Source organism: Phacochoerus africanus, chromosome 1 (genome assembly GCF_016906955.1).
Source record: "Phacochoerus africanus isolate WHEZ1 chromosome 1, ROS_Pafr_v1, whole genome shotgun sequence".
Classification (NCBI taxonomy): Eukaryota; Metazoa; Chordata; class Mammalia; order Artiodactyla; family Suidae; genus Phacochoerus; species Phacochoerus africanus.
This window is the reverse complement of record NC_062544.1, coordinates 61,330,043-61,402,131: the sequence shown is the minus strand read 5'-3', so window position 1 is coordinate 61,402,131 and position 72,089 is coordinate 61,330,043. Positions and strand designations below refer to the sequence as shown.

At 43.0% G+C, this 72,089-nt stretch overlaps 1 protein-coding gene across 1 annotated transcript; it reads left to right on the top strand.

The window, feature by feature from the left end:
* Positions 1-44,877: 44,877 nt before the first annotated feature.
* SUB1 (SUB1 regulator of transcription) lies at positions 44,878-65,038 on the top strand. The gene is made up of 5 exons (XM_047767495.1): positions 44,878-44,967; positions 47,702-47,774; positions 49,601-49,723; positions 58,985-59,093; positions 62,029-65,038. Exons 2-5 carry the CDS (start codon positions 47,703-47,705, stop codon positions 62,106-62,108), a joined length of 384 nt encoding a protein of 127 aa, XP_047623451.1. The 5' UTR covers positions 44,878-44,967; position 47,702; the 3' UTR covers positions 62,109-65,038.
* Positions 65,039-72,089: the final 7,051 nt, after the last annotated feature.

Sequence of the window (72,089 nt, the reverse complement as noted above, 5' to 3'; positions counted from 1 at the left end):
TAGTCTGGACATCAGATGATAATTCAGATGATGAAGATTTTGGAGTTTTCAGGATATAGGTACCAGAGAGAAAGAGCATAGGGGGAAAATAGGGCCTAAGATAGAATCTACATTTAATGGTTTGGAAGGTAACAAAGTATCTATTATAACAGGTAGATCTAAGGGAAAAAAGAATGTGGTAACCACACAGTTAGTATAAGGAGATCAGTGAGGATGTCTGTTAATCCTTTCATAATGCAAACAGAAATTCCCTGGTGGCTAAGAGGGTTAAGGATCCAAGTTGACTCAGGTTCCATCCTGGGGCTCCTGGGAACTTCCCCATGCTGGGGTGTAGCCAATAAAATAGTGCAAGCAAATTAAATACTGGTGATGGCTGGCCTAATGGTAATAATGTTCTATTCTTTTTTTTTTTAATGATTTTTATTTTTTCCATTATAGCTGGTTTGCAGTGTTCTGTTAATTTTCCACTGTACAGCAAAGTGACCCAGTCACACATACATATATAGATTCTTTTTCTCACATTATCCTCCATCATACTCCATCATAAGTGACTAGATAGAGTTTCCAGGGCTATACATGTGCTATTCTTCACAACACATTAGCTAACACTCTTGACCCAGTGATAAGGAATGTCACTGAGCAGATGATAAATTTGCAGTGTTTCACCTGCTCATTTGTCTGATGATTCCTTAAAATCAGTAATTTGAGTCTGCGAGATAATTGGTAGATTGGGCTTGAGACCAAAGTCTAGAATGAAGTCAACTGTTGATCCAAAATGCCTTAATGTGGGATATAAGGCTCTTCCTGCTCTGACCACTGATTCCTTTTGTACCTTATTTCTTTCGATGCCATTTTTTAACCTTTCCCTCCAGGCAATCCCTTTTCTTGAATGTGCCAAGTTCTCTATCACATCTTCCTGCCTCTCAAGATGCTGTTCGCTCAGCTTGAAATAGTATTTCCAGCCTTAACTTTCCATTGTTCTTGGAGTAAAATTTAAGCATGATCATGCCTGACCACATTCTGACTATTGACAAAGAAAAGCCAACCCCATAACGGAGCTTCCTGTTACCTAAACTATTAGAAGAAAAGATGAAATCTCAGAGAAATTTCAGCTTTTTAAGATTTTGCTGGACACAGATTTCCATTTTACAGGTAAAGCTTCTTTTACTGTAGCCAGCCTTTTGAATTTGTTGTCTTATAATCATGTGTCTCCTCCTCTGCAGAATAACACGACATCCTTCTCCCTAGCCTCAGTTGCATGAACTTTCCCTTTTTTTGCCTAAATGTCACAAAACCCCTCCTCCCTTCAGCATCACAGGACACTTGTCAACCAGGATCTTAAGTTGTTTCTATGTTTTGTTTTTTTTTTGTTGTTGTTGTTGTTGTTGTTTTTGGCTTTTTAGGCCCGAACCCTTGTCATATGGAAGTTCCCAGGCTAAGGGTTGAATCAGAGGCCTAGCTGTCGGCCTGCACCACAGCCACAGAAACATGGGATCTGAGCAGCATCTGCGACCTACACCACATTTCACAGCAACCCCAGATCCTTAACCCCTGAGTGAGGCAAGGGATCGAACCAGCATCCTCGTGGATCCTAGTCGAGTTCGTTAACAGCTGAGCCATGAAGGGAACTCCTGTTTCTATGTTAAAAGAAAACATATTGCATCATCCCCGTTGTTTTCATCTCCCAGACCCATAACCTCAATCTAATCCTGAGAAGTCATCAGACAAACCCCCACTGAGAAACTTTCTACAAAATACCTGGTACTCTTGAACACTGTCAAAGTCAAGAGAAACAAGAAAAACTGAGGAATTGTTGCAGACTGGAGGAGACTAAGGAGACATGACAAATTATGCAAAATGGGATGCTAGACTGGATCCTGGAACAGAAGAAATGATTTAATAGGAAACTGGGGATACCAAATAAACTGTATTTCAGTTAATAGTACTCTTCTAATGTTAATTTCTTATTTTCGAGAACTGCATCCTGGTATGTAAGATATTAACATTAAGAAAGCTCAAAGAAAGCGTGTAATTTGATATATTAAAAGAACTAAGATGTGGGGAGTTACCCAGCTTCTGGCTGACAAACACTTCCTTCTTCCTTCCTGAGTTCTTAGTAAGTGATAAATCTGACCCTGCCAATTGAAAGGGGGAGGGCTCAATCAGTTGGGGAGCAAGGCACTAGACATCTGTTTCACCATATCCTCCCAGAAAGCCATCATCATTTACTCTAGCATCCGCTGTTTAAGAGTCAGCCAGGGAGTTCCCATTGTGGCGCTGTGGAAACAAATTAGACTAGTATCCATGAGGATGTAGGTTTGATCCCTGGCCCTGCTCAGTGGTTCAGGGATCCTGTGTTGCTGTAAGCTGTGGCGTAGGACACAGACAGGCTTGGATACCATGTTGCTGTGGCTGCGGTATAGGCCAACAGCTGCAGCTCTGATTCAACCCCTAGCCTGGGAACTTCTATATGCCACTGGGGCGGCCACAAAAAGCAAAAAAAAAAAAAGTATTTTTTTTTTTGTTTTCACTTTTGTCTTTTCAGGGCTACACCTGAGGCATATGGAGGTTCCCAGGCTATGGGTCATATTGGAATCGTAGCCACTGGCCTACGCCACAGGCACAGCAACGCCAGATCCAAGCCATGTCTATGACCTGCACCACAGCTCATGGCAATGCCGGTTCCTTAACCCACTGTTTGAGGCCAGGGATTGAACCTGCATCCTCATAGTCAGAGAACTCCAGTATTTGTCTTTTTTTTTTTAAACTCTTTTATAATTTATTTATTTTTATAACGATTTTTATTTTTTCCATTATAGCTGGTTTACAGTGTTCTGTCAAATTTATACTATACAGCAAGTTTCTTATTTTTTTTATTTATTTTTTGTCTTTTGTCTTTTTAGGGCTGCACCTATGGCATATGGAGGTTCCCAGGTTAGGGGTCTAATTGGAGCTACAGCTGCTGGCCTACACCACAGCCACAGCAATGCCAGATCTGAGCCTTGTCTACAACCTATACCACAGCTCACGGCAACTCCGGATCCTTAATCCACTTAGCAAGGCCAGGGATCAAACCCACAACCTCATGGTTCCCAGTCGGATTCGTTTCTACTGCGCCACAATGGGAACTCCAGTATTTGTTTTAATATACCTCACTAGGCTCTGCTGAATCATCCTCTCTAGGGTAGACATAGAGTCATTTTTTTATATCAAATTTTCCCAGATGAGGCTGATGGACATTTTTTTTTTGCTTCTTAGGGCCATACCTGTGGCATATGAAAGTTTCCAGGTTAGGGGTCCAGTCAGAACTATAGCTGCCAGCCTACACCACAGCTCAAGGCAATGCTGGATCCTTAACCCACTGAGCGAGGCCAGGGATTGAACTCCCATCCTCATGAATACTAGTTGTGTTCATTATGGCTAAGCCACAAAAGGAACTCCAGAGGCTGATGCAAGTTTCTGAAAACCCTAGTCTGGGGGCCATACTGTCTTTGCCTGGAGTTTGTGAAATCTGCCTAGAGTTTTCTCTCCCCTCTTGTCAGGCAAACTAAGGTTCTGAATCCTTGTTATTAAGATGGTGGTTGTTATGGAGGCCCTAGATTTTTTTTCCCGTGACGTGTGTGGCCCTGGTTTATGCCAAGGCCCCCTTTTCCTGTTGTTATCCTTGTTTCCCAGCTCATATTTTTGTTTCATGGGTATATGTGAGACACCCTCTGGGGATTCCCAGAAAAGATTGAGGTGGGGTAGGGAGGAGACTTTGAAGGTGGGGGGCCCTCTTCCTGCAATCAGCAGAAATGTAGGGGTAGGGGTCAGGACAGTGTCAGCAGAAATGTAAAGATGACCTAATTCGTGTCACACACAGTGCAACCAGCTGCACCCTGATTAGACAAGCACCAAAGCTCCTTCCTCACAGCTTGCTCAGTCCCATGCAATGATGCTCTGTAAAACAGGTCCAGAGGCTAGCTCCCATGCCTATCTTTCTCTAGTCTTCTTTTTCTTCTTCCTCTTCTTCTATTCTCCTCCTCCTCCTTCTTGTGCTTCTCCCCCTCCTTCTTTTCCTTCTACCGCCCCAAAGTATATGGAGTTCCCAGGCCAGAGATCAGATTCGAGCTGCAGTTTGGACCTATGCCATGACTGCGGCAACACTGGATTTTTAACCCACGGCTGTCGGTCTAAGGATCGTACCTTACCTTCGTCCTGGAGCTCCCAAGATGCCGCTGATCCCACTGCACCACAGGGGGAACTCCTTTTTCTCTAGTTTTAGAATTGACTTTATTTGGGGGTGGGGTGCTAACAATTTGGGGAACCAGAGTCCTGAGCATAGAACCAGGGACTATCCTGAGAAGAAATAATGACTCAATCCAACCTGAAAACAGTCCCCTTAGTACCTTAGAAGTGACCTTTTGGCGAATGGCACCTTGCCAGGGAATTGACTCAAAATAAATCCCCAGCAACCCAGCGGTGAGGGAAGGGAGTTTCAGAAACAGCATGGGGAGGACTGTGCAACAACTTACAGGAATTGCCTCACTTGAGCTCTGATGTTCATCTTCGGCAGAACCTTGCTCATCTCTGCGGCTTCAAAATAGCACGCAGGAATCAGAGCCAGTTACATCAGGAAGGGACCTAGGAGACGTGCCACTCTGTCTCTTTCATTGTTCGGGTAAGGAATCCAAAGTCACCAAGAGACTAAAGGATTTACCCAGTGCCACACCATGGAAAACAGTGAGCAGAACCTGGATCTCTTGTTTCCTAGTTCAAATATTTCCAATCCCTGGTATCTTATATATTGTTTAGGGAGAAGGTGTGACAACCACATGGATTTGCTTTTCTTGCACATATGTCTCTATTCCTAGTGCAGAGCTCAAGCATCAATCAACAAACAGCAGGAAGAGATAGATGTGGCCCCAGTGTATGGGAACAGCATGTGACGGTGTGTCAGCACAGACATAATTTAAAGCAGTGCCATGGCAACCAGCATTCCTCCGGTCCCAGACAGCACCATGAGCTGCGCAGTGTAATTGAAAATGGCTTCTCCCTTGCTGAGCGGAGTGCTCGAGCTTCTGTTTCCCCTGCAGTGAGTGACTCTAAAATAGACCAAGCACTGAGTGCAGAAATGGGACCCATCCAGCTTCTTTACCAAGGGTTAGGTGTTTCTTACCTGAGAAATAAACTCAGCAGGCTTGGGAATCCCCAAGAATTTGTGTCTGGCAGTATGGTTTTGCTTTATTTTATTTTATTTAATTTTAATTTATTTTTTTTTGTCTTTTTGTCTTTAGCACCACACCTGCGGCAAATGGAGGTTCCCAGGCTAGGGGTCGAATCAGAGCTGTAGCCACTGGCCTACGCCACAGCCACAAAAACGCCAGATCCGAGCCTTGTCTGTGACCTACACCACAGCTCATGGCAATGCCGGACCCTCAATCCACTGAGCAAGGCCAGGGATCAAACCCGCAACCTCATGGTTCCTAGTCGGATTCGTTTCCGCTGAGCCACAATAGGAACTCCTTGCTTTCTTTTAGAGCAAAGCCATTGTTTCAAAGTGTGTGCCTAGAACACTAACGTTCCAAAGAGATGCCCTAGACTATGTAATCGGGAAGGGTACCACCCCTGATGTCTTTCTTATATAAAGTTCTGCTCCTACCCCCCTCCCCGCCCCCAAATCATAAAGCAGCAGCCCAGGAGCCATCTGGACTGAGTTAAATGCCATCAGTAGGATTGACTATAGGCTATTGTACTGAGATGCTGACCCCTCCTTGATTTTAGCTTGGATGCTCACGTAATCTATCTGCAGAACTCCTGAAACAGACCATTTGGCCTCCCCCAATATGTGATCACCTTTCTTTTTCTGAGTTTCTAACTGGACACATTGGAGTGAAGACTTCCAGCTTCCCCGACATGTAGGCATGGTCCTGTGGCCAGTTCTGACTATTGTTCTATGAGTGGAAGTACAGCTTTCCAGACCCTCGTCCTTGGACCTGACCCTCTTCTCTCCAGCTGGTTTTCCATGGCACTGGTGACAAGTTCCTTGGGCCAGGAGGATGAGGGCGACCCCATAGGCATGGTGGGGCAATAGTATATATTTTAATTATAATTTTAAAATTTGCTACTTATTTTATTACTATTAAAAAAATTAAGTGAGAGGTACCCAATATACTAGACAGATGAAACTTGATTCTGGGCCAAGCTCTTGAACCTGAACTGCTCTACCAGCCCTCTCTTACTGTGTATATTTAAGTTCTCTCTGTGTTAGCCATAGAACCACTGTCCTATAATACACCTACCAAAACCACCATTAGTCACACTAAAAGTATTATTTAGGGGGAGTTCCCATCATGGCTCAGCAGGTTGAGAACCTGACTAGTATCCATGAGGATGCAGGTTAGATCCCTGACCTTGCTCAGTGGGTTAAGAATCTGGTAGTGGTGTGAGCTTTGGTATAGGTCACCAGTGTGGCTCAGATCCCACATTGCTGTGGCTGTGGTGTAGGCTGATAGCTGCAGCTCCAATTCGACTCCTAGTCTGAAAACTTCTATATACTGTGGGTGCTGCCCTAAAAATAGAAGAAAAAAATTTATTTAGGGTGCATTGGGCTACAGGTAACAACGGACCCCAGGAAAAGTCACTTAAAAACACAGGGATTTAAAAAATGATACCACTTCACAAGAAATCCAGAGGTAGGGAGTTCCCTGGGCTCGTTCATTATTAGGTTGTTATTGACAAATTGCTGCTGTGACAAATTACCACAAACTCGGCAGCTTAAAATAACCAAATTTATTCTCTTACAGTTCTGCAGGCTATAAGTCTGGAATCAGTTTCACTGGATTAAGGTCAGTTGGCAGGGCTGTTTTGTTTTTTGTTTGGGGGTCTTTAGGGGAAAATCTACTTCCTTGCCTTCTTTAGCTTCTGGAGCCCCCCTGCTTCCCTTAGCTCATGACCCTTTCCTGGAATCACTGCAACCTCTTTCTCCCTATTTCTGTAGTCAAATCTCCTCTGCCTCCCTCCCTTAAGGACCCTTGTGATTGCCTTTAAAAGACCCCACCCAGATAATTCAGGATAAGCACTTTATCTCTAGATCCATAACTTAATCACACCCACAAAGCCCCTTTCCTTAGGTAAAGTAAGATGTATAAGTTATAGGGATTAGAACATAGATGTCTTCAAGGTCATTACTCAGCCTACTACAGTCATTAAGCAGCCAGGAGCTCTTTCTTTTCCTGCTCTGCCATTCTCAGCATTTCAGTCATATGTCCCTTCATGATTTTATTATTTTATTTTATTTGCTTTTTAGGGCCGTACCCGTGGCATATGGAGGTTCCCAGGCTAGGGGCTGAACTGGAGCTACAGCTGCTGGCCTATGCCACAGCCACAGCAACGCAGTCTGCAACCTACACCACAGCTCACAGCAATGTTGTATCCTTAACCCACTGAGCAAGGCCAGGGATCGAACCTGCAACCTCATAGTTCCTAGTCGGATTCGTTTCTGCTGCGCCATGATGGAACTCCTCTTCGGGGTTTTAAAACCACTCTGCGTCTCCAAGCATCATGTCATCACGAGGTCTTGTCTCCAGCAGCAGGGCAGGGGGCTTCCCATCCTGTCTCTTCAGTTATGAAGGAGGACCTGCTTCCCCAGAGCTTCTTTTTTTTTTTTTTTTTTTTTTTTTTTTTTGCTATTTCTTTGGGCCGCTCTTGCGGCATATGGAGGTTCCCAGGCTAGGGGTCGAATCGGAGCTGCAGCCACTTGCCTACGCCAGAGCCACAGCAATGCGGGATCCGAGCCGCGTCTGCAACCTACACCACAGCTCAGGGCAACGCCGCCAGATCGTTAACCCACTGAGCAAGGGCAGGGACCGAACCCGCAACCCCATGGTTCCTGGTCGGATTCGTTAACCACTGCGCCACGACGGGAACTCCCCCAGAGCTTCTTAGCAGAAACCACAGCAGGTCTCAGGCGCCAAGGTGGGGTCACCTGCCTGTGATCTCTAGCTGCCAACTAGCCTGATAATTTGCTGGTCTGCCTTTTTTTTTTTTTTTTGGGTCTTTTTGCCTTTTCTAGGGCCACTCCCATGGCATATGGAGGTTCCCAGGCCAGGGGTCCAATCGGAGCTGTAGCCACCAGCCTACGCCAGAGCCACAGCAACGCGGGATCCGAGCCGCGTCTGCAACCTACACCACAGCTCACAGCAACGCCGGATCCTTAACCCACTGAGCAAGGGCAGGGACCGAACCCGCAACCTCATGGTTCCTAGTCAGATTTGTTAACCACTGCACCACGACAGGAAGTCCTGGTCTGGCATTTTTAACATCTACGGCAGAGCACGGATGCTGCTGCCAAGAAGGGAGAATGACAGTTAGGGAGGCACCCACTCCCTCTCGAAGGTCCTGCGGGAGATTCTACAGGCATCATGGCACCAAAGAGCCATTGTCTCTAGGCAGCCAGAAAAAGCACATGTGCCGAGAAGAGAATCATGTTCACCGCATTTACAAAAGAGGATTCCATTTAACTGTCAACGGTGGGTGGAAAAAGAGATGTTTAATATTTGTGTGTGTGGGCAAAGCACAAACATAATATCTAACAATTTGGGTGGAGACACATAAGGATAAGGTGCGACAATCGAGTTGTCCTTTTATTCATTCAACTGACATTTAAATCACCTTCTCTGTGCCAGACTTCCCCAACAAGGGCGACTGTTACAAATACAGATTAAAAAAAAATCTGTACAGATTAAAAAAGGTATCCATGAAATCCTGGATCATTGTGGAGAGACAGACAATCTGTGTGGGGGACTAGTGTGGCTCTGATGGAGACAAGAGGTGCTGGGGTGATGCACAGTGGTGTTTATGAAACCCGGGGCTGCCAGGCTTTAGGACCAATGGGAGCAGGAAATGAAGTGTCAGGAGCCAGCTGATCGTCTCCCACTTTCCCATTTCACAACTTCTTCCCCCCACACCTTCTGTCCCTTTCTTTTTCTTTGCCCACAAGGCAGAAGCCAGCTGCCCTACAACGAATGGATCCCCTACAGTGGGCTGTCCCACAATAGCGTGGTGAAGTCATACTAGAACCTAAATGTACAACCAAAGCAGGATGCTTGAAAGGCAGCCACAGGTACCTCTCAGAGGTGATAGAGGGGAAGAGGAAGTGGGGGGCAAGCAGAGGTGGTGATTGTAATCTGAATCACTGAAGATAGCTGTCTGTACCCATTTCTTTGAGCCTGGAAAAGAGGCATGAAAGAACTTACTGCGTTTAGAGGGAGGGAAGAACTGCCCACTGCCCTCTCCAGGGAGCGTGGAGCAGGCTGCCATGTAGAGGCTCACAGTGGGTTAGAGATGGGGGGCTGGCACCAAGCCAGACCCTGCTGTTTTTTGGATCAAGTAGGGGGATTTTCTGCCCAGAAATGACAGAGCCCAGAGAACGTCTGCAGAGTTTTCTCTTACCCTCAGCACGTCTCTACCTCCACGCTGGCCTCTCTTCAGGAAGGAGGGGGCTGGGGTGCCTGTTGCCGCTAGCAGGCCATTGTTTTTTCCTGGAACTCCTTTCAAAGTTTCACTTCCTGAACCAATCACAGGGCAAATGCTTTTAGTAAGAATTGGTCTTTTGGGGGGTAGACTTTTCAGCTCAGAAAAGAGCCTGAATCTTTTCGTCTTTTATCTTTTTTTTTTTGCCTTTTAGGGCCACACCTGCAGCATATAGTTCCCAGGCTAGGGGTCAAATCAGAGCTGCAGCTGCCAGCCTACACCATAGCCACAGCTACTAGGGATCCGAGCCGCATCGGCGACCTACACCACAGCTCACAGCAACCTCGGATCTTTTAACCCACTGAGCGAGGCCAGGGATCGAACCCATGTCCTCATGGACACTAGTCGGATTAGTTTCCTCTGACCCATGATGAGAACTCCAAGGTCTGAATCTTTAGCAAAGCTGAACCCTGTCCTTGGAGAAGGTGAGAGGGGCAGGAATGGGGACACCACCTTAGCTGTTATTAGCTGGCATTTCTCCCCAAAGCTAACACATACTTCACCTTGACTTCATTAAAAACAATCTTGGTGAGGATTCTTGGGTAGTGGATGGAACAGTTGGTTTGCATTTAATGGAGGAATATTGCCCCCTTTCTCTGCAGATTCAGGGAGGCTTCAGGTTGGCCTCACCAGGAGGGAATTCACACAGTCCCCGCTGCTCTCCAGGGAGAGAGGTGAAGCAGTGTTTTGAAAAACTGGCGTCTCCCTGCCCTGGGAGAAAGTGGGTCAAGGGAGAAGCCTGCTTTCTCGCTGTTGTTCAGGATCTTTATTTGAACAACCTCTGTAGAGGTTGTTCCTGCTGGGCTGTTAAAGACAATTCTGAGGATAATAAATAAAAGAAAGAAGAAGAAAGAAAATAGGGTGTTTGAAGAGCAAAGCTGGGGTTTCGGAAGAGACAATTGAGAGGTCATGTTGAGAGGGGCAGCTGCCCAAGAGGTGCCTCGTGACGGGTCCCCAGACAGGAATGGCTTGGAGGCTCCTGAGTTAAAGTCCCGGCTGCCTTCCCTTGCAGCTGGTGCTGTGCTCGCTGCACATCCCGGCTGCCTTTATTTGCCATAACAACTTAATTCCAAGGGCCTCATCCTCTGGGGCTTCACACTTACCACCCTGCCCCTTCTATTGGTGCCCACCATTTATCTGAGTTTAAATGCATCTGCAGGACTTGTGGACACCAAGGTGTGGTGAGGGTGGCAGCGAAGGCCCATTTGATCTTCCCGTCATCTGTCCAGTAGGAGTCCGCCAAGGCAGTCTCTGTGACACACCAGTTCGTACAGGTTGACCCTGCGATGCCCCTCATTCCTGTCCACTTGGTTCCTTCAAGTCCCAGGACCTTCCCCCCGCAACCCCATTTCATGAGGGCACAGAACTCCCCCAAGACAGGGGCTTCCTCTCTGCAGCAACCAGGAATAGAGCCTCAGTCTCCAGGCTTCAGGGGCACCTTCCCTCTTGCCTGTCTCTCCTTTTACCCAGCACAAAGCAATTTTTTTCTGGTGTGGAGCCATTTCTTTCTCCCCCAAAGCCATTTCCAAACATTCACTACCATGATGGGCTTTAGGTTCTCAGAAGCCACTGTCGGGAAGAGGTCTGTCTGTCTTTCTCATTCTCTATAGCTTTCCATCTTCTCACACGCTTGCCAAATGGCAATGGGCTTGCAGCAGACTATCTGCTGGAAATGAAGAATGGGCAAAAGAGAAAAATAAAAGTACATAGAGGAAGATCCCTTGTGGCACAGTGGGTTAAGGATCCAAACTTGTCACTGCAAGCAGGTTGGGTGGCTGCTGTGATGTGGGTTTGATCCCTGGCCAGGGAACTTCCACATGTCTTGGGCATGGCAAAAAAAAAAAAAAAAGACAAAAAACAAGCAAGCAAACAAAAACACATGGAAAAAAATTAGTTGAGGCTTCCAAACCTTATTCTGCTCACATGTAGGTGGGAACATCTGGTCATCTGCCCGGCCCTAAACCAGTTGAGGGTGTTCCCGTTGTGGCGCAGCAGAAATGAATCTGACTGGGAACCATGAGGTTGAAGGTTCAATCCCTGGCCTCCCTGAGTGGGTTAAGGATCTGACTTTGCCTCGAGCTGTAGTGTAGGTCGCAGATGTGGCTCAGATCTGGTGTTGATGTGGCTGTGGTGCAGGCGAGCAGCAATAGCTCTGATTAGACCCCTAAACTGGGAACCTCCATGTGCCACGGGTGCAGCCCTAAAAAGGATAAAAGACAAATAAAAAAATAAACAAACTAGTTGAAACATCTGGAATCAGGATCACCTCTTGAGTTGTGCTTGTTCCCAAGCTGGTTCTGAGCACCATTTAATGTGTGTTCAAATCACACAGGGGCTCTTGTTCAGCCAGGTGGTGGGAACTGAGATTTTGCCTTTTAAACAAATGCTGCTGGTGGTTGGAAGTCCACGCTTCAAGTGGCAAAGTGCTAAGAGTGTAGGTTGATCCTCTGCAGATACAGGTCCCTGGCAGCGGTGGTTTGCTTGAACTGGGATTGGAAATTGCTCCACCTTCCTGGATACTGTGCTTTGCTGACCCGACACTACTAAGAGGTCCTCTAGAGACACTCTGCCTTCCTGCTTCCCCCTCCTTTCCCCTCCCCTCCCTGACCCCCTACTTCACCCTCACAGCTACGCCTACTCTGCCTTAAGGGGCAACTCCACTGCCATGCTCTGGTCTTCCTCACCCCATAGTCCTCCTCTGACTGTAGATAAGTAACTGAACAGCTCTAGAGAATCTTTAAATGTGCTGGTACGATAAAGTCCTTCCTTCTGGGAGCAAAGAGGATGTGAAACTTGAGCAAGCAAATAAAGGTGACTCAGAGGTTTTTTTTTTTTTTCCTCTGTAGGTCCATCATCAGGAGAAAAAACATTACAATTTCCTATACCAGCCTTGGCTTTGAAAGAGGAACTGAGCCTGTGGGAACTCCTGCCCCTTTCTGATAGGTGGAGGGAAAAGTGGGAACCACCAGCTCCATACTTGCTTGCATGGGCAGTGTTTGTCCCTCAAGTCCATAGGGAACAGCAGGGAGAGTTACAGAATATAAGGCGTGATGCAGTTCTCTTCTGTGGCCATGGAGAATTTTGGTGTTTAAACTAGCATGGCTTTCATCTCTGTTACTTAATAATATGAGGAACATATAGGGAAAGACTGACCTATGGTTGCTCCAGAATGGAGAATCATCAAACATATTGGAAGGTTTCATGGTCTGAGTGAAGTCAGCAGGGGCCAGTGGAGTGTGAAGCCAATGGATCCAGAAAGAGCCCCCTGACTGCAGGGTTGCTGATCTGTGGTTCTGGACCAGAGTGCAACCCCTAAGCCTTAGGGTGGGGAGTAACCATAAAAGCTACCTGCCTGGGGCCAGGCAAAGACAGCATCTCTCAGAGCAATGGCCCCCAGACTAAGGTTTTTAGAAACTTCCATTAGCCTCACCTGGAGAAATTTGATAACAATGACTCTAACAACCTATCTTAGGCTGATTCAGCAGGGCCCAGTGAGGGATATTAAAACAAATACTGTTTGGGCAATTTTTTGTTTGTTTGTTTGGTTTTTGGTTTTTGCTTTTTAGGGCATATGGACGCTCCCAGGCCAAGGGTTGAAACCAAGCTGCAGCTTCTGACCTATACCACAGCCACAGCAATGCCAGATCTCCAACCCACTGAGTGAGGCCAGGGATTGAACCTTTGTGCTCAAGGATACTAGCCAGATTCGTTGCCTCTACTCCACAAAGGGAACTCCTGTTTGGGCAATTTTTGACATGTAGTCCGGTTTGGGAATCAATACCATAGCACATGACTTGCCAATTTTTAATAGAAAAATTTGTTTACTAGATACTTATTGAACAACTGCTATACACGAGGTATTATTCTAAGTTCTGGGCAAGCTGTGAGTATGATAGATTTCTAGAGCTTCAAAATATGAAATAGATAAAAATAAGGAGTAGGGTTTTTAGGAATTTAAAATATTCATTGTTGAGCAGAAAAGGCTGTCCTTTGCTGAACTCTCGAAGCACCATCAGATTCTATGGTCCATAGTTTGAGAATGATTGCCTTGGAGGCCTGGGAAGCAGATTGGAGCCATAAAACTAGTCCAGGAGTCCCCTGGCTGATTAGGTGGGGACCTCTTCCTGTCTTATCACATGCACATTAAGTGTGGGGGACAGTATGCCACCCTCATGGCGTTTTTGTTCTCTTTTTCTTCTGTGTTTGGGGGAAGGTTATATGATCTACAGGAAAACAGGAAGAGGAAACAAGAACACGGCACCTGGAAATGTGTTGCAAGACAGATCTTCAGATCAGGCGGGTATGTGAGGAGCCCAAAATGCAGAGTCCAAGAAAGGGCCCGACCACCACCCAAGCAAGAAGCCACCACAGGGCCAAATGGTGCAGCTGCCATGGAAAACAGTCTTTTGAGTTCCTCAGAAAGGTGAGACAGATCATCACCATATGATGCATCAAGTCCACCCCCATTGTATATCCAAGAGAAAGGAAGCACAAAAACCCGCACACCAAAGTTCACAGCAGCACTATTCACAATAGCCAAAAAGTGGAAACAACCTAAATGTCCATAAAGTGATGAATGGATGAAAAATATATAGTGGAATATTACTTAGCCATAAAAAGAATGAAATGAAATGCTCACATATGCAATAGCATGGCTGAACCTTGAAAACATTATAGGAAATGAAAGAAGCCAGTCATTAAGGACCACAGGTTGTGTGATTCCTTTTATCTGAAATGTCCAGAATAAGAAAGTCTAGGAGTTCCCATTGTGGCACAGTAGAAACGAATCCGACTAGGAAGCATGAGGTTGCGGGTTCAATCCCCAGCCTCGCTCAGTGAGCTAAGGATCCAGCGTTGCCGTGAGCTGTGGTGTAGGTTGCAGATGCCGCTTGGATCTGGCGTTGTTGTGACTCTGGCGTAGGCAGGCAGCTACAGCTCTGATTAGACCCCTAGCCTGGGAACCTACATATGCCTCGGGTGGAGCCCTAGAAAAGACAAAAAAAAAAAAGAAAGTCTAAAAAAGCAGAAAGTAGATTAATAGTGTCCAGGGGCTGGGGGCAGGAAGAGACGGGGAATGACTGCTTTTGGGTATGGGGTTTCATTTTATTTTATTTTATTTGTTTTGTTTTGTTTTGTTTTATTTTATTGTTTTTAGGGCACCACCTGCAGCATATGGACGTTCCCAGGCTAGGGGTCAAATCAGAGCTGCAGCTGCCGGCCTACACCACAGCCACAGCAACACCAGCTGCATGTGAGACTGCGTCTTGCGGCAACGCTGAATTGTTAATCCACTGAGCCAGGCCAGAGATGGAGCCTGCATCTTCATGGATACTAGTCAGGTTCTCCACCCACCAAGCCACAACAGTAGCTCTGGGCATAGGGTTTCTTTTGGAGTGATGAAAACATTCTGAAATTAGTGGTGCTGATGGCTGCGCAATCTTGTGAATACACAAAAACCCCTGGAATTGTACACTTTAAAAGGGTGAATTTTATGGTATGTAAATTATACCAGCCATAGCAACACCAGATCTGAGCCACATATGTCCTCATGGATCCTAGTTGGGTTTGTTAACTGCTGAGCTATGATGGGAACTCCTACACCTCAATTTTAAAAAAGAAAAAGAAAAGAGCAACCACAGAGAATAATGACAACCCATGCTCTGTGGCTAAGAGCTAAGAAAAAGCTCAGAGCCTTGTGCAGCTCTGCTAGATCCCACAAGAAGGAACCCGGGATTCATATGACAAACCTGGTCGGGCCCAAGATGGCTTTTCTTGCATGAAGAATTTATTAATAGCTTCAAAAAAAAGATCAGCAATTAATAAAACTCTGCCTGTTGTAACAATTATTTTTTGTGGGCCTGTATTGATTTTTCTTTCTTTCTTTGTTGTTTTTTTCTTTTCACAGCCCAATCTATGGCACATGGAAGGTCCCAGGCTAAGAGCTGCAGTGGAGGCCTTTGCCACAGCCATAGCAACATGGGATCCAAACCACATCTGCGACCTACGCTGACTTTCTTGTGGAAACACCGGATCTTTAATCCACTGACTGATGAGGCCAGGAATCAAACCCACATCCTCACATCTTTATCCTCATGCTATGCTGGGTTCCAACCCGTTGAGTCACAGTGGGAACACCACATTGATTGTTTACATATGTTTGTGTTCCATCGGTAAGAGTGGTTTGTTAATTTTCAAGTATTTAGTTTTTCAAAGACTGAGTTCTAGACGCGCATTTAGGTGGTTAGAAAAATTCGGCACCGGGTCTGGTGCAATACAGGTTGGTGGTCTTGGGGATTAGACATAACCTTTTTTATTAGCCCCCCAGACAACAGCACGTTGGTCCTGATGATGGAGAGCTCCTTGAACAAGTCTTATAGGCTCTTGTTGGATGGGGGAGGAAAGTATTTCCTGGAGAAGCAACTTGAAATCTGCATGCTGTATGAAAATGCATTAGGGAGACAGAAGGCGTTTTTAAGCATGAAACGTTTGGATCATTAATGGGAATAAAGGCCTGCCAGTGAATTGTAATTCCATTTTCTGGCTCCTGATTGCCTTCGGGTTTTCTCCCGTGAATGGTTCTGACAATGTGCCATTTTACAGAATGTGTCGCTGTCACTTCCGAGCTGCTGCTTATGCTCTACTGCACATCTGGGATTACTGCATCAGGTTTGCAAAACCAATTAAACAAAAAAATCTTTTGAAGTTTGCCTTTAGCATTTTTCGAGGCAGTCGCTCACCATCTGTTTGTTTATACTCTCTAGTGGTTGTTTTGTCCATTATCAATGAGTAGCATGCAATTACATCACTATAATGGAAAGTAGTAAAATGAATTCCCAACAGGGCATTTCTGCAGAACGGTTGTGTTCCAGTGCCCTGAAGAGACTCCACAGTCAGACAACCAGTGACTCCAGGGAGATAAGGGCCCTGTGGTCAATTGCTAAAGACTGGGGAGTCTAGCAACCCTTACCAGGCCATCAGGCAACAAATCTCAAAGGTTAATGGGACTGACAGATCTAGGTTAGCCAAAATGAATCTTGAATTCAACCCACTTGAATCTCTTGCTACACGTATGTCTGACGCAAATTATTCAAGACAAACCTCCCTTCTAGAATTGACACTGAATTAAAATGATCCCAGTGATCTGGATATAATTAGGATCTCATCTGTTCATTCTTTTTTTTTTTTTTTGGCCACACCTGTGGCATATGGAAATTCCCAGGCTAGGGGTCAAATCAGAACTGTAGCTGCCGGCCTACACCACACCACAGCAACACGGGATCCAAGCCGTGTCTGCAACCTACACCACAGCTCATGGCAATGCTGGATACTTAACCCTCTGAGTGGGGCCAGGGATTGAACCTGTGTCCTCGTGTATACTAGTTGGGTTCATTACTGCCGAGCCACAAAGGGAACTCCTATTCATTCATTTAAGAAAAAAAAAAAAAACAGCTTTATTGAGGTATAATTCACATACTGTAAAAATCGCCCTTTTAAAGAGTACAATTCAGTAGTTTTCAATTTTAGTTTCAGTAGTTTTCCTAACTCCTGGAAACCACTAATCTACTTTCTGTGTCTATGGATTTGCCTCTTCTGGATGTTTTAGAAGTAACATTTAACAGAATGGTGGTCTTCTCTGTACTGTGCACTTACTTATCTTGGCTGGTGGGCCAACCCAGGCCCTTTCATCCCTGGATTGCTCCAGGCTCCCCCCATTGGCCCTGCAGTAAGTTTTGGCCTAATTCTACTTGAAGGGTGTAGTCCATCCTCCTGACTTTGAATGAGTGAGAAAGACCAGGCAACCCTCATGCAGGAGAGGACTATGCTGGCATTATGATCACTTGGGAGGGAAGCAGGGGGCTCTTCAGGAGCTGTAGCTGTAGAGAGGGCTTGAACAAGATGGGGGTGGAGAAGTCATGTGGAAGGCAGAACCGCCCATTTATCCATGGGATCCCCAAATCCAGACCATTACAGAGTGGCTCCCCAAGGCCTGTACTTTAGCCCCGTTTCAAGTCCTATTGGATCTAGTCCTATCCCACTAGGTAGGATCTTAGAACTGCAGTGACTGTCAGTTTTCTCTGTCAACCTAGCTAGGATGTCCAGGTCAAACACCAGTCTAGATAGTGCTGCAAAGACATAGTTTTAGATGTGATTAATGTTTAAATCAGTCAATTTTGAGTACAGCAGGTTACCCTCCATAATAAGGGTAGGCCTCGTGCAATCAGCTGAAGGCCTTAAGAACAGAAATTCCCCAAGCAAGAGGGGATTCTGCCTGCAGTCTGCCTTTGTACTCAAGACTGCAGCTTCAGCTCTTCATTGGGTCTCCAGCCTGCCTTACGGATTTCAGACTTGCCAGCCCTCACAATTGTGTGCACCAGTTCCTTAAAATCAATCTCTCTCTCTGTCTCTCACAACTCCCTCCCTCTCTCCCTTCTGTGCTCTCTCTCTCTCTCTCCACACATACACACACCCTCTATTGATTCTGTTTCCTTTGGAGAACCCTACCCTGACTAACAGAACTACCCTGAAGTCCAAAGATATATGGCCATCATGCTCCCTATAATTTGGTGTTAGGGAGGATATTTACAGTTGATGGGGGCAGCTTAGCTCTCAGGCCTGGTCTCATTGGGGACAAACCTGCAGGAAAAACCAATAGGAAGCATGGAAGGAAGTACAATGCACACTTACAGCCCAATTTAAACAGTACCAGGAATCTTTACAGCAGCCTGCTAGCCTTCTTCCAATGAACCCCCCCCCTTTTTTTTGTCTTTTTATCTTTCTAGGGCTGCACCTGTAGCATATGGAGGTTCCCAGGCTAGGGGTCTAATCAGAGCTCTATCCACTGGCCTACGCCACAGCCATAGCAATGCCAGATCCTAGCCTCGTCTGTGACCTACACCACAGCTGATGGCATCACCAAATCCTTGACCCACTGAGCAAGTCCAGGGATTGAACCTGCAACCTCATGGTTCCTAGTCGGATTCATTTTCGATGCACCACGATGGAATTCCCCAACCCCCTTTAAAAAAAAAAAAGTTCATTATTTTTCCCCTTTATAGCTTCCTGTCTACTCATTTTTCTGATGCTGTTTGTTTTTCCCACTCTTGTGGGAAGACTGTCAAGACAACAGTCAATCTATGCTGTATACCAGAGCTCATCACCAGGCCAGCTGCATGGGAGACAGCAGGGGAAGTGCTTTAAGGATGCTCAGAGGCCTGGCTTAAAGCAATTTACATTGAAGTTCCTGGGAGGAAAGAGCTGTAGAGCAGCAGCTGTAGGCAGAATCAGAAGGGGAGGGGACTGGATGAGAAGTTAGGGGGAGAAGGTGGGTCTGGCAGGTCTGGGCCTCCTTTTGAGCAATGCAATCACCTTGAAAGCTGTGAGATAGGACATAAGGCTGCCCAGAGGGATAGCCCTGCCAGGCAATTTCTCCTCCTGCACATCCTCTGGTGATGGAGGCAGTTAAGAGACCATTATCCCTGTACTGTCTTAAATGCCAGATGCACAAGAAATGACCCTAATCACTTTCTTGCCTTATTGTGAGCATCCAGCAAGATGAAGCTATGAGCACCTGAAGCTATGCTAACACCATCTATTTTACCATTACCTCTGGTACTCAGAGAAAACTAACTCCTATAGCTGGGTTGCTATAGAAACACACAAACAATGCTATCTATCTATCTATATCTACTTAATACTATATACAGTATTCTAATATACATAAATATATGAAGTTCAGCACTTTACAAAATTACCACGTATCTGATATCTGTTGAAATTTCCTGATTAATAAATTTAGAAAGATTATTTGTTGTAGCTCTCGACATCATTTTTCAGATGAGAAAGGTAGGATGAGGGGATGTTTGCTGAGACCTACACCACAGCTCATGGCAACACCAGATCCCCGACCCACTGATCAGGGCCAGGGATTGAATCCAAATCTGCATGGATACTAGTCAGATTCGTTTCTGCTGAGCCACAGCAGGAACCCCCTGCAAGTGCATTTTTGTGGGTGGAGAGATATGTGATGTCTGGTCTCTGAGGGCTGTAGCAGGGCGCTATCCCCCTTCTTTCTCTACTAAATCAGAGATTCCACTGAATACACAAAAGAAACAGTTGTACTAGTCTTTTGTTTTTTGTTTTTGGGTTTTTTTTTTTGCTTTTCAGAGCCACACCTGAAACATATGGAAATTCCCGGGCTAGGGGTCGAATCAGAGCTGCAGCTGCTGGCCTATGGCAGTCACAGCAACGTGGGATCTAAGCTGAGTGTGGGACCTACCCCACAGCTCATAGCAATGCCAGATCCTTAACCCACTGAACGAAGCCAGGGATCGAACCCACATCCTCATGGATACTAGTCAGGTTCCTAACCCGCCGAACCACGACAGGAACTACAGTTGTACAATTATTTTGGACGTCATTTTAGGATGACTAGAATGATGAGTTACTGTTCTGCAATGTCATAGTAAAGATTGCTATCTCCTTTTCTTCTCATTCAGAATTCATAACACTGTCTTATAATAGGAAAGTCATTTTGATTAAGTCACGTGAAGCACTGACAACCCCCTAAAACTGGAAGTCTCAAAGGGGAATTATCCCTCCACCCTAACCTGGGGGTGGGTAACTGGCAATGTTTGGGGACATTTTTTGTTGTTGTGCCTGGGGGGAGGGGTGCCACTGGTGTCCAGTGGGTAGAGACCAGGGCTGCTGCTAAACATCCTGCAACGCACGGGACAGCCCCCCCACTCCCAATGAAGAATTATCCGACCCCATATGCAATACTGTCCAGGTTGAGAAACGCTTCCCAAGAACAAATCAGCAATCCTTCACAGGGGCCCCTCTTCCCAATTTCCATGGGAAATATGAACTTCAAGTGTAATTACAAACATCCCTGGCTTCTCTCTTTCCTCTGCATTTTTGGCCCCTTTTCTCCTTCCTCTAATTCTCCTTTCCTCAGGAGAAGCTGCATGGTTTTAAAAGGAATAAAAACAAAGATCCCTATTTAGACTTTGATACCTTTAACCTTTATGTCTTTTTCAGTTTGCTTTGTCTTGCCACTGAATCAACACATGAGCCTTACAAGCAGCCCAAAGAACTAAGGTCACATGGGGTATGAGTGGCCCGGCTTCCCACGTGTCTCCCTTTGTCCTCAAAGAGACGTGTTTGAGGGTCCCGCAGGCCCCCATGAAGTCATGAAGTGAGGAAATCCATCAGACAGGGACCTCCTTTTACTTTTTTTTTTGCCTTTTTGCCTTTTCTAGGGCCGCTCCCGTGGCATATGGAGATTCCCAGGCTAGGGGTCTAATCGGAGCTATAGCCACCGCCCTATGCCAGAGCTACAGCAATGTGGGATCTGAGCCGTGTCTTTGACCTACACCACAGCTCACGGCAACGCCGGATCCTTAACCCACTGAGCAAGGCAGGGGATTGAACCCAAAACCTCATGGTTCCCAGTCAGATTTGTTAACCACTGCGCCACTATGGGAACTCCCTCCTTTTACTTTTTTTAAAGGCACTTGCACTTGGAGGAAAGTTAACTTAAAGCAAATGGCAGGAGATATCCAGCTTTTGTTTGAGAGCTTCCCTGGGTCAGGAGATGCTTTGCTTCATCAAAATTGTCTGGACTTGGAGTTCCCGTTTGGCTCAGAGGGTTAAGAACCTAACCTAGGAGTTCCTGTTGTGGTGCAGCGGAAATGAATCCAACTAGTAACTGTGAGGTTGCAGGTTTGATCCCTGGCCTTTCTCAGTGGGTTAAGGATCTGGCATTGCTGTGAGCAGTGGTATAGGTCACAGATGTGGCTCAGATCCCGCATTGCTGTGGCTGTGGTGTAGGCCAGCAGCTAAGCTCTGATTCAGCCCCTAGTTTGGGAACTTCCATATGCCTCAGGTGCAGCCCTAAAAAGAAAAAGGAAAAAAAAAAAAAGAACCCAACCTAGTGTCTGTGAGGATGTGGGTTTGATCCCTGGCCTCACTCAGCAGGTTAAGGATCCACTGTTGCAGCAAGCTTCGGTGTAGGTCACAGATGTGTCTTGGATCCCATGTTGCTGTGGCTGTGGCGTTGGCTGGCAGCTGCAGCTCTGATTGGACTCCTACGTCAGGAAATTCCATATGCTGCCAGCGCCACAGTAAAAATAAAAAAAAATTGTCTAGATTCAGAAATTAAGGTGTCTGCCAAGGGTCATGATAGGGGGAAGGGTGATAAAGTACACAGTTTAAAATATCTTGGAGTTTCTGTCATGGCTTAGCGGAAATGAATCTGACTAGGAACCATGAGGTTTCGGGTTCGATCCCTGGCTTGGTTCAGCAGGTTAAGGATCCGTCATTGCCGTGAGCTGTGGTATAGGACGCAGATGCGGCTCGGATCTAGTTGCTGTGGCTGTGGCATAGGCTGGCAGCCATGGCTCCAATTTGACCCTTAGCCTGGGAACCTCTGTATGCCGTTGGTGTGGCCCTAAAAAGCAAAATAAATAAATAAAAATAAAATATCTTTCTCGACATTGCTCAGGACTTGGTATACTCCTAAGCAAGCCTTGCTTATCTAGATGCTCCCAGGGCTGGGACTAGGGTAAGAGAAAGTTCGGGGCCTAGGGCACAAAATTCACAGAGGCACTCAGTCTCAGGGGCCTACAAGTTCAGGTTCAGGGCAGCACCAACCTGAGAGCACCCCAGGCACTCCTGTCCCACTCTAGTCCTGATCCTGAGGTTTCCCAACCTTCACAAGGGGCTGAATCTGCCTCGGGCAGGACATACAGGAGGATACAAAATGCTTGTAAGGAGTTACTCTCGAGGTGCAGCATAAACGAATCTGACTAGGAACCATGAGGTTGCGGGTTCCATCCCTGGCCTCGCTCAGTGGGCTAGGGATCCTGCATTGCCGTGAGCTATGGTGTAGATCACAGATGCGGCTTGGATCCTACATTGCTGTGGCTGTGGTGTAGGCCGGCAGCTATAGCTCTGATTGGACCCTTATCCTGGGAATCTCCATATGCTGCAGGTGTGGCCCTAAAAAAAAAAAAAAAAAAAGCAAAATGCTCGTAAGTGGACAGCCCCAGGATTGTGAAGGACCTTGAATCTCCTTTTGCCCAGCTTTGGAGATAAGCCCTAACAAGGTCTCTTGGTCTCAAATGCTTCCTTCCATCTCTGACCCAGTCTGTTCTTAGACCAGGATCATTTTACTTGGTTCCTTTGGATGTCTGTGTTATCTTTCCATTCCCAAATCATTTATACATCTCTATCTGACTATCCGAGCAGTATCTCTCCTTTGATCTTCTGAATCCCTATGGTTCTCAGTTTGTTCCTTATTTAAGGCACTTTCCAAAGTTGTTATCCTTTTTTTCTTGCCCTTATTAATTTCTAACTTACTATTTGTGGTGATCTAAGTAACGGCCACCAAAATATCTGGGTGCAAATCCCTGGAACCCGTGCCTTTTACCTTATGCGGCAAAAGAAGGAAGCTTGTGCATGTGATAAGGTTAAAGACCTTGAGGGCGTTCCCATTGTGGCTCAGCAGTAACAAATCTGATGAGTGTCCATGAGAACTCTGGTTCGATCCCTGGCCTCGCTCAGTGGGTTAAGTCTCCGGCATTGATGTGAGCTGTGGTGTAGGTCTCAGATGTGACTCGGATCCTGCATTGCTGTGACTGTGGATGTGGCCGGCAGCTACAGGTCCAGTTAGACCCCTAGCCTGGGAATTTTCATGTGCCGTGGGTGTGGTCCTAAAAAGACCAAAAAAAAAAAAAAAAGAAAAAAAAAAGAAAAGAAAAAAAAGAGTATTGGTTCTGAAGCAATCAAACCTGGGTTCAAATTCTGGCAGCCCATAAAAAAGAACAAAATAATAACATAGATGCAACTAGTGATTCTCATACCAAGTGAAGTAAGTCAAAAAGAGAAAGACAAATACCATATGATATCACTTTATGTGGAATCTAAAATATGACACAAATGAACCTATATACACAACAAAGATAGACTCACAGACTTAGAGAATAGACTTGGGGTTGCCAAAAGGGAGAGGTGAGGGAGTGGGACGGACTGGGAGTTTGGGGTTAGTGATGCAAATTATTACATTTAGAATGGATAAGCAATGAGGTCCTAGATATTGTGGGAACTATATCCAATATCTTGTATAGACCATGATGGAAGATAATATAAGAAAAGTAATGTATATATATACATGGATGACTGGGCGACTTTGCTGTACAGCAGAAATGGGCACAACATTGTAAACCAGCTACACTTCAATAAAAAAAATAAATTCTGGCTGGTCCCTGTGGTAGGCAGTTGCCAATGTATTATCTATTGGGCTTTTGAACTTCTGTCCTATACAAGGCAGGCAGTGTCAGTTGTTCATTTTCTACTTTCCATTACAAACAGAGTTCTAACTTTGTATAGGGTGGTAATCTATTTGTAAAATGGTACAGAAATCACCGATAATTCCAAAATATTTCCATCATCCCTCAAAGAAAACTTATACCCAATTAGCAGTCACTTTTTTTTTTTTTTAACATGGCCACATCTGAGGCATATGGAAGTTCCCGCGCCAGGAATTGAATCAGAGCTGCAACTTTGACCTATGCCTCTACAGCTGTGGCAACACCAGGTTCTTAACCCACTGTGCCATAGTAGGTACTCCAGAAGTGACTTTTTTTTCTTTCTTTTTTTTTTTTTTAGGGCTGCCCCTGTGACATAGGGAAGTTCCCAGGCTAGGAGTTGAATTGGAGTTATAGCCGCCAGCCTATACCACAGCCACAGCTGAGCTGTGGGATCTGAGCCACATTCTGCGACCCATGCCACAGTCTGTGGCAAGGCCAGTATCCTTACCCCACTGAGCAAGGCCGGGGATTGAACCTGCATCCACAGGGACACTGTGTGAGGTTCTTTACCCGCTGAGCAACAACGGGAACACTTTTTTTTTTTTTTTTTTTGGTCTTTTTGCTATTTCTTTGGGCCACTTCCTCGGCATATGAAGGTTCCCAGGCTAGGGGTCGAATCGGAGCTGTAGCCACTGGCCTACGCCAGAGCCACAGCAACGCAGGATCCGAGCCTCGTCTGCAACCTACACCACAGCTCACGGCAACGCCGGATCGTTAACCCACTGAGCAAGGGCAGGGACCGAACCCGCAACCTCATGGTTCCTAGTCGGATTCGTTAACCACTGCGCCACAACAGGAACTCCTGGAACTCTTAATTATCTTTTGAATGAATAACCTTTGTCTCAGAATGGCTGAGAATATCTGGCTCATAGGACTTGCTCAGTATTTATCGATTTTATTGGCACCTAGTATAGAGTTAAAGAAACATTCCTTGTTGGAGTTTCCGTCGTGGCGCAGTGGTTAACGAATCCGACTGGGAACCATGAGGTTGCGGGTTCGGTCCCTGCCCTTGCTCAGTGGGTTAAGGATCTGGCATTACCGTGAGCTGTGGTGTGGGTTGCAGAGGCGGCTCGGATCCCGCGTTGCTGTGGCTCTGGCGTAGGCCCGTGGCTACAGCTCCGATTCAACCCCTAGCATGGGAACCTCCATACGCCTCGGGAGTGGCCCAAGAAATAGCAACAACAAAAAGACAAAAAAAAGAAACATTCCTTGTTGACTCAACAACCATTTGGTAACCTAATTTAGTGTGTGTGTGTTTGTGTGTACAATCACAGGCATCCCACATCTGAGCTCAGGACATCGGTTTCTCCCACACCAGAATAATGAAAAGACTAAAACAATACCAACTGCCATAATAATGTTGATAATAATCCTGGCTGTGTATTTAAGATGAACGAGGGAGCTATTGTGATGAAGTGAGCCTGTGGCCCTCTTTCTCCTCCACCTCTGGGAGAGAATTCCCTGGGGAGGCTGGAAGGAAGAGCTCCAGTTTCCATCTTCTCACCTGCATTGACCTTCTTCTTTCTCTCCTGCTGCCAGTCACTGCAGCTCATGTAGCTGCAAGAAGAGAAACGGAACCAGAGTTTTGGAGGGTGCCTCGAAAGCGCCTTAATTGTATTAATCTTTTACTTTCAGAACACTTTATAAATAGCCCTGTTTAGGGCACACACCAAGAAGGGCAAGTCAAAGTGAAAATGGTCTAGTTCTTCTTCTTAGCTAAGGCTGCCTATTTTCCACACCTGTCAGACTGGACGGGATGTGTCCCTAGGAGTATCTGCCTGATTTGGTTCAGAGTGACAGCTGCAGAAGCAGATGCATTTTTGCCTACTTTACATTCTTAAGAAAAGTTCATCCTGGAAAACAGTCCAATTCTGTATTTATGTTACTCTGTTTGGTTGATGGTTTCAAATAGTTAATCATGGTACTATACTTATTTTGGAGACGGTTCATTGCCCTTATTTCGAAAGAGCCTAGTTCTCTTTTGCACCTGCTGTGGCTACCAGGGCATTGTTCCGGCTGGGGTCCTTCCTTAAAAGTGTGAGCTGCTGTCAACTTAAAAGGAATAAGAAATACTCTGCCCTTCATCGAAATCAAAATATATACCTCAGAGATATGGTGGGTTTGGTTCCAGACCACAGCAATTAAGTGAATATTGCAATAAATAGAGTCATACGAATATTTTGGTTTCCCAGTGCATATCAGAGTTATGTTTACACTATGCTGTATTTATTAAGTGTGCAATAAGCATTATATCTAAAAAAAACAATGTACATACCTTAATTACAAATATGTACTGCTGAGAATATACAATGGAGAAAGGACAGCTTGTTCAATAAGTGGTGCTGGGAAAACTGGACAGCCACATGGAAAAGAATGAAATTAGAACACTCCCTAACACCATACACAAAAATAAACTCACAATGGATTAAAGACCTAGATATAAGACCAGACACCATAAAACTCTTAGAGGAAAACATAGGCCAAACACTCTCTGACATAAATGACAGCAACATCTTCTCAGATCCACCTCTTAGAGTCATGACAGTAAAAACAAAAATAAACAAATGGGACCTAATCAAACTTAAAAGTTTCTGCACAACAAAGGAAACCCTAAACAAAACAAAAAGACAACACACAGAATGGGAGAAAATCTTTGCAAGTGAATCCACTGACAAGGGATTAATCTCCCAAATTTATAAACACCTTCTGCAACACCATACCAAAAAACAAACAACCCCATCAAAAAATGGGCAGAAGATCTAAACAGATAGTTTTTCAAAGAAGACATACAGATGGCCAAAAAAACACTTGAAAAGATGTTCAGCATCACTCATTATTAGAGAAATGCAAATCAAAACCATGATGAGGTACCACCTTACACCAGCCAGAATGGCCATCATCCAAAAGTCTACAAACAAGAAGTGCTGGAGAGGGCGTGGAGAAAAAGGAACCTAGTACACTGTGGATGGGATTGTCAATTGGTGCAACCACTGTGAAAGCAGTATGGAGATTCCTCAGAAAACTAAACATAGAACTACCATTTGATCCAGCAATCCCACTCCTGGGCATCTATCCATAGAAAACCACGACTCCCAAAGACACATGTACTCTGTTGTTCATTGCAACACTATATCCAATAGCCAAGACATGGAAACAACCTAAATGTCCATCGACAAAGGAGTGGATCAAGAAGGTGTGGTACATATACACCATGGAATATTACTCAGCTATTAAAAGGAATGAAATACCAGCATTTTTAGCAACATGGACGGACCTAGAAATTATCATGCTAAGTGAAGTCAGCCATACGAAGTCAAATGCTTTCACTGACATGTAGAATCTGAAAAAAGGACAGACTGAACTCCTTTGCAGGACAAATGCTGACTCACAGACATTGAAAAACTTATGGTCTCCAGAGGAGACAGTTTGGGGGGTGGGGGGATGTGCTTGGGTTATGGGATGGAAATCCTGTGAAATTGGATTATTGTGTCATTATACAACTACAGATGTGATAAATTCATTTGAATAATAAGAAAAAACGTACTGCTGGAGTTCCCATTGTGGCGCAGCAGAAACAAATCTGACTAGTATCCATGAGGATGCAGGTTTGATCCCTGGCCTCGCTCACTAGGTCAAGGATCCGCTATTGCTGAGAACTGTGATGCAGGTTGCAGATGCGCTTGGATCTGGCGTTGCTGTGGCTGTGGTGTAGGCCAGCAGCTGTATCTCTGATTCAAGTGGTGCGGCCCTAAAAAGACAAAAAAAAAAATTATTGCTAAAGAAAGCTAACCATCATCTGAGCCGTCAGTGACTCATAATCTTTTTGCTGACAGAGGGTTTGAAATATTGTAAGAATTACCAAAATGTGACACAAAGACATAGAGTGAGCAAATGCTGTTGGAAAATGGCACCAAAAGACTTGCTCAATGCACCGTTGCCACAAACCTTCTATTTGTAAGACGTGTAATACCTGCAGAGCAAAATAAGGTGAAGTGCAATTAAACTGGTTGTGCTGTAGTTCCATTATTTTAACAGCCGATACCTGAGAATGATCAGATACAAGAAAGAAACATTTCATTGTGAACATGACCAATCCAATGGCAAAACATTAAAAAAGAAGCAATCAAAATAAAGCTTACAGATCTAACAAAGAAACAAAAGTGAAAACAGGAGTTCCCACTCTGGCGTAGTGGGTTAAGAATCCAACTGCAGAGGCTTAGGTTGCTGCAGAGGCTTGGATTAAATCCCTGGCCTGGCACAGTGGGTTAAAGCATCTGGCATTACTGAAGTTGTGGCATAGGTTGCAGCTCAGGCTCAGATTAAACTCCTGGCCTAGGAACTTCCACATGCCACACTTTTTTTTTTAACTTTAAGAAAACAATGTTTATTTAAAAGTTATTTCAGGAGTTCCCGTCGTGGCTCAGGGGTTAACGAATCCGACTAGGAACCATGAGGTTGCGGGTTCGATCCCTGGCCTTGCTCAGTAGGTTAAGGATCCAGCATTGCCGTGAGGTGTGGTGTAGGTTGCAGACATGGCTCGGATCCTGTGTTGCTGTGGTTCTGGTGAAGGCTGGTGTCTACAGCTCCGACTAGACCCCTAGCCTGGGAAGCTCCATGTGCCACGGGAGTGGCCCAAGAAAAGGCAAAAAGACCAAAATAAATAAATAAATAAATAAATAAATAAATAAATAAATAAATAAAAAAAATTATTTCATAAAAAGTATTGGGAGTGAATATACAGATAGGTTATTTAGAAATGATTCTTCTGAGTTAGAATGTTAAATGGCTCAATACTTGCTCTGTCCTGGTAAAGTCCCCACTCCTAAAGTCTGGCCTTATAGGAAGGGATTTTTACTGTACTGAAAGGAAGCCAGGTGAAGCCGAGATTTGAAGCGTTCAGCTTCCAACTCCTGAAAGAAAGCATCATCGTTGTTCTGTGTTATCATGTTCTGCAGCTGGCAGGACCCAGCATTAAAAAAAAAAAAAGGAGTTCCCATCGTGGCTCAGTGGGAATAAATCCAACTAGGAACCATGAGGTTGCCGGTTTGATCCCTGGCCACGCTCACTGGGGTAAGGATCTGTAGTTGCCATGAGCTGTGATGTAGGTTGCAAAAGCAGCTTGGATCTGGTATTGCTGTGGCTGTGGCCTAGGCCGGCGGCTGCAGCTCTGATTCAACCCCTAGCCTGGGAACCTCCATATGCCACAGGTGCGGCCCTAGAAAAGACAAAAAACAAAAAAACAGACATTTTCTTCTCTCATGGTTCTGGAGGCTAGAAAGTCTGCAATCCAAAATCAAGGTGTTGGCAGGGTCATGCTCTCTCTGAAGGCTTCAGGGAAGAAGTCTTCCTTGCCTCTTCCAGTTTCTGGTGACTTTCAGCAGTCATTGGTGTTCCTTGACTTGTAGATGCTTTATGCCCATCCCTGACTTTGTTGTCACAAGTCTTTCTTCTCCATGTCTCTGTATCCAATCTCCTTCTCCTTTTTCTTATAAAGGCATCCATCATTGGGTTTATGCCCATCCTCGTTTAGTATGGTCTCGTTTTAACTTGATTATATGTGCAAAGACCATATTTCCAAATGAGGACCCATTCACAGATATCAGGGTTTAGGATAAGAGTATATCTTTTGGGGGAACACAGCTTAACGCACTAAATTGTGTTACTTTTTTTCCCAGCCTGGCTGTAATTCCTTTCTTTATATAAAGGGGATCAAATCCTATCCTCCCGGGGTTGATGTGAACACTCAACGAGATAATGTGTGTGTGATGTGCCTGGCTCATAGGAGGTGCTTTGTGAATGATGCCCACTTCCCATCAGGCCTCTTTGTTCCTAGAGTCAAGCTCAGTGACTTGCACATAGGAAGTACTTAATAAGCTGATTAGTGATTGATTTTCCAGATCAGAGGGTTTAATTCCTGAAAAACCTGGCACCAGAGGGCCCGAAGAAAGACCAGCTGTTCATTAACTAAGTGCCTCTTCACAGAACACGACCCCCTCCATCTCTCTCCCCTGAGGAGAATTACTCCTGAGACACACTTTCTACCTCCTTTCCACCTCAAATCACAATGGAATATGATCCTTTTTGCAAATCTAGAGTTCTGCTTGGATTTAACAGCAACTCTCTGATATCATGTTATGAGGAAGAAATCTTCACTTTTTTGGGAGGGAGTGTGGAAGTTCACGTGGTACAGCAGTGACAGCTTAGGGAATCCTTATCCCGCTGTGCCACAAGAGAACTCCATGAATGTCTTAATAACTCATATTATTGATCACGGATCTGAGAAATATTTTTGCTCTTTACAAAGAGAAATTGAACTCAAAAGCTAAAGATTTCCACGGAGTTCCCGTCGTGGCGCAGTGGTTAACGAATCCGACTAGGAACCATGAGGTTGCGGGTTCGGTCCCTGCCCTTGCTCAGTGGGTTAACGATCCAGCGTTGCCGTGAGCTGTGGTGTAGGTTGCAGACGCGGCTCGGATCCCGAGTTGCTGTGGCTCTGGCGTAGGCCAGTGGCTACAGCTCCGATTCAACCCCTAGCCTGGGAACCTCCATATGCCGAGAGAGCGGCCCAAGAAATAGCAACAACAACAACAACAACAACAACAACAATAAAAAAGACAAAAGACAAAAAACAAAAAACAAAAAAAAAAGCTAAAAATTTCCAGAGTTCCCATTGTGGCTCAGAGGTAATAAACCTGATTAGTATCCATGAGGATAGATGTTCGATGCCTGGCCTCACTCAATGAGTTAAAAGATCTGGTATTGCCATGAGCTGTGGTGTAGATAGCAGACACAACTTGGATCCTGTGTTGCTATGAATGTGGTGAAGGCCGGCAGCTGCAGCTCTGATTAGACCACTAGCCTGGGAATGTCCATATGCCCCAGGTGCAGCCTTAAAAAGCAAAAAAAAAAAAAAAAAAAAAAAAGCTAACGATTTCCTGCCACGAGTGACATATAAAAGACCATGCCTCAAACTCTGAAGGCTATTCTAGAAACAGAGTTCTAAAAGTTAACTTTGACCAATGTCAGAGTCATTGCAATGATTATATAGCTTCCAAGAAGATGACTTTTGAAGGGGAAAACACTCAGTTGGATGTAAGTTGTGGCATATTTACTAGAAACTAATTACACTGTTTTATAGAACATTAAATAAGTCAGGTGTATATAGTAAGATGAGTTATGCTATTCACCTTGTAAAAGTGGTATGTAGATTTTTGCCATTATAAAATGCATTCTAAAAAAGATGACATATTTCTAATGAAAGTTGCATCTAAAAATAGCTCTACAACCAAGTTCAGAAAAGTCACCCTAGGGGAAAAATGCTTAGCAGTTTGTATTTAAATAGCTTCCTTAAATATATTCCTGTTACTCATTGCATATGACCTTACATATAATTCATGTTTATTTATAATTACCTGAGTGAGATGGAGTATTGAATGTTCAGAATTACAAATTATTAACTTTTAATGGTGTACTATAAAAGTTAATTTTAGCAGATAAATATGAAGCCTGTCGCAGCTTGTTTGAGAGCGGAAATTTTAATGACTAGGTCGGAGCACTGCCCACTTGGGAGCAAACAGCCCTTCCTCCTCTCACCTCATTCACCTGGTCTTATCCACTTCAGATTACCTGCATTACCTACACCTACTGGGAGAGGAATTTTGGTCTCTTTGCATTTGATTGCTATGTCCCTCCCCCTTTATTTTATTTTATTTTATTTATTTATTTTTGATCGGCAAGAAATAGATTTATGAAGATATGATGCTTGTGAGAGATGCAAGTGGGGAGGCATGGAAGCTCTGCCTGTCCCCTCCTTTTTATTATTTTTTTCCTTTTAGGGCTATACCTGGGGCATATGGAAGTTCCCAGGCTAGGGGTCCAATCAGAGCTGCAGCTGCAGGCCTACACCACAGCCACAGCAACACAGGATCCGACCCACATCTGAGACCTGTGCCACGGCTTGCAGCAATGCAGCAACTTAACCCACTGATGGAGGCCAGGGATCAAACCCGCATCCTTGTGGATAGTGTCGGGTTCTTAACCCACTGAACCACAATGGGAACTCCTGCTATGTTCCTTTGAGTTGAATTACGTCTCGTTGTGGTCAGGCCCACACAACACCAAGTGAATATTCTCACTGGTTCCTTCCTACTCTCTCTCTAGGCCTAACTCTGCAGACTCTTAACAGGCTAAAAGAGGGAGACAGAAAACTACTTTTTCCATCTCCTTCAAAGCATGTGAAGCATGGCTTTTTTCCCCTTAGCTTTTGCTCACTTGACTGAGTCTGAGGAATGTAACTCACACCCTGCAAAGACAGATGCTTCCTTTTCACCATCCCCTTTGCAATGCACCCTCTCCCTTCCCAACTCACTGCACCAGAGGGATGCCTAGGGCCTCTGGGCACGTGTTTTCCCATTTGTACATAAGATCCAGTTGGCCTCCTCCTAGCATTCCCAAGACCTGGAGACTTCCAGAGCCACTAGTTGTTTAATACTCAAATGGAACGGTTGTTACTTCCATCTCCTGTGTCCCAGGGCACCAGCCTTCTCCCTTAGTTTTACAGAATTGTTCTGGAGAGGGTTATGTTCTCATCTCATTTGGTGCTGTAGTCTGCTTCCCTGTGTGAGCCTGAGCAAAGGGCTCCTGGCCTCCGCTGAGCCCACCCCATCCTCCGCACACAGCACTGCCCCTCTTCCTTTATCTCTTGTTCTCTTTGCATGTTACAGGTTTGGCTCTCATGCTGCAAAATTAGGCTGAAGAAAAACGGGACTTTCTTGACTTTTCTGTGATTGTGTCTAATGATCACTGTTCCATGTAGCCAGAAGCTTCATCTTAGGTTAGCCAGAAGCCAGAAGCTTCTTTCGGGTTAAACTCACGAATTCTCCCCTTTCCTCTTCCTCCCCATTAACTCTGGGCAGCAGTGGGGTGGGCTTAGATGGTGTTGGAGCTTCGAGGTGGGGGTGGAATGCAGCCTGTTTTCCCTCATCTGTCTTTGCTAGTCTTCACCTAAGAGTTCATCCTGGGTCATTGAGTAATAAAATAAAAATATTAAAAAAGAAAAAAAGCGTTCATTGTGGGGAGTTCCTGTCATGGTTCAGCAGTAACCAACCTGACTAGGATCCATGAGGATTTGGGTTTGATCCCTGGGCTTGCTCAGTGGGTTAAGGATCTGGTATTGCCATGAGCTGTGGTGCTGGTTGCAGACAAGGCTCAGATCCCACATTGCTGGGCTGTGGCATAGACCAGCAACTGTAGCTCTGATTCAACCCCTAGGCTGGGAACTTTCATATACTACAGGTGTGGCCCTAAAAAAAAAAAAAAAAAAAGCATAAAAGGTAGTTCCTGTTGTGGTGCGGCAGAAATGAATCCCACTAGTATCCATGGAGATGTGAGTTCAATCTCTTACCTCGCTCAGTGGGTTAAGGATCTGGCGTTGCAATGAGCTGTGGTGTAGGTGGCAGACAAGGCTCAGATCCCACATTGCTGGGCTGTGGCATAGACCAGCAGCTGTAGCTCTGATTTGTCCCCTAGCCTGGGAAATCCCATATGCCAGAGGTGAGGGCTTAAAAAAAAAAAAGAGTTCATCTTTGTGGTTCTTTTCCTTCTTCCTTCTTCCCTCTGGTATTTATTGAGATGTGCTTTGTTCTGTCCGCTCTATTCAGACCACGATGCTGAGAGTTCCTTGCCTTGACTGCAAGGTCTCTGGGTCTGCTGATTGTAGGTGCCACGTCTTTGCAGCTTTGGCCTGTGAGGAAGACTTGTTTCTGCCGAGTCTTGCAGCACCCTGAGGGGCCCTGGGATGCATCGAGGCTACCCTAGGCTTGCCACCCTTGATGTGTCACACGGCCATCTCCATTCACACTCTGTGGGGTGCAAAGAGAGAGATCATGCCCATCCGGAAAGCAAAGCACAGGTTTGCTTTGTTCCCATCCCCACACTCTCCCAGGATCATCCCCGAGGGCTGGTCTGGGGACAGGGAGCAGAGCTATTTCTCAAGGGCGCTAAAGAGAAGTTTCACCTCTCTTCTCTCTGATTTGCCCGTTCCCTAGTCTGCAGACTCCGGAAAAATCGCAGAGGGGGGTGGGAGTAGGGGTAGAAAGAAAAGAATTTGACCCATTGCCTACTGTTTTAAATCTATAATTTATGCCTAGGGTCCTAAGGCTTTAAAAGCCCAAAGCCAAGAATCTGAACCCTTTGTTCTGTGCTTACACGCTCCTCTTTGTGGAATGTAGGAGCTGAGAAGATGGGGGTAGGGGAGGGGACAGGTCAGAAGGTAGGCAGTGCTGGGAAGCAGAGCCACACTGGATAACAGTTCCAAAATAATATCCTGCTGTTTGTGTAAATCTTTTTTCTGAAGTTTTGGAACAAATGAGTAATGGAGGGTGTTAGTGCCATCATGTGCAGGGGACCACTTAAAAGTTCCCCCAGTCCCCCCAGGTCTCCAGGAATTTTTCACTGTCTCTCAAGTTCTGGTCTTTTCACAGTTCCTGAGTGGTTTCCTTCACTGTTTTTCTTCTCCTCTCAGCTCCCCAGATGTCCTCCCTTTCTGTTCTACCTACAGATACTACAGATTCAGTTCATTTACTTAGCTTCCTTTTTTTAACTAGCTGTTGCTCCAGGACTGGAGTTGGGGTGGAGTCCTTTCATAGCCAAAGAGTCCATCTAGGAATTGTCTGTAACAGGAGCAAATCCCCATCCTGTACAAATGCTTACGAATTTACACCTCCCTTCTATTTTTTGAAAGCAACTGCAGACCTATTTTGTTGTAAATAAAATTTGCCCTTTCTCTGTCACTCAAATGGATAAATTTATTTTTGTTTATTTTTTGGATTATAGTTACTTAAACAAAAAAGAAAGAAAGAAAGAAAATCACTTATGAACAGGATTTGCTAATAGTTTCACCAGGAACCACAACCCAAGAAAAGAGAGCCAACTAAATTTGCATGCAAAGCATCACCTCTCTGTGCTTCTAAAAAGTCGTACTTCCTTAGCCGGTCCCCACCTCCTGAGGCTGAGAGAATTGAAACTCAAACCACCGAAGGTACACTGCCCACTTCCCTCATTGACACAGAAACTGAATGAAAACTCTTGTTAAAGGGGCAGGGTATGAAAGTACAGAGGACCTACCTTCATTTCCACATGCTTGGTTTACCTGGAATGCTGAGTGTGATTTTGAAAGAGGCTAGATATCCCTTAAAATTGATGTCAACATTATTTTGAGTTAAGGCATTTAAAAAACAAATGCAAGAAGATTACTCTGACCCTACCCCTTTTCTTTCTAAAAGGTGGGCGTCGGGGGAGGGGGGGGGACGATAAATTATATCCCCATGTGGAAGATATCTTTTCCATACCAGAAAGAAACATTCTTATCATCAAGACTGAAGTTGAAAAATAAATACATATATACCTACATACATACATAACAGACAAGTTGAGGAGTTCCCCTTGTTGCTCAGTGGGTTAAGAACCTGACTAGTATCCATGAGGTTGGATTCCTGGCTGGCTCAGTGGGTTAAGGATCTGGCGTTGCTGCAGGCTGCGGCGGAGGTGACAGATCCAACTTGGATCTGGCATTGATGTAACTGTGTGGTAAGCTGGCAGCTGTAGCTCCAATTCGACCCCTAGCCTGGGAACTTCCATATGCTGCAGGTGCGGTCTTAAAAAGACTGAAATTAGGACAGAAAATTCCACACAAATAGACCTTGTTCAAACAATTATTATCTTTCTTTAGTGTCTCCACATAATTTACTTTGCCACAATTATGTCTAATTCAACCTAGTATACAAGCATTTAGATTTTGCTATTTCTTTGGGTCTTAATTTCCTTTTGAGGGTTTTTGTGTACTATACATCATATGCTAAATCAATATTTATCCTTTCCTCCTGTTTATTTGTCCTAATTTAGTTTTCAGGCTCAGTGAAGACCCTAGGAGAGTAGAGGTAAACTTTTGCCTCTCTCCTAGTTTCTTAGGTAGGTGATTATAAGAGAGAGGTGTGAAGAGGGGTAGGGGCCTGAGCCTGCAGACCAGGTCCATGTTGGTCCATGTTTATTTTCCTGGTTACTTTATTTCATTGTGATTCAGAGTTTCACAAAATACACACACATATCTTTTTTTTTTTTCTTTTTTTGGTCTTTTTGTCTTTGTAGGGCCGCACCCTTGGCATATGCAGGTTTCCCAGGCCAGGGGTCAAATTGCAGCTGTAGCCGCCAGCCTATGCCAGATCCTCAATCCACCTAGCAAGGCCAGGGATCAAATGGATGCTAGTCAGGTTCATTAACTGTGGAGCCACGACGGGCACTCCCATATATCTTTCTGTTTTGTTTGTTTGTTTTCTTTTTAGGGCAGTACCTGTGACATATGGAAGTTCCCAGGCTAGGAGTAGAATCAGAGCCACAGCTCATGGCAACACCAGATCCTTAACCCCCCGAGTGAGGCCAGGGGATCAAACCTGCATCTTCACTGGGACTAGTTGAGGTCTTAACAGGCTGAGCCAAAACAGGAACTCCCAAAACATATATATATATATATATATATATATATTTTTTTTTTTGTCTTTTTGCTATTTCTTGGGCCGCTCCCTCAGCATATGGAGGTTCCTAGGCTAGGGGTCGAATCAGAGCTGTAGCCACTGGCCTACGCCAGAGCCACAGCAACGCAGGATCCAAGCCGCGTCTGCAACCTACACCACAGCTCACGGCAACGCTGGATCGTTAACCCACTGAGCAAGGGCAGGGACCGAACCCGCAACCTCATGGTTCCTAGTCGGATTCGTTAACCACTGCGCCACAATGGGAACTCCCAAAACATATTTTTTAAGGAATTAATTTATATTTTTCGCCTGCACTTAGTCTTTTAAAAGTCGAATAGTACTGGAAGGGGAGAGTCTGGGGAGGAATGTTTTCACATTAATGTTCAGACTTCGACTCAGTTTCCTGTAGTCTGTTTGCCCTGCAACTTCTTCACACATTCCATCCCTCTCTAATTTTTCCAGAGGGGATAAAATGTCCTTCTCCTATGAGAGGGGATGGTGACCATGGATCTAATTGATCCATAGGTAGACTCGCTTGTTTACTCTTTTTTTTCACCCCCTCCCCTGTACCCCCCCAGACTTCCATGGCATCCCAGGTTTGTCTTCAGAGCTTCTCAGGATTTTTCTTTTACTTCCCGAAATCCCTAACCATCCCTCCACCTCTGTTCTTTTTCATATTTTGCGATTCTGCATTCTCTCCTATAGCGGCCACAAGAATGCACTTCCTGGACCTCCCAATGCAGGGAGTGAGATTGACTCAGGGCCTGGTGAACACCATTGAACAATTTTATCTCTCTTTTAATCTTTTAAAAATCTTTTTTGGCCACCCCATGGCATATGGAGTTCTTGGGCCAGGAATCAGATCTTAGCCACAGCTGTGAGTTACACTGCAGCAGTGGGCAGCATCAGATCCTTAAACCACTGTCCCGGGCCAAGAATTGAACCTGTGGCCAGTGCTCCAGAACCCTGATGCAGCAACTCCACCACTGAACACGTTTTACAAGTGTAGATCTGCTGGGGTTCATGGCCTCCTCTCTCCTAGATAAGGTGTCCTCTCTTGCTGCACATTGGGGCCTCTGAGTTTATTTTTGGTAGCTGCCTTGGGCTCACACAGTTCCACAGCTGTGCAATAATCAGTGACAAAGAAGGAAGATTGACTTTCTCCCCTCTGCAGTCAATGCTGGCAAGTGGGTTTCTTTTTCTTTTCCTTTAGGCAAGAAATAGATTTATTAAGATAGGACGCTTGAACTTGGAGTGGAGGAGAAGCCAGAACCTACCAGCAGCTCTGGAGGTGGATCAAAAAAGATATTGCTAGAGAGGATTAAGATGGCAGAATAGAAGGACTGGAGCTCAACTTCTCTCCTGAAAACAACAAAATTCACATTTAAAAGCTGAGCAATCTCCACCCAAATGGATTGGAAACCTTAAAAAAGATACCCTACTCCAGAAAAAAAAAGAGGAGGCCACATCAAGAGGTAGCAGGGGCGATTTCACATTATAAACAACCCCATACCTCCTGGGTGGGAAGCTCCACAGACTGAAAACTAACTGGTTCACAGAGGGAGACTCACCTACAGGAGTGAGAGTTCTGAGCCCCATATCAAACCCTCACATGTGGGGATCTGGCACTCAGAGAAAGAGCCCCTGGAGCATCTGGCATTGAAGGCCAGTGGGGCTTGTGTGTAAGAGCTCCACAGGACTGGGGGAAATGGAAACCCCATTCTTAAAAGGCGCACATAGACTTTCACTGGATCCCAGGGCAGAGCGAGGTCTCCATAGGAATCTGGGTCAAACCTGACTGCAGGTCTTGGAGGACATCCTGGGAAAAGAGGGGTGAATGTGGCTTGTGAGGGAGAGACATTGAAGGCAAAGCTCTCAGGAATATTCATCAGCTGCCTTTCTCTGGAGGTGGCCATTTTGGGAAAATCTGGCCCCACCCTTCAGTCAGCTGCTGAGAAGCCCCAAGGCAGACAACAACCAGGTGGGATCACAGCCCCACCCCTCAGCAAACAGGCTGCCTAAAGACCCCTCACACACACAGCTGCCTCTAATCCCATCCAGAGACTAAGCCTCACCCCCCAGAGGGATTAGAATCAGCTCCACCTACCAGTGGGCAGGCATCAGCCCCTCCCATCAGGAAGCCTACAGCAAGCCCCCATACTGACTTCAGCCACAAGGGGGGCAGACACTAGAAGTAAGAGAGGCTACAACTCTATTATCTGTAAAAAGGTCACCACACCAAAAACCTATAAAAATGAAAAGACGGACAACTATAACTCAGATGAGGAAGAAAGGAAAAACCCCAGAAAATCAGATAAGCCATGAGGAGATTCTTAGCCTCCAGGAAAAAGTCTTTACATTGTTGATGCTGAAGATGATGCAAGGCATTGGAAATAAACTGGAGGCAAAGATGGATAACTTACGGGAAACACTGAGCAAAGAGATACAAGATATAAAACTTAAGAAGAGATGCAAAATACAATAACTGAAATAAAAACTTCACTAGAAGCAGCTAACAGCAGAATACAAGAGGCAGAAGAATGAATAAGTGAGGAGGAGGACAGATTAGTGGAAATTACGGATGCAGAACAGAAAAGAGGAAAAAGATTGAAAACAAATGAAGAGGGTCTCAGAGAACTCTGGGACAATGTTAAACACACCAACATCCGTATTTATAGGGGTGCCAGAAGGATAAGAGAGAGAGAAGGAGACAGAAAAAATATTCCAAGAGATAATAGCCGAAAACTTCCCTAACATGGGAAAGGAATCACTCACTCAAATCTGGGAAGCACAACAAGTACCATATAAAATAAACCCAAGGAGGAATACACCAAGACACATATTAATCAAACTAACCAAAATTAAAGACAAAGAGAAAATCTTGAAAGCAGCTAGGGAAAAGAAACAAGTAACATCCAAGGAAACCCCAAAAAGGTTATCAGCAGATTTTTCAGCAGAAACTCTGCAGGCCAGAAGGGAGTGACATGATATACTTAATGTGATGAAGGGAAAAAACCTCCAACCAAGATTACTTTACCCAGCAAGGCTCTCATTCAGATTTGAAGGAGAAATCAAAACCTTGACAGATAAGCAAAAGCTGAGAGAATTCAGCAACACTAAACCAGCCTTACAACAAATACTAAAGGAACTTCTCTAGGCAGAAAAGACAAGACAGCAACAGGAAACAAAAATTCCACAAATGACAAGGCTCAGCAGTAAAGGTATATATACAGTAAAGATACAAAATCATCCATGCATGATTATACCACCAAAATCAGAAATCATGAGAAGAGGTGGGTACAAATGCAGGACACTGGAGATGCACTTGCAATTAAGAGAACAACAACTTAAAACAATCTCATATACATATAGACTCCTATATCAAAACTTCAGAATAACTGCAAACCAAAAATCTACAATTGAAACACAAACATGGAATCTCTGAAGAAGAAATATATCTCATAGTAAATAAGTGCATAATCCACCATGAAGGGGGTTATTTGACATCATTCTTGGAATGCGGAAGTCTTCTTACATCTGATTCTGATTTCCTCTCCATCAAAGAATTGATAGTAGTTATAATTAAATAATGCAACTGTACAATTAAATACTACAGGTCTACAATTGTATTATTACTAACCATTTCTCTCCATGGTACAATGTAAAGTCTATAATGTCTTGTTTATCACATCACCTAGAATGGTGTAATGCCTTTATTGAAGAATCAGTAAGATGTAACAAATTGTGAGGACATATTTATATAGTTACACTGTTTTTTAACCAATTTATGCATTTTATATTTTATTTATTTTCAGAGGGTGTATTATTTTTGTTATTCTTACCAGTTATGTTGTTCTTTTTATTATGCTATATAAAATATTTAATGGTTTATAAGGCTTTCTTCCTTATAAATTTTAGTTGCATAATACACACAATTTTAATATAATACTAATTTTTAAAGAAAAATTGAAATGTAATAGATAATACTAAATAGTAACGATGAAAGCCATACAAAATGGGATAAAGTATAGAATAAATTTCCTATTTGTCTCAAAAAAAAAAAAAAAGTACACTTGTGAGAGACGCAAGCTGGCAGGAACGAAGCTCTGCCCCGAGGATGCGCAGCAAATGGGTTTCAAGGCAGAGTTCCTTGGACCCAGTGGTTTAGGCTTCAAAGAACAGATTTTCTGTCCCTGTCTATCCCTCCTAGTGCTCCTTCTCTTGGACCCAGATATGTGCAAGGTAGCTGAGATTCTGCCAGGTCTGAATGGAAGTCTCTGTGATATTCTAAGAATTCATCACTTCTTACAATGGCAGTTAGAGCAGCCTCCTCTGCAGTGTTTCCAGCTTCCAGCTCTTCCTTCTTTCTTCAAACTGTCAAGGAGAACATTTCCCCTTACCCCTCGAGGTCCTTTTGGCTGATCTAATAATTAAATCTACATGAGACTGATTAACAGGAGGAAAACAAATTTAAATGGTATATATGGGAGCTCATAGAAATAGGAGACTCAAAGAAGTGACTAAAGGAGTTCCCGTCATGGCTCAGTGGTTAATGAATCCGACTAGGAACCATGAGGCTGAGGGTTTGATTCTTGGCTTTGCTCAGTGGGTTAAGGATCCGTCATTGCCCTGAGCTGTGGTGCAGGTCGCAGATGTGGCTCGGATCCCGCGTTGCTGTGGCTCTGGTGTAGGCTGGCGGCTACAGCTCTGATTCGACCCCTAGCCTGGGAACCTCCACATGCCGAAGGAGCGGCCTTAGAAAAAGGCAAAAAGACAAAAAAAGAAAAAAAAAGTGACTAAAGCAGTGGAGTTTTTTTTTTGTTTGTTTGTTTGTTTGTCTTTTTGCCATTTCTTGGGCCGCTCCCTCAGCATATGGAGGTTCCCAAGCTAGAGGTCAAATTGGAGCTGTACCCACTGGCCTACGCCAGAGCCACAGCAACACAGGATCTGAGCCGCATCTGCAACCTACACCCCAGCTCCCGGCAACGCCGGATCCTTAACCCACTGAGCAAGGCCAGGGATTGAACCCGAAACCTCATGGTTCCTAGTCAGATTCGTTAACTGCTGAGCCACAAGGGGAACTCCAGCAGTAGAGTTTTTTAAATACATACTCTTTAGACAAAGAAACAATACATTTATGAAGAACCGACAAGGCAAAAACGTTTGGGCCATTGTAGTAAATTAGTCAAGAAATAACAAAGTTTGTTTATATAGACTTGCTGGCCTTGAGGTCCCTGCCTCTGGTGGTAAGGATGTTGTTCTATCTCCTGATGCAGGGAGAGTGCCTTGCACATGGGAGATTCATTTCCTGCTTTCAAGGGGACAAAGGAGGGTCAGATATTCTTCTTGTATCAGCAGTTTCTTATGTAACTTTAATTCAATATAATCAATGTGCCAAAGTGGCGTATTTTGGGGCTGCCTGCCCTGAACCTCATAAAACTCAATCTTTATATCGCCCTCTTCCTCTCCGCCAATTCTCGACTCCAACGGGATTGACTGCTTTCAGTGTGCCTTACTCATTTTGTGGGCATTCCTAGCTCAGTCTTTCTCTACTCCCACTCCAGTGTTCTCTTTCATCTCCCCTAGGTCAAACTTAAGTCTGTTTCCGCATTAAGCATCCAATCTAGAGGCTCAGATCTCTGTGGAATTTCATAGTATCTGTGGTTGCAGGTTTCATTTGATGATTACACGGAGACTTGCACCATTTCATGTCAGTGATACCTCAAAAAACAAAACCTTGACTAACACAGATCTCTTTTTCTGGGCACAGACACCGATGGAGGGAGGCTGTGGGATCCCTTGGTGCTAATTCATAGTAGCGATGGGTGAGAAGGAGAAGACAGTGGTACTGTCTTGGATCTTGGAGAAAGGCCGGAACTGCGCTTGGTAGCTTTGCAGAGCCAGTCTGTGTGGGGGCTTGGGCAGCCTTGGCACTGAGCCTGGGGAGCTGCTGTGTGGCCCCTGCCTCTGTGTAGCCTATGGTCTCCAATGGTATTCTACATCAAGAGAACCTTCTATTCTTCAGACTCATCTAGACTTTACGGCATTTGCACACACTTCATACGCTGCTGGGAATCATCAGCACTCAAATCTTAGCCTGGCTGTCCCTTTTCATTAAGGTCCCTGCCCAAATATTCCCACTTCACCTCTTTCAGATCTAAGTTAACCTCACCCTAAAACTCTCTACTGCAGCATCCTCTTTTTCTTTTATTCTTTTTCATTTTCTTTCATTTTTCTTTTTTTGCTTTTTAGGGCTGCAACTGCAGCATATGGAGGTTCCCAGGCTAGAGGTTGAATTGGAGCGTCTGCTGCCAGCCTGCACCACAGCCGCAGCATCGCAGGATTCCAGCCGTGTCTTCGACCTATATCACAGCACACAGCAATGTCAGATCTTTAACCCACTGAGCAAGACCAGGGATGGAACCTGCATCCTCATGGATACTATTCAAATTTGTTTCTGCTGTGCCACAATCGGAACTCCTCTTTTATTTTTTATAGCACTTATCTGAATTGCCATCTCTATGTAATACTTTTCTTGCTTATTGTTTGCTCTATGAGTTTAGAGTGACCCTATCAGTTTCATTCTTTCCTGAATTCCCACCACTTAGAGCAGTGCTGGCATACGGTAGTGGTGTTGAATACATGTTAACTAAATGAGTGAATAAACTGGGAAAGGACCTTTGCTCAGTTTCCTCCACATAAGTAAAGAGAACTGTAGCTCTTTCCATCTCAAATGAGAGGGAGGGGAGGTTGTGTGTTAAGTGACTCCAGCCAGTACCCCGAACTCTGTCCTTTCTCCGCTAGCATACAGATTTTGAAAGAGAACTGAATTCGTGGCTCCCAGAGCCCAGGCTGCCAGGTGATCCTCTAGTTATTCCACTATATGAGCTTATTCCAATCAGACACCCCCTAAAGAGCCTCGGGCACCACTGGCCCCAAAGGGAACTTTGGTCAGCTAAGCCATAGTTTGTGGGGGTCCTTTCCAAACTGTCTTTGGGTGTGTAAACTCTGGGCTGGCAAACGCTGAAACAGTGGTTAATGAGTAAATTGCTTTTCTTTCTTTCTTTCTTTTTTTTTTTTTTTCCTACTTTTCTAGGGCTGTACCCGAGGCATGTGGAGGCTCCCAGGCCAGGGGTCTAATCGGAGCTGTAGCCGCTGCCTGGCCTACGCCAGAACCACAGCAACTTGGGATTCCAACTGCCTCTGCGACCTACACCACAGCTCAGAGCAACGCTGGATCCTTAACTTACTGAGCGAGGCCAGGGATGGAACCGGCAACCTCATGGTTCCTAGTTGGATTCGTTAATCACTGAGCCATGACGGGAACTCCAATTTCATATTTTTAACAGTTCAATTTTCTCATTTTTCTTTTTGACTTTTTCAATTTTCTCATCGAAGTGTATCTTTATATATTGTAAAACGCACAGATATTAGGTGAAAATCTAACCACCACTCAGACCAAGATATATTCAGCATTCCAGCAAGTTCCCTCACTCTCACTCCAAGCAATACCCCCGAAAGGTAACCTAACCTAGATCCCCATGTATTATTCTTGCCTTTTTAGCAACATCATATAAAAGGAATTCTACACTGTTTGTTTGTTTGTTTTTTTCTTTTTAAAAATGGTCATCTAGCCTGACACTGCATGATTGGGAATGGGCTCGAGCTTTTTCAGTCTTCTTCAGTCTGTCTAGTGTGACTCCAGCAGTGCAGGGTTTGAGTCATGACACACTCCCTGTACAGCCTACAGCAGATGTCTTTCATCTTGTTGATCCTTGATGTCCTCATCCACAAAATGGAGAGAATAATCATTCATACTTTGGAAAGTGCTTGTTAGGATAAGTAATATTTAAGTGCCTCATTACAGTGTCTGGAACATAGGTGTTTGATAAATGTGTGTAGAATAAATATATGTACATACATGTACATATATGAGCTTATATTTATTCTTGGCTTATATATATATTCTTGGCTATAGTAGGCATTCATTAAATATTCATTCAAATAATCTATTGGCCGTGTTCCTGCTTGTAGTATGGATTTCTCTTGCCTTCTGTGAACTACCATACACCTCCAGGATTCAGTTTAGGTATTAAGGATGTGTATGTGGCCGAAGAGGTCTGCAAAGTAGTTTTTTTTTTTTTTTCCTTTCCCCACTTTCTGGAATTAAATGCTGTGAGTTTGGCTTCTTCCCTTTGGATTTTACCAGCCAGGGTCATGTATGGACATTTCATTTTAATACAAGAAAACATTTATTAAACAAATGCAAAGCTCGGTGCTTGTCATTCTTGTTTTATTCATTCCCTCATTCCCTCACAGGTCTGATCCAGTCTTGGCTGCATCTCACTTATAGCGGCATCGGTTCAGGACCAGGGGAGGTCCCTTTAAAGCCCTGGAAAGGGTCTCGGTGTTGGTTTCCGCGGGGAGGCCACGCCCCATCACGTGAACGCGGTCCCAGCGGGGCGGGGCCGGCGACTCTTAGCTGCCGTCAGTTCCGGTTCTCTGTCAGTCGAGAGCAAGCGAGCCAGAAGGAGGTGGTTCGCCTACCCGAGCGGAGCGTGAGTACTCGGGTCCCGGTCCTCCTCCTTCGAACCCCGACCTGGCCGACCCCCACCCCCTCAGCCCAACCACTTACTGCCTGCCCTCGTTCCCTCTCGTCCGCGACGGCAACGGGAAATGGCGGCGGTGCCCGATCTCCAGCTTATCCTCCTCCGCCTCCCCTGACCCTCTCCTCTGTACCCGACTCCGCGCCCCACGCGCTGCAGGCCCCTCGGCGCCTGGAGGTGGCACCCGGGGACGGCGGCCTGGGGCGGCGGGGCACGGCCGGGCGGGGGCGAGGAGCCGCGGGGAGGGGGCCGGGGCGCCCCCGGGACAATGCGGCGGCCTGGGCTCGGGCGGGGGCGCGTGCGGGGCCTGCGCTTGCCCGAGGCCTCTCTGGTGCCCCCACTCCTGCCCCCAGGATTGGGGGGCCCTCCAGGGGTGAGGGAGAGTGGGCCAGGGCGGAGGAGAGCCCAGGGGGCGGCAGTAGAGACTGGGGTGGCAGGGGACCGCTGGTTTGCTGGGGGGTAGCGAGCGCTTCGAGAGAAGAAAATGGCGCTTGGTGCAAGTCCCTCCTCTTCCCACACCGTCTCCTCCGCATTTCGCTGCTTCCCACGCCCCCTCCGACCAACCTGCCTCCCCTCGCCCAAGTCGTTGCTTGTCCCGAGGTTCTTGGTTTTGTGAGACCCCCCCCTTCTCCGTTTTGGTGTTTATCACCCTCGTGTTGTACCGAATTCGTCTGTCCTTTAGTCCTAGTTTATTTTCACCTAGTCTTTTCTAATGCTCCCTCCCCCATGCCTTCATGAAAGATTCATTTTTAGGTTGTGTTTTGTGTATGTTCTATATCGGCGCTTTTCGTATCATTTTTGCCTTCAGGAGGAGCCTGCCCCGCCCCCTTTTTTACCTCGAACAGTAAAGGCTTATTCAGTAAAAATTAAAATGTATTTTGTTAGAAGTTCAAAGAGGCTGGCTTTAGTTACCATTGCCTTCTCTTCGGGTCGGATGGACTGACTTGGGTTAGACACGAGGTGGTTCTTTGAAATGGTCTTAGGCCTCCAGGCACCTTTAACGAACAGATGGTATAGTTATGCTTGACCGTTTTAAAGTGAAATATAGGTTATGTTCAATTTAATTACCTTAAAAAATGTTTCTTGGGCATTAATCGCAACTAGCATAAAAAACAAGATTGATTTTGGAGATTAGGTTGTAAAGTGGGGCACTAACAGGACTCATGTATACAACGTGGTTATGAATGTTGCTGCTCCCTTCTGAATTTACTCCTCTTGTCATCAAGAAATTGCCAGTTAAAAGCAGTAAGGCTGAGTTGGGCATAGTTTGAGCTTCTTGAATTTAGTGGCTGGCCAGGGATGGCCCATTTCTTTTACCTTGACCTCCTATTGTGCGGCACATTCAGTGCCAGTGCAAATGCAAGTTTAGTCAAGAGCTGTGTTATTTATGATCTTTCTTTTATCCAGCAAACATTTACAGTATGTATATGTTGTGTACATTGGGCCCTTTATGGCACACAAAAATTAATAAGACTCAGGCTTTTCAGAGATGGAGAGAACAAAAGATACTCGTTTTGAAAGTAAGCATTTTACCACTTTTTTTTTTTTTTTTTTGGTCTTTTTGCCTGTTCTTGAGTCGCTCCCGTGGCATATGGAGGTTCCCAGGCCTGGGGTGTAATCAGAGCTGTAGCCACAGGCCTACGCCAGAGCACAGCATGGAGGGATCCGAGCTGCGTCTACGACCCACACCACAGCTCACAGCTCACGGCAACGCCGGATCCTTAGCCCCCTGAGCAAGGCCAGGGATTGAACCCGAAACCTCATGGTTCCTAGTCGGATTCGTTAACCACTGAGCCATGACGGGAACTCCAGCATTTTACCACTTTTGTAATAGTGCTTTGGAAAGAGGTACAGCAAGCCTTGGAATTCCTTGAAATTTGGGAAACATAAAGGAAGAAGACTGTGCCTTGCTCTCAGGCATGTGAAAGCAAGGCACTGATTTATGTACCTCTGTCTGGGGGGCCTTGGGAACTAGGGTCATAGTAGGAATTTGAGGCAAGGTTTTGCCCCTCTGATTAGCAGAGTCTTCAAATTTTAGTCATACTCCAGAGTAGAGAGTCAGTGTAAAATGTAATGAACTGTGAATTATGTACAACTCTGAATCAGTACTTGCTCTTTTGATGGCATGGTCAAAAAGCCCCCCCAAATTAATATATACAAAATATGAAAAATAGGATCATAATGGTAAAAAATTAACTAGATATCGACATCTGTACAGTACAGTTCGCCATGCTGTTGGTATGTTGGGGTCCCACAGTGAATGATCATACACTTAGTCTCATCAATGGGAAGTATAAAGCAGTACTGAAAATTACTATTCATGTATATTCCTGGTTTTAGCAGGGATTGCTGTCAGCTGCCTTCTTGCAATTTACCCTATCCATAAACATCTAACCCTGCTAAAATGAAGTATAAAAAGACCCGCTGGCTTTGGGAAAGAGAGAGGTGTAGGAGTATGAGATGTGCATGACATTTAGTTCTTCTTGCTGTATACAGAGCACTTCACTCTGCATGTTATTTTCAACTTGGAAGAACATAACTTCTAGCATTGTCCTCAGTGTAACAATTCCAGTACCACAAAATGGTAGAATGAATTTTGGAGCATCTGGAATCTAATTGGGGGAGAGTTATGTTGAAGGTAATGGAACAATTTGTAAATTACTTACATAATGTATTTTTCTTTCAGAATGCCTAAGTCAAAGGAACTTGTTTCTTCAAGCTCTTCTGGCAGCGATTCTGACAGTGAAGTTGACAAAAAGGTGACTATACCTCTACCATGTCCCTTTTGTGATAATTAATTCAGCAGTATTGCTCACCTCCAGTTCTGAAGAACTGCAAAGCATGTTAGAGTCTTAAAACCGAGAGCCTGGATAGGTGTTTCTGAAAAAGCAGGTGGCTCCTGGAGCGTTTGACTAAAGTGCCTAGGGTTTTTATCATATACACACACACCAAGCCCCTAGGTCAGACCTGCGCATGTCTTCTGACTTTAACAAGTCTCCTGCTGAGGTTTTTAGGAGCCCTAAAGATGCAGGACCACTGCCTTAGACCCTGGAGGAAAAGCGCTAGAATTAGGCCAAAGCCATTACTTGCCATTATCTAGTAGTCTGCCTCATCTCTAGGTATTCTGTGTAGTAGTTGAGCCAAATTATCTGAACTCCTGGAAAGCAGATGTCAGTTTGATAGGCTTCTCAGCCTTGATGTTTATTCAGTCTCCAGGGATTACATAAAATGGAGGCTTGGTACATTTTAAATTAGAATGTTATTTACTCTGGTCTCCTCCTTTTAGTTAGATCAGCACTCAGCAAAGCTAACATGAAATTACCCATTTTGATAGACTAGGCTTTTTCTGCATTAGGTAACAGATATGCTGTAAACTTAACTGTGCATCTGCTTAACTGAGCATGTCACTGTCCTTTATCTCCTTGAAGCTTACACAGTTGTGTCCCTGAGCTCAGTTAGCAGTGTTAGAAGAAAAGAGAGCTTATATGAGAATCTTGGAGGAGATGGACTTTTTATAGGAAAATAAAGTATCACGTGGAAGGTTGAAATGCTTCAAAGAATATGCATAGTCATATTTGAGGATGAAATGTCAGAATTTAAAATTTTCTTACAGTATAACATTTGAATACATTCATTTAACAAATTTTTCTGGAGCTTTTATGTGCCAATTGAGTGCTGGTCCACAGGGACTATCCAAAGCCTCATACTGCTTATTGCGCTAATTTTTGCTATTTATCCTAAGTAGTACCATTAATCTTTTAAGCACTTATATTAAATCGCTTTTCCAATTTGTGGACATAAATATGCATTATATTTTACCTAACTTTAATTTGGTGGAACATTTAATAGTTTATACCTTCCACTAAGGATCATGACTGCCCTCTACTGTTTAGATTTGGAACTACTGGATTTCATGGACTGATGTCTCATTTTGGGAATGAGGCTATGTAAAAAGCTTTTATAGTAATGCTGCTTTCAAAACAATGTTTTGATTTTGAGTGCTAGTCTAACATAGCGCTTTCCATCATAAGCGATTTTTTTTTTTTTGTGATGAGTTGTTCACCTCCAGTACCCAGTACGAAGTGACATTCTTAGCTGTGGCTACTTATCAACTCCTTAAGCCAATTTAAGTCCCTTTTGGAATGGGCAGATGTAAATAATCATAAGTTAGTTCATTTGTCCTAATTAGTATATTTTCTTTGTAAAAACAAATAACTGAGTAGTTTAGTAGACTTGTGGTTTCCAAAAGTTTATTCAGAGGCAGAAGGCCCCTCTATTTTTTCCACCAAAGAAATCTTATGTGAGATCACAGTCTATGGAATAACTGTTTCTCTGGTCACTACTAATGTCTGAAGTATCTTTTCGGTTTCTGAAAACACAGTTTGAAAATACTATACTTGACAGGTTAGTTTCATAGTTCTGTTGTCAAGTGAAACTTGCCTATGTATGTATTTATGCTTTTTTTCTTAATAAATACAGTTTTTTTAATCTTTCAAGTGTTGAAAAGTAATGGAGTCTTTTGAACCTGAGATGTGTCTTGTTCTTAGGCAAATTTTAATCATATTAACCATGTTTTTGTTTCAAGTTAAAGAGGAAAAAGCAAGTTGCTCCAGAAAAACCTGTAAAGAAGCAAAAGACTGGTGAAACTTCAAGAGCACTGTCGTCCTCCAAGCAGAGCAGCAGCAGCAGAGATGATAACATGTTTCAGGTTAGCTGGTTATTTCCTTAGATCCAGAGGAATTATTATTTGCCTTGATCTGAAGGATGTTAAAAGTACCTTTTTTCCTTTGATTGTTATTTCTCCAATACTTAAAAAATTTTTTTAAAGTACCTTAATCTGATAACATATAATAATCTTTTATGTATGTTATAGTCCTCTCGACTGAGGCTATTTGTTGAAATGTAAGAACAAGTTTGTAGAAATGAAAGCAATTTACATGATGTAGTTAAGAGAAATAAAAAAAAGAGATGGAGAACTGCACATTGAGAAAGCAGTTTGGAGGAGGTAGGTCCAGCATTGGGCTGAGAAGTATGCAGAAGATATTCCTGGAGGGGAAACAGCAATGTAACCTGCCTAGTTTTGACTTGATATCAGAACAGGTAAATGGGATTACTGAAATGGGCCCTCTGTTTATATGTTGGGGAATAAGGTTGAGTAGCAGGATAAAATGAGGAAAGTTCATTAAAGGAATTTGATGAAATTACTCAGTACTAGTATAGCTTCTTGTTTTAGGGAGACTTGTTATTGGTATCACGTATAAGAAGGTTTTATGGAGAGGCAGTGGGGATAAATACTTGATGGTCTTTCCAAAAGATAAGGTAATGGTAATTATAGATCGATGATGAGGAAGAATGGACTAGAGACATGAAGCCATCAGTAGAGACTGGTTTTGAATTTGAAAGACAATAGAGGTGAAGGTTTCTTTGATAAATATGAGGAAACTAGTTTTAGTGGCAAAGGTTGTTAAGTTTGGCTTTTTGGACCTGATTGTAAATGTGATAAAGTCTCTCTCCTTTAACACCTGGAAGGCTTAGTTGAGAACTGTTTTTTGTGGGGTCATTAGTATGGTTGACTGAAGCCTTCCACTGAAGTAGATAATAAACCAGAGGGAGAAGAGGGAGGTGAGTGAGGACATGTCTTGGTGATACTCAGGTTAGAAGGACAAAAGAGGATATAGGTCAGAGAAGGTGAAGGAAAATAGGAAGAGTACAGTAATAGGAGCAAGAAAAAAACAAGTGCTTTGTGAGAACATGAGAAAGTTAAGCCTTTCTAAAAGGAGGTATTAGTATCATTTGAAGCCAGAAAGAAGGTTGGACAAAATGAGACTGCAGACAAAGTGAGGCTTTTTTTTTGTCTTTTTTTCTTTTCTTGGGTGGCACCTGAGGCATATGGAGGTTCCCAGGCTAGGGGTTGAATCGGAGCTGTAGCCGCTGGCCTACGCCAGAGCCACAGCAACGTGGAATCCGAGCGGAGTCTGCAACCTACACCACAGCTCACGGCAACGCCAGATCGTTAACCCACTGAGCAAGGCCAGGGATCGAACCCTCAACCTCATGGTTCCTAGTTGGATTTGTTAACCACTGAGCCACGATGGGAACACCAAAATGAGGCTGTGTGTGTGTGTGTGTGTGTGTGTGCGCGCGCGCGCTTGCGCGCGCACATGCACGTGTTTTTCTGTTTTTTTTTTTTTTTAACTTACTACTGTCCTTGAAAGACACAGTACCAGGATTAAGGTCAGAATGGGAAAACAGAATTTTGATATTTTTACTCAATTTTGCCTTACTATACATCTGGATAAAGAAGTAGACACATGGTAACTATACTTAATACCATATTGAACACTGGAGCTGTACTAAGAGATTTTCAGGTGCACTGATGACATACAAAAATGGTAACTGTGTGAGGAGATGTTACTATGTTAGCTTGAGGGTAATAATCTTTTCACTCTGAATAATGTATAACAAATCATGTTGTGTACCTTAAATACATATATTTTTTATTAAAAATTATATGATGAGGAGTTCCTATCGTGGTGCAGTGGAAAATAATCTGACTAGGAACCCTGAGGTTGCGGGTTTGATCCCTGGCCTTGCTCAGTGGATTAAGGATCCAGCGTTGCCGTGAGCTGTGGTACAGGTTGCAGATGAGGCTTGGGTCCTGCGTGGCTGTGGCTGTGGTGTAGGCCAGCAGCTGTAGCTCAGATTAGACCCCTAGCTTGGGAATCTCCATAGGCTGCGAGTGCGGCCCTAAAAAAGCAAAAACAAACAAAAGGTGATAAAACTGACAAAATGCAGATCAATTATTTATTTAAGGGTTTTAGTCTTCTGACTTTATATATAGAGGAATGAGAAGCAGACTAGATTAATTTGGTAGAGAACCTAAATTATTACCCTTTGTATATAAGGAAGAGTTATGAAAAGGGTTCTTATTTCTTTGAGTAGATAATATAACTGAAGCTATGATAAGGGTGGAGAAGTGAAAGGGCAGAATATTATGAGTGAGAAAGTTCTCTGAGATTCTTTTCTGAGGAAGTGACATTTAAAGCTTAAGACAGGAGTTCTCATTGTGGCTCAGCAGTAACAGACCGGCTAGTATCCATGAGGATATGGGTTTGATCCTCGATCTTGCTCAGTGGGTTAATGATCTGGCATTGCTGTAAGCTGTGGTGTAGATTGCAGATGTGGCTCGATCCCACGTTACTCTGGCCGTAGCGTAGGCCCCTAACCTGGGAACCTCCATATGCCACAGGTGTGGCCGTAAAAAGCAAAAAAAAAAAAAAAAGCTTAAGACATAAAGGACAGTCAGCCATGCCAAGTGTATGGAAGAGTGAAGCGTTTTCAGAGTAGAGGGTGTTGTGCAGATGCCTTTTAGGTGGGAAAGAGCTTGGATTGTGCAGGAATTACAAAGTCCTGGTAGCTGGAGCCTAGAAAGTTGGCCTAGAAAGTAGGAGATCTAGTTGGTAAGGAAGGCGAGGGGATCGGTCTTGCAGGGTTTTCCTGTAGGAAGGCCATTTCTAGGAGTTTGAGTTTTTTCTGAATGCAGTGGAAGATATTTTAAAGGGCAGAAAGAAATGTAAAATCTGCAAGAGTGTATGTCACTTTCCTCCCATGTAGAATGAAGGGTTGCTTTGGAATGTTTTGACTTAATGTTTACTAAAGGTAAAAACTTTGAGATAGATGCTTGGCAACTATCTTGGGCTTTTCTCTGATCAATTCTGTTCACTATATGTGTACCTTTACTTGGATGATAGATCATCTGTGGCCTATTAATGGATTTTATCTTGTCTACCCTACTCTTGATTTTACAGATAAACCAGGCCCCACATTCAGAGATTTTATTCTGTTAGAGTAGTTATGGCAAACCAGTTCTTTTTTTATGGGGAGGTTATCTCACCAGAAAAAATGAGTTTAGTTCTAAAACCCTTGTTTGGAAGGTTCCACAAGCCTTACAAGTCTGTTAGACTCCTTTTGAAAGTGCCTCTAGGAGGAACATAGGCTTTTTCTTTTTTTTCAAAGTAATTTTTCACAGACCTAGTAGTCTATGAAAGTAGTCTGGATAGGCATTCTAATAAATAATATGATATTTAATTTCATTGCCATTAGAATGTTTTCCTTGAAGTGGTATTTTGGCCATAGATATTTTGGTGGTAATACTGACTTTTAATTGGCTTAAGAGCACATTAGCATCCACTGGTAATACAATATAAAATGAGGACTTCCTTTTTATTGGTAATAATGGTTTGATAATTTTATTAGACTGGTGAAGGATGGAGTTTCTGGAAGGAAGATAAGTTATCCTCATTGTGTTTTATAAAGTTGTAAATTCTGTTCATTTAAAAAAATAGGGCTATAGGAGTTCCCTGGTGGCTTAGCAGGTTAAAGATTTGCAGTTGTCACTGCTGTGGCTCAGGTTGCTGCTGTGGGGTAGGTTTGTTCCCTGGCCCTGGAATTTGTGTTGTGTGGCAAAAAAAAAAAAAAAAAAGGCTGTGTATTTTCTACACTCTTTATTTACCAAGAAACTGCCTTGAAGACATCTCCTAGAATGGAACTTTTAAAGACATTGCTAGGATCTTTAAGGACCCAGTTATCAGGTATACTTTGCCAAAAACAAATAGATCTGAAATCTGAATTAAAATTGTTTGGATATTGGTTAGTAGCCATTATGCAGGATTTTTTTTTTTTTTTAACCTAAGTATCCATCTCTTGAGAGTAGAAATGGAGGAAATGATCTTAAATTCTGATAAGGCAGTGTACATCAAGCATAAGCAGCCCTCTGATACAATATTTGAAGAGAATTGTGCCCAAGGGAAGTCACCGCACTAATCTTTTAAACTCTAGAATGAATTGGGCAGAATCCTGACTAGAGAGGAAATGCTACTACATACTTACTTTTGTCTGGTTTCTTCAGCTCTGAATTTTAAGAACATGTAATCTACCCTGCATGACTTAAAGTGATGTTAAAGATGAATTGGGAAACTATCCTGTAATTATTAGTGCTTGTGTCTTAAAAGGTCAGAATGGTTGAGGCAGAGGACTCTGATCCCTATTTTTCTTCAAAGAAAGGTACAAAGGATCAGCAATACTACTTCAGTTGATTTGATGATTTAAGGATAAGCCTGTTACTTTTAAATTATGTTATTACAGAGTCAAATGTTCTTAACCTGGGGGTTTCATTTTGGGAGTCCATGAAATTCTTTAATTTGAGTTTTTTGTATAGAAGGGATTATTTATAACCTTCATCAGTTCCAGTTCCCCAGAGGGGACAGGAAATAAGAAAAAAATTTAAGAATCACTGATCTGTGTGATATACATGTTTTTTTTTTTTCTTCTCTACTAATCTCCAGATGATGTGCGGGTAAAAAAAAAGTACGTATTCTGTGATGTGATTGTTATTTTCTTCTATGATATGTAAATGCAGTGGTCTTTATTCTTTCTACTTTTAATTATTATATCTATACTACTGTATCCTTGTTTTTTGGGTTTTTTTTTGGGGGGGGGTTTGTTGTATTTAAGAATTTGTCAGCTTTATTTCTCCTCAAGGAAGAGGTTAACTATTGGGCAAATTCCTTTCTTTTTAAAACAAAATAAGTATGATTTATATGTGATAAAATGCACACATTTAAAGCATGGTTTGATGAACTGTAATAAACGTGCTCTTGTAGTGAGGCTGTTTCCATAACCCTGGGAAATTCCCCCTAGGCCTCTCTTTGTAGTCCATTCCCTTGCTCCAGGTAGGCACTGATATAATTTCTATCACTAGAAATTTATTTTGCTTTTCTAAAGCCTCATATAGATGAAATATAGGCGGTATTGTTTTGTGTCCTTTGCGTACCATTACGTTTTGGGATCAGTCCTTGTTTGAAGTATCAGTAGCTCGTGCCTTTTTATTGCTGATTGATATTCCATTGTATGACTGTACTCAGTTCATTTATCCATTCGTGTGAATGGATATTTGGGTTGTTTTCTAGTCTTTTGCTATTAGGAATAAAGCTGCTACGAATATGCTTGTTCAAGTCTTTTTGTGGACATTTTCTCCTTTTGGGTAAATATCAAGGTGCATTTGCTGGGTTATAGGCTAAGTGTATGTTTAACTCTGTAAGAAAGTGTCAAACTGTTTTCAAAAATGACTGTTCTCTTTTGGAGTTCCCGTCGTGGCGCAGTGGTTAACAAATCCGACTAGGAACCATGAGGTTGCGGATTCGGTCTCTGGCCTTGCTCAGTGGGTTAAGGATCTGGCGTTGCCGTGAGCTGTGGTGTAGGTTGCAGACGTGGCTTGGATCCCGAGTTGCTGTGGCTCTGGTGTAGGCCAGTGGCTACAGCTCCGATTAGACCCCTAGCCTGGGAACCTCCATATGCCGCGAAAGTGGCCCAAAGAAATAGCAAAAAGACAAAAAAAAAAAAGACTGTACTCTTTTACACACCTGCTAGCAGTGTATAAGATTCTAGTGCTCTACATCCTCAGTGGGTTTTGCCAGTCTTTAAAATTTTATCCACTTTCATTAATAGATATATAGTTTGACTTTGCACTCACCTGATATATTTTTGTTTGAAGACTGTTCAAATCTTTTGCCTATTAAAAAAAAAGGTCATTTAGAGTTCCCTGGTGGCTCAGCAGGTTAAGGATCTGACATTGTCACTGCTGTGACGCTGGTTTAATCCCTGGCATGGGAACTTTTGCATGCCTCTGGCATGGCCAAAAAAAAAAAAAGAAAGGATCGTTTGATTTACTGATTTGGAGGATTTTTTTCTTTTTATATTTATTTTTATTTTTTATTTTCTAATTTTTATTTATTTATTTTTATTTTGTCTTTTTAGGGCAGCAGCTGTGGCACATGGAGATTCCCAGGTTAGGGGTCTAATCAGAGCTGTAGCTGCCGGCCTTTATTTGGAGATTTGCATTAAAGCTTTTTATGCTGAAATGAACACTAGCTATATTAAGGGATACTATACAAAATTCACAGAAAGTTTTTGGTTACAATAAGAGGTCTAGGAGTTCCCATTGTGACTCAGTGGTTAACGAATCTGACCAGGAACTATGAGGTTTTGGGTTTGTTCCCTGCCCTTGCTCAGTGGGTTAAGGATCCGGCGTTGCTGTGAGCTGTGGTGTAGATTGCAGATGCAGCTCGGATCCCACGTTGCTGTGTCTCTGGCATAGGCCAGCAGCTACAGCTCCAATTAGACCCTAGCCTAGGAACCTCCATATACGTCGGGTGGGGCCCTAGAAGAGACAAGACAAAAAAAAAAAAAAAAAAGAGAGAGAACAATAAGAGCTTCACATTTTGGTAGAGCAGCATTACTCTGTTCTCAGGCTTTCCTGTCCTTCCATCCCCATAGTGCTTTGGTGCTGGTGTTCTCTGAAGCATTGTTGCCAAGTTTTAGAGTGTTGATTTGTTGACCTGTATTTTTTCCTATATTTCTTACTTAGTGTAATCAAACACAGGTTATTTGAAAAGCAGTGAGGAACTTCAAATTGTAAAATCGCAAAGTTTTAAATATGTGGATGGTTAGCCGTATTTGGTAGGAAGAAAATGCCTCCGAAGTTCATCTGTAGTAAACAGAAGCATTTATACATAGCTCATTGAAATTATGGATGAGGAAGCTTGTGAGAAGTTTCTAGGGAAGGATCGTAGAAGTTAAAGTAGCTAGCTAACAAGTTGTGTTAACTATATCGTACCATTCCCTTAAAGCAGCTGAGTACTTGTTTTTATAGCAGCATAAGACATCTGGGAAAATGCTTACAGATACTTGTGTGGAGTAAAGCCTTTTCCTTCCCTGTGCCATCTGTAGTTCGTGTTAAGCAACAGTAGAAGGTTTTGAAGAATAATTTTCTGTGGACAGTGTTTTCCCCCGCTGTGGACAGTTTTAAGTTTTCAGTTTGAGACTGGAAGTGGAGTGTATTAAAGATGTTATTTGAAATGAATGTCTAAAATGTTACTATTGACTCAAACTCTGGATTCTTATATTCAGAATTGTTGCTAAACCAGTGTAGCTAGCTGAGTCTATGGATTTCCTATGGCTGTAGTTTGTGCAAGATTTTGCTTTCTAATGATTTTTATTGTGGTAGAAAACTCTGAATATGAAATTTACCATCTTAGCTATTTTTAAGCATACAGTAACATTAAGTATGTTCGTGTTATTGTGATAACAGATCTCCATAACTTTTTCATCTGTAGAGTAAAACTATTACATAACAACCCTCTGTTTCTCCCTCCCCCAGCCCCTGGTAACCTCCATTCTACTTTTTATCTGAATCTGACTACTCTAGGTACCTTACATATATGTGGAATCATCCAGTATGTATCTTTTTGTCATGGGCTTATTTCACTTAGCATAATATCCTCAAGGGTTCATCCATGTGACAGAATTCCTTTTTTAAAGCTAAATAATACACTCTTGTATCTGTGTCCCCCATTTTTGTTTATCCATTCATTTGATGATGGACATTTGGGTTGCTTCCATCTCTTGAGTGTTGTGAGCAATGCTTCTGTGAACATGGGTGTGTGAATAAATATCTCTTTAAGACAACCTTCATTTCTTTTAGGTATGTATACCCAGAAGTGGGGCTGCTGGATCTATTTTTAGTTTTTTTTTTTTAATTTAGTTTTTTCAGTTCTATTTTAATTTTTTTGTCTTCTGTCTTTTCTAGGGCCGCACCCATAGCATATGGAGGTTCCCAGGTTAGGGTCGAATCAGAGCCACAGCTGCTAGCCTACACCACAGCCACGGAAAGACTAGATCCAAGCCACATCTGGGACCTACACCACAGCTCACGGCAACGCTGGATCCCCAACCCACTGAGCGAAGCCAGGGATTGAACCCACAACCTCATGGTTTGTAGTCGGATTCGTTAACCTCTGAGCCACGACAGGAACTCCTATTTTTAATTTTTTAAGGCATCTCTATTCTGCTTTCCATTGTACTGTTTTACTAATGATTCTTGGAGTTCCCGTTGTGCAGTGGTTAACGAATCTGACTAGGAACCATGAGGTTGCGGGTTCGATCCCTGCCCTTGCTCAGTGGGTTAAGGATCCAGCGTTGCTGTGAGCTGTGGTGAAGGTTGCAGACGCAGCTTGGATCCTGCGTTGCTGTGGCTCTGGCATAGGCCGGTGGCTCCAGCTCCGATACAACCCCTAGCCTGGGAACTTCCATATGCCGCTGGAGCGGCCCAAGAAATAGCAAAAAGACAAACAAACAAACAAACAAAACCTAATGATTCTTTTAGTGTAAAAATGATTGGAAACATGATATGTGTTTTGTTTAGTTTCATCTTTTTTAGAAAGCTTTCTTTTTAACAGTGATAGTTCCTTCAGTGTAGTTTTGATATTATGAGTAGTATTGATATTGAGAATAGTAATTATTTTTGTGATTAAAAGTAGAGTGAGGGAGGAGTTCCCATCGTGGCGCAGTGGTTAATGAACTCTACTAGTATACATGAGGATTCAGGTTCAATCCCTGGTCTTGCTCAGTGGGTTAAGGATCCAGTGTTGCCGTGAGCTGTGGTGTAGGTCGCTGACACGGCTTGGATGTGGCGTTGCTGTGGCTGTGGCGCAGGCCAGCAGCTACAGCTCAGATTCAGCCTCTAGCCTGGAAACCTCCATAAGTCAAGGGTTTGGCCCTAAAAAGAAAAAAAAAAGGTAGAGTGAGGGAGTTCCTGTCGTGGCTCAATGGTAATGAGCCTGACTAGTATCCATGAGGACCCAGGTTCTATTTCTGGTCTTGCTCAGTGGGTTAAAGGATCTGGCGTTGCTGTGAGCTGTGGGGTAGGTCACAGACATGGATCAGATCCCGAGTTGCTGTCGCTGTAGTGTAGGCTGGCAGTTGACATCTCCAGTTCGACCCCTAGCCTGGGAACTTCCATATACCTCAGGTTTAACCCTAAAAAAAAAAGTAGAGTGAGCATGCAGCAAATGTGAATATAAATGTGGATACCATTGTTGAACAGCTTTTTATGTTTTTGTTTCTTTTGCAGATTGGGAAAATGAGGTATGTCAGTGTTCGGGACTTTAAAGGGAAAGTCTTAATTGATATTAGAGAATATTGGATGGATCCAGAAGGTGAAATGAAACCAGGAAGAAAAGGTGAGGTTTTTTTTGTTTTTTGTTTTTTTTTTTGCACATAACAAATATTTTATTCCATGCCAGTCATAGTTCTCAGTGTTTTACATACAGCAATTAATTTAGCCCTTACAATAAAGTGGATACAGCTATCCATGTTTTATAAATCAGAAAACTAAGGCACAGCACGGTTTATAACCAACCCAAGGACATATATTCTCTCAGAGTATTAGATCTGTGTTCTTTTTTCTTTTTATTAGAACCATTTCCTTGTTTACAGATAAAGAAACAAAGCTTATATAAATATGACCATGTTATTTCATTAGAAAATGGTGAAGCTAGAACATATATCCATTTTCTTTATCCTATTCATGTGATGAACAAAAAAAGAAAATCAATTATCACGTGAACTATGTGAAGGTGTTACAAGGTATACAAGAACTCTGTACCTTTTTGTTTTATTTTATTTTCCCACTGTACAGCAAGGGGATCAAGTTACCCTTACATGTATACATTTTTTTTTTCCCCACCCTTTGTTCTGTTGCAACATGAGTATCTAGGCATAGTTCTCAATGCTACTCAGCAGGATCTCCTTGTAAATCTATTCTAAGTTGTGTCTGATAACCCCAAGCTCCCGATCCCTCCCACTCCCTCCCTCTCCCATCAGGCAGCCACAAGTCTGTTTTCCAAGTCCATGGTTTTCTTTTCTGTGGAGATGTTCATTTGTGCTGGATATTAGATTCCAGTTATAAGTGATATCATATGGTATTTGTCTTTGTCTTTCTGACTCATTTTGCTCAGGATGAGAGTCTCTAGTTCCATCCATGTTGCTGCAAATGGCATTATGTCTTCCTTTTTTATGGCTGAGTAGTACTCCATTGTGTATATATACCACATCTTCCTAATCCAATCATCTGTCTGTGGACATTTGGGTTGTTTCCATGTCCTGGCTATTGTGAACAGTGCTGCAGTGAACATGTGGGTGCATGTGTCTCTTTTAAGTAGAGTTTTGTCCAGATATATGCCCAAGAGTGGATTGCGGGGTCATATGGAAGTTCTATGTATAGATTTCTAAGGTATCTCCAAACTGTTCTCCATAGTGGCTATACCAGTTTACATTCCTACCAACAGTGCAGGAGGGTTCCCTTTTCTCCACAACCCCTCCAGCACTTGTTATTTGTGGATTTATTAATGATGGCCATTCTGACTGGTGTGAGGTGGTATCTCATGGTAGTTTTGATTTGCATTTCTCTTATAATCAGCGATGTTGAGCATTTTCTCATGTGTTTGCTGGCCATCTGTATATCTTAAAGGTGAGATTTAATTTCCTGAATTTGGTCCTAATATTAGGGCTGAATTTTAAAAAATGACCTAAGCTTGAAATTGTTTAGACTTTATTTGAAGTTGAAATAATGGGGGCAGGAAATCAACTTCCTCCTTGAGTTGATTTCCGTATCTTCGGTAGCCTTTTTGGACATGACGCTTAAACTTATTTTAATAAGTCTCAAATACAGCTGTTGAAACCACTCCCCCCAAATAATATCTCTAATATCACTTCAGTTGCCTGCTAACTTATTTCTGATTGTACTTTAAAAAGATAACACCAATTTTGAAGGAGAGTGGGGGCAGTGGGAAGGTGTAAAAGGAATGGAAGTCCTGGTTTACAGTGTTTCCTTTTGGTTCATCTCCAAAAGTATATTATTTAGGGTGGTGTCCTTTAAGTGGATCTTTGCCCTTCTTCTATTTGTGCTTCATCTGTCCCATGCTTGTCATCATCACAGAAGCATACTTTATTCATTCACCAAACAGCTAGAGAGCATTTGTGTACCAACAGAAATTCATGTATTTGGGTAGTTAGCTGGTTTATGTTGATTCTAAGCTAATGAAAAAAATGCCTCTGTATGTTATTTTCTTCTTTTCTGCCTACATCTTGTTTTGAAATGTACCGCTTGTTTGCATCATGTAATTTTTGACTTTTTAAAGCTTAACTCTGTGTTTTCTTTTCTTCAGACTACTTTTTGGATTGATCATTCAAGTTGTCTCATTGTAGCCAGTGCCAGATTTCTTTTCTTGACTAAAATGATTTGATTAGGTCTTCCCAATACGTTCTCTTCCTTTCTGTGCCTCCCAGCAGATTTCCAAGAAAGTCATTAGTTCTTCCATTTCTGGCTTATTTTTCTGTTTATATGGGCCAAGGAGTAGAACCCTGAAAGTTTCTATAAAGTACTTTCTGTACATGCTTTTACATCTTTTATAGGAACAACATGTTAACTAATGTTTTAATGCTTATTTATGTGTCATGATATGCTGAGATTTTATTCACATTAGTTAATCATTCACAATAACCCTTTGAGTTATAAGCACTATTTTTACTGGTGAGGAAACTGAGGCTTAGAAGTAATATACTTCTTTTAAAGGCCATAGAGTTACTGGGCTTGGGATTTGAACCCTGACAGCATGATTCCAGAGTGCACTCTTCACTAGTATGCACATCTGAAAAATCCTGTTTGGAGCATGAACCAGGGATTTTTCCAGAGTGAAATGAATGCTCTGGAAGAACTCAGTACAGAGTCATTTATGTTGTTAAATTTGAGCAAATATTGGAAACAACTGGTTATAGAAATGGGGTGTAACTTACCAAATCTAGGCCTGGCCACTTAGCCTGCCAGTTTGCAGCATTTGTGAGGTAAATCTTCACACCATCCTTTGTTCTCACCGGGTATATTATAGGCATTATGGACGATGCAGTGTTGAAAGTAAAACTTGATATGAGATTGATCTGCTAAGGTAGTTGTGATAATTACGTAGTTGACAAACATTAGAGATTTGATTCTTAATGTACCATTGTGCCATTCAGAATGGCAATTTTAATAAAACTATTTTAGTTGGAAGTATGAAAATCCTTGAGAGAGCTTAAGTAGATTTTCGGTTTTTGATAAACTTTTTTTTTTTTTTTTAGGTATTTCTTTAAATCCTGAGCAGTGGAGCCAGCTGAAAGAACAGATATCTGACATTGATGATGCAGTAAGAAAACTGTAAAATCAGAGCCATATTAAAACTTGTACTGTCCTAGTTGTTTTATCTGTCTTTCTACATTGGCTTTTGTTTTCTAAATGTTGTTTTCCAAGCTATTGTATATTTGGATTGCAGAACAGTTTGTAAGATGAATACTTTTTTTTTAAATGTGCATTATTAAAAATGTTCTGAGTGGAGCTAATTGTCAGTTTTATTAAGGAGGATTGCTTTTGTGTCTACCACCTGGTGTGAAATAAAATCAAGTAATACAATCTTAACTGTTGTGGCCTTCTTTGATCAAAAGAGTTGGTATTAAGGCCAAAAATTAACAGTTTATAGACCTTTTAGTTTCAACTCAGCTTTTACTTTCAGAAGAATGTACATTGTGTTGAATTGACTTTTGGTTTGTGAAATTCATAGTGGATCTATATTCTTCTAACCAAATGTCTGGACTTGTTTGGTTTTTTTTTTTTCCCCAACCCCAATGATACTTCTCTTTCCCCCTTTTCTTTTACTTCTAATAACTTATCTTGTCATGTTCAGCTTTTATTTTGCTTTTTGCTCTTTTTCTTGAATATATTATGCTAATTTGGAAAGTCCGAAACTGTCAAAATGTTAGTTAATAAGGTACTTGTAATTAAAATATGAGACTACAATCACTAATTCTACTGTATTAAATATTAGAAGATATAGTTTGATAAACAACATGGCTTGTATGAAAACTGAGCAAGTAAGTGTATGTCATTAACTGTAGTGTTCTGTGTAGTTACTGCTTAGTCTGCAGAAATTAATGACTTCGATGTCTGATTTGCTTTCACTTATATTCACCATGGGATGATGTCTATAAAATCAGATACTGTTAAATTAGATTAGGATTTAATAAAAATTATGAAAGCTTACTGGCCTAACATTTTATTTTATAACATTGAGTATGGATTATATATATAGCCAGAGATATCACTGAGCTTTATTCTCATGGTAGATGTTGTGGTCAGTTTTTAGAGGAAAGAACATATAGAGCATATACTTGTGTTTTTTGGCCTTTGCTTCAGTAGACTTGGTTCTTTTGCAGTTAATCTACTGAACGATGGCATTCTAGACTTAATGTTACTAAGTTTTAGCACTCTGAAGTGGTTTTCATTGAACCATAATGATGAAGCAGACACAGATTGAGGCACAGATTTCAGGGGCTTTGCAGCAATAAATAGGGCATGGCGTGCCTTAGGAAAAGAGTGTAGGGGAACTATAACAAATTAAAGAAAGTGGCAGTGAAGAAGGAATTGTCTTCACACTAAATGATATCACATGATATTTTGATCACATTGTAAGACACAGTTCTAGATAGAATAGTGAAAAGAGAGGTTTAACGACGTAAAAAAATTCTTGATGACTTTATTTTTGGTAGTTAATCTCAGTGGTTACTGCCGTATCAGAGAGTTGCGCTGTTATACCAAGTTTGATTGCTATATCTAAAACATGTTGTGGTAGAATTGTCAAGGGCTTGATTTCAGAACCATCTGCCAGGGCACATAGTTACCAGTTTTTTTCTGGCAGCTGTTCTAAGTATTTCTTTTACGTTTTTAAGATTTTTGAAAGTTTTTTTTTTTTTTTTAGCAGTAACCCTAATATGTGCTTAATTGGGAAAATAAATCCTCTTTTCTGTTATTTTAGCCTTCATTAAATAATAGGTACCAAAGTGTTCAGAATATGTATTTTAGACAAATCATACTTGATTGAAAACTTTCCCCTTATTTGGGAACATAATATATGTCCCAGTTAACTGAATTGGGTAGATTTGTAAAGTATTCCTTACTATATATACAGAAAGGGTAGTTAGAACACAGAACTTTGATTTTGGTATAGATGAAGAGGGAGTAATGAGTAAATTTCCTAGGTTTATGTGAAATTAGGAGGTGTACGCTTTCTGAAGCAATCTAATACAGAGATGGTGCTGAAATCTGTTACCAAGGCATTCTCTAGTTGTTTAGCATCATGTCATTAAAACTTTCACACAAGGAGTGTTTCTCTGGCAGATTTTAAGGTTACTACTAAATTCATTTCAATACATTACTGAAATGGAATATACAAAAATTAATGATCTCTTAGAAAAGGGTAGAAAAGGATGAGAACTGGGTTGAAAGAAGAGACAAAGTAACTTGTACTGGAAAGAAAAGATATAGGGTACTTCTGTTTTCTGTTTAAACTTTATCTTCTTGGTAAGATTTCTTGAGGAGACAGTGGTTTCTTACCTTGTAATGCCAGGATGAATTTAATTCTTGCCAGCCCTTGGGTGTGCTCAGTAGCAGGGCCTTTCTAATGGACTCTTCCTCTTTGTCTTATTAAAGTACAAGCAGCATTTGACCAATTTCCAATGCTCTTGGCATTTTAAAGGACAACCGCTAAAAAAAAAAACTTTATAATTTTATTATCTTTTGCTTCATAAAATGCTGAAGAATTTCTTTTAAAGAAAACGCCTACCTCATTAGCTGGTCAAGATGCTGTGATGGTCAACCTATCCTACCTAATGTGTTTAGGAAAAAAGAATTAGCAAGAAAAGTATGTACGTCCTGGCTTGGCTATTGAGGGAAAAAAGAGAAAGAGTTGAGTATTAATTATTTAAGTATTCCTGATGGGAGTATGTTGGAAGAGTACTGTAAAAGTTTGAATTTTTTAAAAAGCGCTAATATTTAGGTATCTCTCCTGAAGTTCTTTGCAACTCACTTTTTATGGAAATTAACCCAGTGAAACACTCAAAAGTTTTTGCTTTTTTTTTTTTTAAGTGGTGTTTTTCCAGATAAACTCTAGGGGTAAACATTCACATAGTAACAAAAATGTAATTCTGTAATTGTGTAATACCTGTCTGCTTTGTTTGGTACATCTTCCATGGAGATGTCAATGAATATAATACTGCATCTGTGAATATTTTAAATGTTGAAATAAAAATAAGAAATGTGCCCTCTGTGTCATCCCAGTTTTACAAACCTGCAGATGAATGGCTAAGTTACCTGGTGAATGGGTTTATTAACAAGTAGGATACTTTTCTGTGTGGATGCTTTGGAATGTGAGTTTGCCTTTAGAGTGTTGAATGTTTTGAGGACCTCTGGGACTGGGTGGTGTGGCCTCATTTTTTTCCATCTACTTGATCCAGTGGAAAGATGCAAATCTTAAGGTGTATGTGGACTCCTCTTTTACCCGTATGAGTGCTTTGCAGTCTGATTATTCCTTGTTATAATTAATTTATAAAGTCTCTATTTTTCCCTTTTTAGTATTTTTGCTCAGTACTTTTGCTCAAGTATATACTGAGATCTCTCATTTAAATTTCCATTTAGGAAAACTTACACAGGGATAGACCTATGGAAGATTACATATAACTCTTGTTCCATTTAATCAACTACATTTTTTTAGTAAAACATACCCCAAAATCCAGTCAAGAATAAAAAATAGTACTTGGAATTTATACAGTTAATCATTGACTTTGTGGTTTTGTAGTACGACTCAAGAATTATTGGATAGAAAAGAGGTTTGAAAAGCATGAAACCTTTAAAAACTTAAGTGGAATTATTTATTATGTAACAGTTTATTCAGGACTGACGGCCATCTCTGTAAAAGATCTCGCTACACAAGAGAGCCCCCCACCTCCCTCACTCACTTGTGTGAGTTTGTTACAGAGATCAGACATTCCCAGATCTTCTTTGTAGCCCTTTCAGTCCTGAACCAACAATGACCTACTGTTTTACCTAAAGCAAAAGCACTCCTTTCTCTTCTTTGACTCTTGATAGAAACTTTAAGTAGTTTATCTTTCCTCTAGATAATTTATTTTAGCTTGGAAATGATTTATGTCACTTCCTTGCCCTTTGCTAGACAAAAAAAGCTCTTGTCCTGAATCTCAACAGTTGGATGCTATTACCTACCTTGGTAGCAAAATGCTGTGTATACAAGGTGTTTCTCCTACTACCCAAACTAGAATTTAACTAAAATTGTGTGTGTAGTAGCTCATATGTCTTGGTAAGTAATGGGAAGTTCCAGATTGGCCCTCTTGTAATTAAGCCTGGTGTTTTAATAGCTCCTATTCTGATTTTATTTCCCAAACATGAAGTGGCAAGAATGGTACAGAGAATTCCCTATATCCCTTCGTCAAAAAGTCCATTCAGATTTTGCTACTTGTTCCAATTATGTCTCTATAGCAAAACTTCCAACCCATTTGGTTCTTAGTCTTCAGTCTGATGTAGTTCTTCCTTTTTTTCCCTTTAATTTCTTTCTTTCTTTTTTTAATATGGATGCATCTATGACATGTGGAAGTTCCTGGGCCAGGGATTGAATCTAAGCTGCAGGTTCGATCTATGCCACAGCTGCAGCAAAGCCAGGTCCTTTAACCCACTGCGCTGAGCCCGGGATGGAACCCACACCTCAGTGACCGGAGCTGCTGCAGTCAGATTCTTAACCCATTGCCACAGTGGGAACTCCGGTTCTTTGCTTTCGCCTTTGCTTTTTCAACAGATATTTCTGGTGACTTGGTAATTTGTAGGTCATGGGTGATGTTGACAAGGGTAGGCAAGGCAGGGAGGCTGGTTGAGAATTTGGAGACTTAGCAACTTGGTCGTGAGAGAAGAAGAAATGGGATGGTGGATGTGGAAGCGTGTGGAATCAAGGGCGGGCATGTGACTAAAGGAAATTGTGGCACTTGTGATGGTGCAAAGATGCCTGTATTCAGTACACATTTGTTGTGTGCTGCTTGGTGTCAGCTACAGTTTCAGTCACTTCCCGCTTTGGTTTTCTGGTGATTTTTTTCCTAAGTGCCTCCTGAACCATGAATGCTTTTAATAGTTTTAAAGAAGAATTTGATGACCAGTTTTAATGTCATGAATCTGACCATTTAGGTTCTTAAACCCCACCCCCCCAATGTGTACACACATGCGCGTGCGCGCGCACACACACACACACACAACCGAGCTTCTCAAGTGTAAACCGTGACCTTGTTCGTCAGCACTGGGCTTGGGCAGCTGTGCAATCATACTTGGTGCATGAGCCAGTCATGATCCTCTCTAGTTTTTTTTTTTTTTTTAAATTTATTTTTTATTTTTTAATTTAATTTAATTTTTTTTTATTACTCAAATGAAGTTATCACATCTGTAGTTGTATAATGCTCATAATCTGATTTCACAGGATCTCTAGTTTGTTTTTACAGAGGCACAGGCTCTGTTGCCTTTTCTTGGCCTTGGAAGATAAAAAAAATTTTCATTCATTCACATTTGAGTGATACAAAAAGGTGAAAGGGTAGTGAGAAGGTATATAACAGAAATCACTGAGGATTTTGAGTCATTTAAGAATTTCAGCCCTCAATCTGGGGTGAAGTACTTAGGGTGTTGAGGTTTGAAGACTCACCCTTTAAATTTTTTTTTTAATTTTTTTGCTTTTTAGGGCCATATCTGAGGCATATGGAAATTCCCAGGCTAGGGACCAAATTGGAGCTGCAGCTGCTGGCCTACACCACAGCACAGCAACTTCAGATCTAAGCCACACCTGCGACCTACACCACAGCTCACAGCAACGCTGGATCCTTAATCCGCTGAGTGAGGTCAGGGATCGAACCTGAGTTCTTGTGGATACTAGTCGGGTTCATTACTGCTGAGCCACAACGGGAACTCCCCTTTTTTAACTATTAATTGAAAAATAATTTCAGAAGCGCTATGTAAAATTCTCAGTTCAGAAACAAAGGTCTTTGGTGTCCAAGCACTCATAAATCTTTTTTTCCCCCTTAAATGTGGGGAAATATTTCTCGCTTACTACCGTCATTAACTGGTAGGCAGAGTAAGCTCTTAGCAACAATTGCGAACATTTTCAACACACGGGAGTCCTATAACTGGTTTTTGAATTTTTAAGTAGAAAGAAAGCTATTACTTGCTATAAAGAGATATTCAGAGCAGTGCTGTCAACAAGCCACTTCAATTAGAAAACTGCAGAACGTCAGGTATGATAACTTTAAAAGGAATTTAAAAATACTTGGTAGTCTGAGTTTTGCAAACTTTTCAACTCTAGCGATCTTAAAGTGGGGAGAAACAAAGGTGCTTCCAACTCTTTCCTATTAAGTATTGAAAAGAATTTGGGTTCAACCTTCCCATGTTTGGAAATTGTTTTATCTTAGGGAAGGTAGGAGCTCTTTTTGTAAGTTTATTTAAATTATCCCTTCCTCTAAACTACCCAGTGGAATAACTCCCTTTTGTTGAGTGCCAGGGTGGAGAAGTGTGGGCACAAGCAGGTATTGGGAATTTTATTTGCTTTCCTATTTAATATTCATCATTCTATGAGGACATACTTTTTTTTTTAATGGCATATGAAGTTCCTGTGCCAGGGGTTGAATCTGAGTCGCAGCTGAGACCTGTGCCACAGGTGCAGTTTTTAACCCACTGTGCCAAGCTGGGAATCAAACCCACGCCTTTGCAGGGACCTGAGCTGCCACAGTCGGATTCTTAACCCACTGTGCCAAGCTGGGAATCAAACCCACGCCTTTGTAGGGACCTGAGCTGCCACAGTCGGATTCTTAACTCACTGCACCACAGGGGAAATTCCTTTGAAGAGGTACTCTTACTACTCACATTTTACTGGTATAAATTTGAGTTTTCCAAAGAACAGTTGATTTGGTTAAAGCAACACAATAAGTGGCAGAAGCATGGTTGGGATCCACATCTGGCTGACTCCAAAATCTGAGGCTGTATTTACCTCAACATGTTCCTGTGGTATAGACCTTAGGCAACAGCAAAATTCTCTTGTGGTTCATTGATTTAGCAATGGACTGTATCAAAGTAACCCTGATTTCACTGTCCTCATTAGCTACAATTAGTGCCTAACCCAGTACATTTTTTTTTTTTTGTCCTTTTGCCTTTTCCAGGCATATGGAGGTTCCCAGGCTAGGGGTCTAATCGGAACTACAGCTGCTGGCCTACACCACAGCCACAGCAACGTGGGATCCGAGCCGCATCTGCAACCTATACCACAGCTCATGGCAACGCCGGATCCTTAACCCACTAAGCAAGGCCAGGGATCGAACCTGCAACCTCATGGTTCCTAGTCGGATTCATTAACCACTGAGCCACGACAGGAACTCCTGACCCAGTACATCTTAATCTGAGTTTCTTAAAACCATTTCCCTACATCCTAGCAGGAGCAGAAGGGGTCATTTGTCCATACTTGCATCTTCAGCACATGGTAGCTTGTCAGGGTAGGTGACTTTGCTGAACACTTTAGTTAAGGCTAAACTGTAAGATAAAAGTTGCTGTTGGTTTGCTCTAGTTGGACTTTGCCACTATAGCCAGAACTAAAATAGGTGGGTTGAATTATTCTAGAGTATAGTGACTGGGATTGCCTTATGGCCACCAAGTTCAGGTACCATGGGCCTTGTGACTGCAGTAAAATCTTAACTAGTGATGAAGATGCTAGGAAAGAGAAGAGAATTATATGAAATCAGACTTTATTCTCTCTCCTCTTCCCAACTTCTTGAACATAATGAACTTGGAACCTAGCAGAGGCTCTCTACACTCTATGTGAGCAGTCTTCTGGGCACCTTCAGATCCACTCTCACCCTCTGGCCCTGCTTGGTTGGCCTGGATGGACATGGCAACAGGCTCCCCTGCTTTCTGGCTCCTGGCTGGCTTTGGCCAGTGCAGAGCCCCATTAGGAAATTGGAGAGATGGAGAAACAGAATCAGATGTTTGTTTATTCCTCTGGCTGCCTCTCTTCAAGGTCACCTTGGGTTGGCTGTGTCCCTCAACTAAATGTGGCCTCTTAGGGGGACCTCTGCCCAATCCTCTCCTGATTTCCCTTAGCTGTCCCTTTGAACCTAATGTGCTCACTGTCCCTGTGGTTCTTCTGTACTCGTTTGTAACTGGTCTCTATTAAACTCTTCTCAAGTCATGATTTTAGTGTGCCATCTGCTTGCTGCTGGCACTGTGACTGCTACAGCAATAGGTACCAGAAACGACCCTAGGAACCTGACCCTAGAATTCCATTCTGAGATTTGGGGAGAACAGGGCTAATGTCAGTGTGGGGGCAATGGGACATGAGTTAACTGGCATATGGTGGTGCCACAACTACTTAAGCTAATCAGTGTGATAGCCTGGAAAAGCTACCAGTTGGAGGGCAAGACTTTGATAGACCAAATGGCTGTGGCACCTCGTCATTGTGGCCAGTTGTGACTAAAAATTTTGTAGCCACCTCACTTTTGACAGCTCTAAGAAGGCACCCAGGGGAAGAGAAAAGCAAAAGCTCTGAACAGGAAAATAAGACATATGAGGAGCTCAAGAGCCTCTCTGGCAGCTTTTTTTTTTGTCTTTTTTGCCATTTCTTGGGCCGCTCCCATGACATATGGAGGTTCCCAGGCTAGGGGTCGAATCAGAGCTGTAGCCGCCAGCCTACGCCAGGGCCACAGCAACGTGGGATCCGATCTGCGTCTGTAACCTACACCACAGCTCACGGCAACGCCAGATCCTTAACCCACTGAGCAAGGGCATGGATCAAACCCGCAACCTCATGGTTCCTAGTCAGATTCGTTAACCACTGCGCCACGACAGGAACTCCTCTCTGGCAGCTTTGATGGGGTCCTTCATTGGTGGTCACAGAGCAGTTCTGGATAAGCCCAGGATTGGTTGTAAGAGCTGCACTAGTTGTAGCACCAATGAAATGCCCAGCCCAGTAAGATCTCTAAGGGCACCAGTAGGGAAAGGAGATGGCATTTGAGCATTTGGGCTGCAAATTTCTCTGGACCTTTATTGCCCATGGAGACACCTCCCACCACTGCCTCCAGTTCCATAACCAGAATTAATCCCACCATTTCTGTTGGTTACAGGGTCTGCTCCTGGAGGAGAGCCTCTAAACAAAGGAGGACATTTAAAGATTTCTCCAGTCTTTTTGGGGATCCTAGAGAGTGTTTGTGGGAGGAGCTGCTAAGTGTATTAGACCATCGGGTCATAGGGCGGCCCCTCACCCTAACATTTAGTGACCACTTGAAGAATGTTTGCATTCCAGCCCACTGACCTTGGTCTTGATTTTTTTCCTTCCACATGTTTTATTTTGAAACTTTTCAAACCTACAGAAAAGTTGAACAAATAGTGAAAGGGACAGCCTTATATCCTTCACCTATTAATTCTCAACATTCTGTCTCTCTTTTTTGCTGAACTGTTGTTTGGGTTGAAGTATGTGAAGAAAATCCAGCCTCCCAGAAATACATAGTTGGAAAAGGGAAGATTTTTTGTTTGTTTGTTTTTGCTTTTTAGGGCCTCACCTGGAACATACGGAGGTTCCCAGGCTAGGGGTCTAGTTGGAGATACAGCTGCTGGCCTACACCACAGCCACAGCAATGTGGGATCTGAGCCACGTCTGTGACCTATACCACAATGCTGTAGCTGAATCCCCAACCCACTGAGCAAGGCCAGGGATCGAACCCACAACCTCATGGTTCCTAGCTGTGTTTGTTAACCACTGAGGCACAATGGGAACTCCCAGGAAGAGTTTTTTTTAATAGTTCAGATAATTGTGTATACTTTTTTGGTAATGATCACAAAACTTGACAAGTGGTGGTTTCTTTTTTGGGGGTGGGGGGAAAACCTGTGGCATGAAGTTCCTGGGCCAGGGACGGAAATCGAGGCACAGCAGTGACCTGGGCTGCTGCAGTGACGACACTGAATCCTTAACCCACTGAGCCACAAGAGAACTCCAAGTGGTAGTTTCTTAAAGGTCTATGTAATTTTTGTTTGAAAGCTTGAATTACACTATTAGCCACAAATGCTGTTAGTTGTTTTCCTTGAAGTGGTGGGTTCAGTTTGTTCATTTTTGAGAAATGTCTGCTAATTCCACGAGTCAGAGTAATCATAGTTTGCCATTCATTCTTGTAAGAAAAAATTGTGGGAGGAAACAGTAGTTCAGTTCACAAATCCAGACAGGGGTGCTTTTCCCTGGAGGCATCCATTGAACTCATTGTCCTCAGTGTCTTTTCCCAAGAATAAAGACATTCTT

Bases quoted from the DNA above. Each gene is read 5' to 3' on its own strand.
- SUB1 (XM_047767495.1), top strand. From the start codon at position 47,703: ATGCCTAAGTCAAAGGAACTTGTTTCTTCAAGCTCTTCTGGCAGCGAT. The intron at 47,775-49,600 runs GTGACTATACCT...TTTTGTTTCAAG, and splicing joins ACAGTGAAGTTGACAAAAAG to TTAAAGAGGAAAAAGCAAGT. The intron at 49,724-58,984 runs GTTAGCTGGTTA...TTTCTTTTGCAG, and splicing joins GAGATGATAACATGTTTCAG to ATTGGGAAAATGAGGTATGT.